Here is a 72,089-nt window from a genome sequence, read left to right as displayed (position 1 = left end):
GGGCAAATAATGTAATCATGATTAGGTTTCCACTATTTGAAAAAAGTCTCCCTTACGCTGGGGAAGAAGTAATGATTTTAGGGACAAAAGAGCATCCTCTAGTGCTCCTCTGTTAGTGGTCCCTGAGTCAGTCACCTAGACTCGCATTATTGTTGCACTGGCTCTCCCTCAGTTCCATATCACTTGATTTGAAAGGAATGTAGATTGTCTCACCAGCCAGACAGTCAGTGCATCAGGGATTCTAGTGTAGCAGACTGACTGCAGCAGAACCAACATGAATGTCGTTCCCTTTCCCTGCCAATCACCAAAGTTACTTGAACCTTCCTGAGTACTGCTCACACAGGAGAATGGCCATTTTATGCTATGTTATTGAGCCTTGTATAGCACACGGTCTGCCATTTGCATTGTTTCTTAAGCTTCAGGATCCTCAAAAGTTGGGGTAGGGGACTAATGTAGGGGCAGGGGGTGCAGAGCAAGGTTGCTTTGTTGCATTGTTGATGTTGTCAGGCTTGCAAAGGTAGGTCTCCCTGTGGCCTGTACGTATTAGATGTGTTGTGAGATTCCTACAGCAGTACTTAATGTGTGCGCCAGGTTGCAAATGTAAATTGTTTGTGTGGTTGTCTGTGGTGTCTGTCGGACTGGTGTTTAAGGAGTTTGGACAAAGGTGCTGGTCTATCCGTGGTGAGTTAATGTGGTGTGCGGGGAAATTTAGTGTAGACATGCGTCTACGGGTAGTGGATGTTCAATTGTGTAACCTGTGTTATTTTTGTGCTGGAGTGGTGTGTCCAGGTGTGCTGTCATGTAGGGCGGGTGGTAGAATGATTGTGAGGTAGTTATTGTTACCACGTCTTGCTCTGCAAACCACCCAATATATAGGGACACCCGTTTTCACTTTAGCAACGTTTCAGTTGGTCGAATGTATTTGTTTATATCAATACAAAAGATTTTTTTTCTGCTTTTCACCCTTCGTATGCCTTATTATGCTGTATTATGTGATGTTAGGTTAAGAGGTACTACCTCAGGTGACAGTATGCCCAGTGTGACGAATGGATGGAACTTGTCCCTTCTCCGCTTTGAGGCTAGGAAGGTGAGCCTGCTTTGCCAGACCCTCCCTAGGGGTCTGGGCAAGTGGGACCTCACTGGGAGAGACTCCCCTTTAGGGGACAAGGACTCCCGCTCTGGCGAGGAACTCTCTAAGCCATTTCCCATAGTGGCATATATGGGACTGTCAGATATGAAGAACACTATAGGAGCCAGGGACTCCTTGTAACCAAGAAAGAGGATCTGTCTCTTTAATAAGAGGCTTCAATAAAACTGTGATGAGTAGACTGAAGGGTGAGCAACATACGTTGAGGAGAGGTGAAGTCGAGAGAGAGAGAGAGAGCATAGAGCAGAGAGCGTAAGAAGGGGACACCCCTGATGGCCTGACACCTGTGGGAGGTGGAGCAGAGGAGAGCTGTGGAGTCTGCAACTTCCAGAAGTGGCCTGAACGCGAGAACGAAATGCTGGAGACCCCTGCGTTTTCACACTGTGAGAAGCTGCAGAAACGCAAATCCAAATCCCAGTAGTCGCATGTCCACAACCCTTTTTTTTGGTCAGAAGAGCGCTTGTCCAATGACGCCGAGCCACAACCCAGACAAAACAGCAAGACGTCCGCTTACCTGCAGCCATACCTTATCCTGGAGAAAGAGAGGACCGAGGGAGAAACGCCGGCGGAATCAAGAAGACAGAGAAGGGGAGTAAACAATGAGATCCCAAGCCAGTACAAGCCCCAGTGATATTTGCCTGCAGAATCAAAGGTAAGAGGGAGAACGGGAGAAGTCAGGAGGCTGTCGGCAAATCATTATGAAGCAGGAGAAACTCGTCCCAGTAGAACTGACGAGACATTGGGCCTCATTCGAAGTTTGGAGGTAAGTAACCGTCCTTACCGCCATGGAGCAAATACTGTGTCCGTGTAATAAAGAGCCCGCTATTAGAGGGCTATTACGAGTTCGCGCACACAAGCTTTGTGCCATGCCGGTAACGACATTACGACCATGCCATTAAAGTCCTAAAAATGGCCCTTAGCGGCATCATGTAAAGTGCAGCCAGCACTACCGGCATCAATTAAAACGGCATTAGCGGTCACCGCTATTAGCGGTCACTGCTATCAGCGGTGACCGCTAATAACGGTCACCGTAAATAAGCGGAACCAGAAGTAGTGTCATCGTACATGAACGGGAAAGAGCACGGCGGCCATCTTTAAAAACACAATCCATTGCCATCCTCAGCACCCAGGACCTGGAGTTTATTCCTGTGTACCTACATCAACCCACAACTACTATATAAAAGTTGTGGGAGGAGGGGGAGGGGGTGAGGGAGTGTGGGGGAGTTGTGGGGAGAGGGGGTGAGGGTGTGTGGGGGAGTTGTGGGGGGAGGGGAAGAGGGGAGAGGGTGTGTGTGGTGGAGGGTAGAGCATTTTAATCTTTATTGGACATTTAAATACACCTGTTCTGTGAAAAATAAATTCTTGAGTGGACATTCCTCATTGCATATGTGTCATTTATTCATATACAGTGCATAGTGTACATGTACTCCCACACCCAGTGCCCTCTGTCCAACTTTCATGTCAGCCTCTGCACCCATGTGTCAGAAATATTGTGCTATCACTGACTGACGCACAGCACGTCCCTCCTGTGCATCGGCACCGCGATGATGTGCAGCCACATCTTCTTCATCCCCTTCATCATCACCAGGTGGTAGCAGTTCAATGTCAGGGGGCAGGGGAACGTTCCGTCGGATACACATGTTGTGCAGCATGACACATGCCATGATGATCTTGGCCACTTTCTCATGCCTGTGGCCCACCCGACCGGCTACGGCAGCGAAACCGTGCCTTCAACAGGCCAAAGGTCTGCTCGATGACCACACGGGTGCGGGTATGGGAACAATTGGAGTCCTCCTCGTGCCTGTTCTGTGGGTTTTGGACAGGGGTGAGGAGCCACGGCTTCAAGGGATAGCCACTATCACCTGCACGAAAGGCAATAAAAGGTATATGTCAGTGGATTCATGATGGACAGCTGTACTAGTCACACATGCCTGCAGATTATCGTTGTATGCACACATTTCTCATGCCCTCAATGTGTTCTGTGCCACGGACTGATGGTATGGGTTGCATCTTCAAGATGATACGCGGTGTGCACTGCCTTCTTGTTGCTCATGCATTGTGAACGCATACCGCAGTGTTTGTGTCAAATTTGTGATGTGTAGTGTTCTGTCTGATTTTCTAACTGGTAGCGTTGGCAGTAGGCTCTGCAATATTAGGCATTCAGTGCTGATTATTACGATGGTGACATGCTGCACTTTGTGGTGGTGGCGGCCCTCTGGCAAGCAGTGGATTCCCTTTGTCATTTTGTTCAGTGCACTCACATGGATGCTTGTCCTGTGTAGTGATTTGCTGCAGACAGCTACATAGTGAATATTCACAGCATGTTGCTGGATTGTGTTACGGAGGGTGAGGTACGAGGATGGGTGGTGGATGTGTTGTGGGTTGTGATAGGTGTCCAGCTTACTTTATTGCTATGAGATTTTGTCATCAGGTTCAGTTATGGATGCTTTGGGGCACTGCGTTTTGTGATGTGCACATCGTGCTGTCACATCAACAATGCCACCATGGTGGTGTGTGCATCTATCCCCCCATTTCACTGCCATGTGCGTGTCATGCAACTTACCAAGCAGCCAGGCACGTTGTCCTGCATGTCGCTCCATGTAGCTTGGTTGCGTAGAGTTCCGCTGGACCATTGAGTCATGTGTTGATCCAGGATATCGGGCACAACAATGTGTGATGATCTTGATGGCGTCACATACCATCTGCACATTGATGGAGTGGTATTGCTTGCGGTTGAGGTACACCACCTCCATGGCATGCAGGACCACCAACTCCACATGGGTGCAGTCGAGGGCACCTATACAATTTGGCATGCCTGCCAGTGCATGGAAGCCAACTTTTGTGTCAAAAATCTCCTGGGGAGTCCGTGGTAGGGATATGTGGGCCCTTGTGTGCTTCAGGAGGGCATCCAGCACTTGGTTCAGCATGCGAGAAAATAAGTGTTGTGATATGCCATCTATGTGCCCCACTGTGGGCTGGTACGTGCCTGTGGCAAGGAAGTGGAGCACTGACACTACCTTCGTACTGGGGGGATGGCGGTGCGTATTTCAATGAGGCTGACCATGTCATCGTCTCTCATGTCCACGATGATGGTGATGGTTTCCCGTTCCAGACAGTACAGGGTGTGGATCTGCTCAGGGGTTAGGTTGAATGGACTGTCTCTGATGCAAGGGATTGGGGGCTGCCTGCGTGGTACCACTGCTGCACTGGTGGGGCATGTTGGGCCTGTCTCACCCTCCTTCTCCTCCTGCGTCTCCTCTGTGTTGCCTGCTGTTGTTGTTGTTGCTGGGGTAGCAATGCTAGCATGTCCTCCATCCCCAGTATTGCTACTACTAGTGGAATCATTTTGGTGTGGGAAGGAGTGTGGTGTGAGGGTGTGCTCCTTTTGTGCTGGTCCAGACTCCATTGCCTCCACCTGCGCTTATAGTGTGCACCTTTGGCAGTCGGGAACACTGCACATAGCATTTTACTGTTGGTTCACGATGCCGTTATTACCGGTATACCCTATTAGTGCCTTCATGATGCCGGTATTTGCATGTCCACCTGACTTGTGATGTCCTCCCATTAGCGGCATGCAGGTATTGCCGGCATGATGGGCCGCGTGCCGCGCCCTTGCCGCTATTAGAGGCACCGTTATTAATGGTGCCTCTAATACCAGGGTCTTAGGTTGGAATAGCCCGGAGTGGTAAAGGATTACCGGCATCGTTTTTCCATTACCTCCAACCTCGCAATGACCCCACTGAGTGTAAAGTTGATAAAGTGGAACTGTATTCATGTGGAAACAGAGATCTCTCCTGCTGGGGTACGAATACCCTGGGACAAGGTGCAAATTGCCCAGAAGACAAGAAGTGAAGAGTGAAGAATATCAGAGAGCGAATTCCCTGAATGGGAAGAAAAGCAAAGTGAACCACTCAGGGAAGAGAAATTCAAAGTAAATCCCCCGAGGAGAGGGGGAACTCTAAGAGCCAGGAAGGCCTTTTACAGCAAAGAAGGTACATGGTACCAAACTCAAAAGGGTTTAGCAAACTGAATCAGCAAGGAATTAAGACCCCAAAAAGAGAGTATTGGGGAACCACCAGAAAAGGGGAAGAAAGACCCAAAGACACTACGAAAGAGTGGCCAGAAATGATGCAGAAAGTGACAAGAGGCTCTTTACGAAGAGCCTACTAAAAAGGATTCATGAAGACAAGATACATTGCCATAGCACAATCAGGAGTAGGGAGGAATTCTTCTGATCATAGTTACGCTGGTTAGACTAGTGGTAGGGTCCGCTGGAACTAGTTTTTGGACAGCAGACGGATACATATGAGACCTTCTGATGACTGACGAGTGCCTTAGTTATTTACATAGGCAGGGAACACCCACAGAGTAACAGGGAAACAGAGACCTTAGCTTCATTATTTTAATATACACCAGGAAAATGCCCTCACAGTGCTGCGTCCTTCTTTTGACCCACCACACAGGGCATACATTCAGGGGTCCACAGTTTCTCTTCCGTTGTCTGAGACCTCCCTTCTGACTGGCACGTCAAAGACACGCCAGCTGTAGTGTAATAGCCAACCACATCACAAGCACCACATTACCATGCTGGCAAATCCCATTAAAATGTGCACTGTCTCTTTAAATCATATAGTGTTTTGAAGCACTGTCAAAGCCCAATGCGCTTTAAATTACACCATTTGCAGCTGGTTGTTCCCCAAAACATTCCTTAGCGAGAACGGGAGGGGGCACCATACAGGCACGTTTACCATGCACACACCGCCTCTGAGGGTAGCCCCCGCCCCACCATTCGAACGGTTCTACTCCTCCCACCCCCTAACGTTGTTGTGCAAGTAGGCTAGTAGCAGAAGACATGCAAACTATGCAGGGGTAGCTCTTTCCTCCCAAACATCTCCGCTTTCCTTAAGTTTGGGTGACCAGACGTCCCGGTTTTCCCGGGACAGTTTGGGGAAATCGCCCTCCATCCCGGGGTCCCAAGAGTTTTTCAAATTCATGAACCCTGTCCCGGGATTGGATGGGCAGGTGGCTGTGGTCCCGGTTTTTGCCAGGGACCGATTCAGAAATCCTGAAATCGGGGCCCGGCGTGACTCTTCCTGCTCATGAGGCTTTTCATGCCCTTATTTTCTCCCCCTTCCCCTCCCTGATGAAACCAGCACTAGCAGCATAAAAGGTGGGCAGTATGGGCATGCATTGTTAAGTCAGGCTTTTTTTGGGTACTAGCAATGCTGGAATGTATTGTCAAGAGTCGCCTCATTACTTTCCTTGGACACAAAATGCATGAAAGGTGTGGCCTGGGCAGAACCTAATTGAAAGGGTATTACCCAATTTGATTGAATCAAACCGATCGAACGGTACATTTGACCGCGTTCGGCCAGTACCATTCGATCAATTTGATTCGATCAAGTTGGGTTAAAAATACCGAATATGCAGAGAGGGGAATCCCCTACACCCCATGTTTGGTATTTTTAGCCTTGAGGGTTTGCAGGGTGTCCACCGCTTCCTAAAGTTTGGTGGTGGGGGATGACAAAAATAGGAGAAATAACAAAAAAGAAAAGGGGGCCCTGTGGCGTCAGATACGACCCGCGTTGGAGGGACGGAACTGACGCCGCAGGGTCAGGAGAGGCAGCGGATGAGAAAAGGTGAGTGAGGGGTGGGGGGGGACATAGATTGGGTGAGTTTGGCCTTGGTAAAATTGTGTTTGTAGTGAAATTGACTACGATCAATTCCGCCGCGAACAATTCTGCCCATGGTCCAACAACCCAGATCCATTGAAAGCGGAGCAGTGCTGGCATATAATGTTGAGAGCCCTACTGTTCTTTCTTTGGGGGCAGTATGCATCAAGACATGTTACACCATGGCCATGTGTACTGATGCTGCCCTGTTACCCACTGGAGTGGTTCCTGCATTGCCCCACAGAGCAGAGGGTGCATTCTACAATGTTACCAATTTCAACCCATTATTCCAAAGAATTTCTAACAGGAAGCACAGGCCAAAATCTTACTAGATTAGTGGAGCGTCCTTGCTCTGTTCAATTCATGAGAAACATGTGCAGCCCTCCACTCTACTCCCGCCCACTTTTACCACTGATTTTTTTGATTATCAGAGAAACTAGATTTTAAAGAGCAATTGCCAGATTAAGGTGCTTTCAGATTGTTGACCGGGTCGAACCTTCCGTGGACAGTATTTTCGTGTAAATGCACAAACAGAAAAAGCTAGAGAGAAAGAGAGAAAACTTAACAATGTGATGTTTTCATACAGTGCTTCGAGACAGGTGCTCCCAGCTTCTGAGCACTGTAATATCAGCTGTTATTATCGCCCAGTTTAATAGTACTCAATTTATCAGCCAGGTGAAGGGTGAAAGGCTGAGTCGGGACTGGAATTAGGGATGCGCAGGCTGGACCCGGGCCAGATGCGAGCTCTTAATTTTAACAGGTGTGCTAGCCACCCATTAAACCTCTTACTGGGCAACTTCTTGAAAAATGATTATTCTAGTTCGTTTTTTGCATCCAATATAATATGGCACCAGCTTTCATTTTTGGACCATGAGTAATTAAAACCAAACTTCTTTCGGTCATTCCAGAAAGATCTAGGGATCCTTCGGGCTGCTGGAGACCGTGCAGACTCCGCGGAATGTGCGCGCCCTGCTGAAGCGAGTAGGCACATGACAGCAGGGCGTGAGTGCCCAGTCTCGCGCAATCTGCTAGAGCGTTTTCCCCCAGACTTGGAACCTCAGGGATGGCGTTTTGGCAGCAATAATAGATCAAACAATAGAATAGCGCCATGTGTCTGCTTTTCCAATCATTTTCCTCTCTCTTTCGATTATGTTTCAATGGTTTCTTTACACGAGCCTAGAGGGGCAGTCTCTCCCGCCCTCTTGGCGCTGCACCAGGGTGTTGACAGGTAAGGTACAGAGAGAGAGTGAATGCGCTGGAGTGGGGTGAGTTGAAGGCTTTTGGGGGGGGTGGCTGCTGTCAGGGCCAGCCTTAGCACCGGAAGCACCATGGGTGAAACTAAATTTGGCGCCCTCCTCCAAAAAAGAAAAATACACATGCCAATCTTCAAACAGCTGAGCAACACAAACCATGTACGGCAAAAAGTTCCTTTACAATCTGGCTTTGCCTGGGTACTGCATGTTCTACATACTAAAAACATGCAACATGGCTGACTGTAAGAACACAGGTTAAAATGTAATTACTAAACCAAAAACAAATACATCGGATACTGTTCTGCCAAGGATTTTCTGCGGCGGGAAAAAAGGTTGTTTAAATGAAAAAAACACTAAATTAGCAACAAAAATCTGGACTTCAAATGTTTGTCTTCATGGTATCACAGGATAACTAATTTAAAAGTTGACTTTTCTAGCCTTTCTATTGGCAAACTCTGTTATGACATCAGTAATGTCATTTTGGATTGAGAGCATTTTCAATGAGATAAGCCTCTCTTTGCCCCAGTTTGAGCAGAGACATGTTTAAATTAATTTCCGTTTCGAGAAGCTCCTTTCTCCACTTGCCACTTGCACTGGAAACATGACAACCTGTGGGAAATCCTGGTAGCCGAAAACTTGAGCATGCTTGCCAACCTCAAAAACACCAAATGGGGGTTGCGTCCACCCTCTGAAAATGTTACGCTGCCCACCCACATGTTTCCTTTCCTTGCGCCCTAAAAAGCAGCACATGGCCACAATCTGGTAAAAATGACTGCACCAGTGTCCAGGATTACAACCTCGATTACAACCTCTCATGTCACATCCTAGGTAAATATTCAGGACTCACGTGCCCTTTCATCATTTCTCCTCCTCAACCCCATGTCTGGCTTTCAATAATACTCTGCTTTATAAAGATGACTTGAAAGTACACAAACCCGGAGACTAGGCAGGTATGGACGTTGGGCCGGATTTTCCCAGCTCTGCAATTCAGCAATCAAGGTCTCCCCGGATCTGAGACCCGGAAAACCAGTTTGCGGCCTTCATTTGATTAGGTGGGCTCGGAATTTAAACGGTGGCGAAACCGGCTTTGAAAACCAGGTCGTTAGGACCAGGGGCTATACACTAAGTCGCAAGACCACTTGAAAGTCTACTCAGGGTTCCTCTGAAATCGCTTGCCAGGAATGTACTCTGCAGGAAATATTGAAATTCAGCTTTTTAAGTTTAAAAGGAGTGCACCTTTTTATACTTTTCCAGTAACATTGTAGGGAACACTCCTCCCTCGGGTTATTTCCAGTTCTTCATATGGTTTTCATGATCCCGGCGCGGGGCGTACATTGTCGATAACGACCTGCCAGCCCGAGCTAAGGTAGTCACGAGCGTAGCGAGGGTCTCAACTCGGGCTGTGGGACTCACCTATGTGAATCATAAATAAATAAGCACTGGCCTTGGGATCTCAATCTTAATAATATTGCCAGGCCCTCCAGTCCCAGTCCCTGGTTTTTGCTCCTATTCTTACTCCTTCACCACCTGGTATATTTATTTATTATTTATTGATTTATCATGTGCCATTCAAACCAGCAATGCTTTCGTGTAGAGGCACCGACCCTAGGGCGGCCTCTGATCTCTATCATTGCTTAATTTGTAAGTCATTTCTGTTTGAAATGACAAACTGTGTGGACAAAAAACACAAATACAAAAAAAGATTGACATCATATGCCCAGGTGCTCACCAAAAATTGCCAGTTGTTGCTGTCACTTGACCAGATATCCAGTTCACCAAGTATTGCCATCACATGGCCAGGTACTCACACTATTTACTAGGTATATGCTCAGGAAATAACACCATTTGCCAGATATTGCGACCCCAATGACCAGTTACTGGCATCATTTTCCAGGTTTTGACATCATTTTCCGAGAAATGTATGTCATTTGTCAGGTACAGAAATGAAAAAATAGCAGCATGCCTGTGCTGTAAGTTGCAGATAACGAATAGCGCCATGATCAAGACCCCTTGAATAAAGACATATCTTGTTCTAATCGCCAATAACGTTTCCTTTGTGCAGGGGGCAGAGATAACAGTGCAACATTTGTCTGTACAGTTTCCAGATTCCTGAATATTTTTGCCTGTTCTAGTTGTGACAGGGGTGGACTGTGAACCAAAAGAAGCCCTGGAAATAATGTTCAAAGTGTCGCATTATTACCAATTTTCAGCAAGCCCAACCCTTTTCCTATGGGGGACATGTGGAAATACCACACAAAAAGAGGCCCAGGGCGCAGAGGTCTATAAACCACTCCACCACTGCCCAAGGGGCAGAAGCCTACTGGGAAATCTCCAGAGTTCCCTATAGGCCAGTCCAACCCTGCCCAGGGGGAAGAGGCCTACTGGGAAAACTCCAGAGTTCCCTATAGGCCCGTCCACCCCTTCCCAGGGGGCAGAGGCCTACTGGGAAATCTCCAGAGTTCCCTATAGGCCAGTCCACCCCTGCCCAGGGGGCAGATGCCTACCTGGAAATCTCCAGAGTTCCCTATAGGCCAGTCCACCCCTGGGTTGTGATAGGACTCTTCACTGTCATAACTTCCTGTTTTTTGATGTAAATGACATCATCCAGCGTTGTAAAGATAGTTGTATGGAAAACACAGGGTTTGCGGCTGCTGGCCAAGCACAGTTTCATTCCAATACATTTTCTTTTTACAAAGAATCTGTTTTTAGTTTTGGCTATTACTGGTGCTTTAGCATCACCTATTAAGCCAAAGCTATTGGCATAGAAGTACAGATAGGAGTGAGTTAGGATGTAAGGACGGACGCACAGCCTGTGGTTGGTGTTTGGCTGTTAACCCACCCATTGAGTGCCCAATAGCATGGTAATACCCAACCACTGACCAACCCTCCCAGCCCAAAACACATCCTCGTGGGATCTCTTTGCGCTAGCTATATCACGCAGTAACACCAGACTATGGACCTTTCTGGTGCTTCCATTGGTATTTCTCAGTAGTCTTCTTTAAAGAGTTAATGGCTTACTTACGGCTGCAAATCAGCTGCTGATTTAATGAAAATGTCTCGACCATTTGTGCAGCAGCCACTTGATTTTTAAACAATATGAGTGTCCTTGCAACTGTTCTTTGAGTTGAACTCCTGTTGAAAACATACATTAGCAAAGCCAACTGATGTACCTCTTTTCTAGGCATTAGATGGGGATTTTCTAGGTGATGCCATCATGTATCCCTCAACCCATTTAACAGCTGTTGCCTTTTTATGCCCAGGTAGTAACATTTTCGCAGTGTCAGGTAAATGCATTTCCCATTCGTACCCCCAACACCATATTTTTAGTTTTGGCAATCATTGTTTTTTCCCCTAAGGTTCACCTTGTAATTACATGTTGATGTTTTGTTATTGGTGATTCATCTGAGCCTCCTGGGACTCCACACTGTAAACAGGGCATAGACCATATTAGGGCTCACGTGACGTCTTTGGAAGATTCAGACACAATAAGGCACTGTTTCGCAAACTTTTATATGATGTTTCTTTTCTCGACATCCCAATTTTATTTCGAAAAGAATGCGCCTTCTTGTCTCAATGTCTTTATTTCAGTTGAAAAGTTAAGCTGAGAGGTATTTTGCTCAAAGGCTCAAAGGCAAGGCTCACATGTTTATAATGACATGCGTGTTCCAATGTGCGATACAAACAAAACTGAAAAACGTTCTGCATTAATTTTAAAGAATCAGAACCCGGAAATCCATTTGTTTTTACAAACATCCAGTCCATATTCCATGCATATTAAAATGTTACCTTAAGTTCAAGAGAGGTGAGTTAACAGATACAAAGTTAATAGGACAAATGCTTGGAAATACGGATACACTCTGCGTTCCAAGAAACATGTTTGAAACAATGACAACATGTCATATTAAGTTTAAAAGCAAGACAAATGGCTACCTTCAACTACATCAGAGGTGTCATCCTTTGCCTCTTCAGATGTTTTGAACTCAAACTCCCATCAGCCCCAACGAGCATAGTCAATGGCGAGGGATCCTGGGAGTTGTAGTGCAACACATCAAGCTAGCCACGGGTCACAGGTCCCTGATATAAAAGATAGGATTCAGCCTTAGTACTGGTACAATTCAGTCCAAATATCTATCCAATTCCCTACAAGTGCCAAAACTGTTGGCTTTGCCAATGCTTGTCTTTAACACCCATTTAGGGCAAGAAACAGATGCAAGGACACACATATTGCTTATAAATAAAGTTGCTGGAGGTAAACTTGGTTAAGACAATTTTATTACACCAGAAACACTTGGGCCTGGGGTGCACAACATACGGCCTGCGGGCCATATGCGGCCTGCAGTATTGTGCTTTGCGGCCCACAATGGACAGGACTTTCATAATTATGTGCGGCCCACTTCAAGCAACAGAAAACAAAGCGGGCCGCACTTCATTATGAAAATCTTTGAAGCCCGGGACATTGCTGGCATAGGCGTCCCTAGAAGGGGGAAAATGCCCTCCTAAATGATGGCCTGTCCACCCACCCCCCCACTCTTTGCAGGGGCCTTAAAGGTGCTCCTTAGCCGAGCCGTCATTCGTGAGTTTGCAGGCTCTATTTGCCGGCCTGTTTCTTTCATCTGAGCTGAAAGGGATACCAGTGGAAGCAATGGGACATGAATATCAGTGGGGACCATCACTGATAATAGCAGGTTACCTACATGGTGGGCATACTTTTGTTTTCCAAACGTGCAGCTTACACTGGTCTAGAAAAAAAAAAAAAGACATTTCCACACTGAAACATGTTTCTTAAACTTACATTCATTAGTTTTCTTTGATATGTGGTTATTTTTTTTTGTTGGACTGCACACAAATACCCTGTGAATTTTGTATCCCTTCCGTTGTGTTTTTTCACAGGATATGCGGTTATATGCTTGTCAAAGAGCCTAATCGCAAATAAATGCTTCTTTTGCACTGACAGCAGTTATCAGGAAATTAATTAAACTGTGGGCCTCATTACAACTCAGGCGTTAAGGGTTAACGCCGTCGTTAACCCTTAACGCCTGATTCCGATTTTAACGGCTGCTTCTAGCAGCCGTTAAAATCCATGGCACTAAACCGCCTTGGTGCTAATTACGCCACCGTAATTTACGGTGGCCTAATTAGCGCCTTTCCCACTCCCATTATGCCCTATGGGGCAAAAATGGGAATGGGGAAGGGTAAAATGGGAAATGGGGATTTACCGCCCCACTCACCTTGGAATGGGGCGGTAAATCCGCCATCAAAGTTGGCGTACTTACCGCCTGGGTCGTAATGACCCCCTGTGTGTTCAGGGGTGCTAACATTTGATTTTCACTACGTGAGCAGAAATTCCCTTACCCTGAATATAAGCAAGATACTAGCCCCACACATCCCCTGGCCGAACCCATTTTATAGCACTTATTTTTATAAGGAATTGCAAAAAGTCATAGGATTTGCAGCCAGTTTTAAATATATAGCATCTTAGCAACAGTCCCTCAATCTGCTGAGCTACCCTGATAGCTTTCTTGTGTAGCGCATGTCTATGAGTCCATTAATGTGTTCAGAATCACTGCATTACCAACAGTGCAGTTCATGTACTCGACTTCGAAGCCAACTGTATTTAATCTCCAGTTACACTGACCCAGTGCATACATTCTTTGACGGTGCACCAGTGGCGCTCCTCCATAATGGACAACGTTGCGCCGACCCACGGGCACCCTCACCCATAATGGAGGAGCCAGCCTATTGTAAACACTGAGCACTCACTCAGCTGTTTTATGCGGCTGAGGAATCGCTCCTCGGGTGGCTTGAACTGTCAAAGGGAAACACGGTTTCCATTTGACAGTTCTGTTGCTCAGTTTCGCATGTTTATTTATTTATTTATTTATTTGCATTTGTAAGGCGCTTATTCATCAAGTAAATTGTGTTTCAAAGCGCCCACAGGGCAAAGGGGAGGGAACATGGGAATGAAAGGCAACTATAATAACAATGAAGAGAAAGAAAGAAGCGGTCCTACTAGGTCTTGTGAGCATTCAGAATGTGCAAGTGCAGAAAGGGAGAAGGGACAAGGGAGGGGGTAACTGCAAGGAGTTCCATGGAGTGAAGTGCTTCGGAGTGAGTTCCAAGCAGCTGTTAAGTGCCTGGCAGAGATCACTTGGTAAGAGTGGTCAACTGCCAATACAATAAGTGCAGGCCTGTGAGACAGTTTAGGCAAGTGGGCGCCCAAAGGTAAGTGCTGGCAGTGGGCAGAGGCTAAAGGTGATTGTGGGGGAGGGCCAGGAGGGCCAGGACACAAAAGGGCCCTGGTCACAAATCTCAACAACTATGGGGTTTAGCAAGGGAGGGAGAGGAGGAAGGAGGAGGTGAAAAGGAAGTCTTGAGGAGCTTCTGGAATTTGAGGAGATCCGGCTCAAGACAGAGAGGAAGGGAGGGGGGCTGTTCCAGAGGAGGAAACCAGCAGAGGAAAGAGATCAGCCACCAGCTCGCTGTTTAGAGAGGCGCTTGACATGCAGAGAGTCGGTGCCAGTGGAGCGTAGAGATCTGGAGGGGAAAGTATTTGGTGAGAGATAATTGTAGATAACATGGTCCCCGGCCCCAGACAGGCTTATGTACAGGCTTGGACTGACCTATAGGGCGATAGTCACATGGCCAAACCAAAAACACAAAATGCTGGTGTGGGCCAGTTTTCTTGGTCAAAGTGGGGCACTTTTTGGCCAATTTGGGCCAGTTTGATGAGTTCATTCACTTTACGGCTACTAGTTTTAACCAGTGTTGCTGAATAAATATTCTTTAAAATGCACAATTTGCATTGCACTTTATCAAAAAACTCCCCCTACTATTCAAACAGTGTCACAAATAATACCCATTTGCAACAGTTGGCCACTTTTTCATTGGTGCCCAAGAGAATTTTAAGGCCCAGTCCGCCCCTGCTTATGGATGATGCAGTGGGATTTGAATTTGATACTTGCAGCAACCGGGAGCCAGTGGAGAGAATTTAGGGATGGAGAGGCAGGGCTCATCGTCATCAGCGCTCTGGCTCTTGTGTGCATATGCACAAACCAGGAAGTGCTCTTCTTTTTTGTGCTGTGCGGGAGCTTTAGCACTGGGAGGAAACATCAGGACCAGGGCAGAAGGTACTTTAATTTAAATATGTGTATGTCGGTTTGTATGCTTGTGTTTTAAAAATGTTCTCGGGGAGGTGGGGAGGAAGCCCCCACCAACACCTCTTGATTAGTTCGGGCTCCCTTGGTATGCTCCATCACATTGGCATATTTGGGGGAAATATTTACGCCCCTCCAATTTAGTTCACAATTTTACCACCACCGTTGCTGTAAAGCATGGCAATAAGCAGTATAGAAAACAGACTATATCAGTTATATTTTCTTTCCATGGCCTGTGCACACCATCTTTGTATGCAGCTTCAGAGCAGAGTATTGGAAAGAGAACATTAATGTATTGTCTGGTGACAAAGCAATGTTGACAGTGGGTATTGAAGTCTTTTGTGGCGGTACTTCTGAATGCAGAGGTGTTTTGTGGTGGTGTGTGGAGGATGCAAATATAAAGGGTTTTCTTTAAATGTGATAGTGTCCTATGCTGCCGGTGGCCTCTCAATCTGCCCATACTGCAATTTTGTAAAGTGCAAAGGGTTGGAGGGTGCATTCTCTTCTAGGATCCAGAGGCAAAGCTTCCTCATGTAGTCATTAATGTGGGCAGATCACTCGCCAGCCACATCTGCACAGATCTTTTTCACTTGTAGGACAGCTAGTTCTGTAAGGTTATTGCGGCTAGGGGCGCGCGGATGATTTTGTTCTCACTCTATTGATAACATGTTGAAGCCCATAGGGCAAACCAGTTTTTCTTCTGGCTTGCTAATAATGTCTACTGCAGAATTGAAAGCACACATAGCAATAAAGACAAGAAGTACATCTCAAAAGGCTTGTTTGTTCCCCCACATGCTTATTAAAAATGTCTGAGGGGGGGTCATATACTCACCACATGCCCCGCCCGGCTACCCCACACAAACAATCCAGCCCCCTGTAGACAGCTTGTAAGGTACATTTGGCCCTCCAGCAAAACTAGTTGTGCACCCCTGGTTTAACGGATGGCATAACACCCAAAGGTGCCAAGGTAGCAAAGGGGGATTTGCCCCCTTAGCTCTTGTGCAATGGGGCCATGAACCTTGCTTTCCCCCATAGAGATGTTTACAGTGTTCAGTTTCTGGCTGTACATTCCAAATGAGACTGTGTGCTGTCACGGTTTTATTTCACGGCACATGCCAGCCAGGAACTCCTTCCCCTATGTACAGAGGTGTGGGATTTTCACTGACGGGCCCATAGATCAGTGCACACCCTCTAGTACCTGTAAGACAAGATAGCCGCACCATGTGAGAAATGGGGGTGCAGGATTCACTTACCCCAACACGACTCAATAATGAGGACTCCGTAAGTTGTCAAAGGGAAGTCCGTTTAATGACAAGTACATCAAACAGAGAAACAAATGGAAATCAGCAGCATTGCGATCACCTGTCTCGCTTCAACTTCCTCGAACTTCAGTCAAACAGGCATTGTTATAGGCAAAACTCGTCATCACTGACGTCTAACTCTACAAATTCGTCATGCAATATAATTGGTTAGGAAAGGTAACTTAAGTATAGGTGCTGTATCTGTATAGGGTAACCGAGCATGCAGATTGGGTAACTCTTATCAGGTGGGCGTCTACGCCCATCCCTCTACATCACACGTGATTGACGTCACTACGAGTACAACGTCCTATTGGTTCCAGTGTCTATAGGACCCTAGATTACATGGTCCATTGTGATTGGGCAAGTTACACCCCTAAACATAAATCTCCACTTTAATTAGCAGCATGCAGAATGGACACCCAGGTGCCTTGTGCCCCAGGATTCACCCTGCCTCCTTTACATCAATCAGTGTTTTAGGGCGATGTGTCAATTAGTTGGCTGAGGATGGCCTCGAAACTGTAGTCTCTTATCGGGAAAAGTTATGGCATACTGGTGTTCTGGATGACATCAGGCGGTGGTACTTCTTCGCGCCTGGCCGGTCACGTGTTAGTTCACCATGAATCTGCTTCAGTTTCCAGCTTTTAGTGTATTTAATTCTCATTTTTGCCCTACCACCTGCCTGGGCCTCCTTATCTTGACCTTCACGGGGCAGGCTGGTATGCTCTGAAATTTTGATTCTTCTTCGCTGAAGCTCTCCTCTCTTTCTTAGGTTGACCTTGATTTCCCAGGCATAAGCTGCCCTTTGTTGAGTTTTCGATTCCGCTCTTTCTCCAGGCTGGCTGGGATGTGAAACCTATTCTGTTAGGCCTCGCCGCCTGGGCGTACTTCTGCTTTTACAAAATGGAGTTGCACTTGTATAGCGTGCCTTATTGAGGTAGATATATGATTGGCGCTTGCCGCTCTATTCTTCTACTAAGCATTGCAAGTAGTATCGATTCCTTAGCTTCTTGCGCTCCAACCCTATTTACATACATTAGCTGGTTCGATTCTTCCATCTGGTTTCACAGCTATGTTTCTTTTACGGTTCAGCACCGTTTTTTCTTTTGTGTCTCTTGTATATATATTAATGGCTGCTCGCGCTGGCATGTTACCTTTGTCCATGTGCAAGTCTGTCCAAGCCCTCGTTTCCTTACCATTTGCCTTCCATCAGGGCTCTTTGTGTCTCCTTATGGACAGTCTGTAAATACTCATCGTTTCGTATCAGCGGCTGGTATGGTTGTCTAATGGGGTACCGTGCTGCCCAGGGCTGTCTGGTTATGGGCGCTTCAACAGGTACAGCTCTTCTAATGTACATTGGGCAAAGTCCCAGTGCAGCTCTTTGTTGGTTCATCTGTTCCTTATACGTCACATACCTCGGCAAGTACTTTCCTGGTACCTCAAAATGAGGGGCAGGGGTGCAGGCCATGTCTGGGACCTCCTCTACACTCCCCCCCTCTGGTCGGTTCATCGACCACTTCTGCTTCCACCTTTGGATTCATCTTTTTTGGTTCTTCTGTGTCTTGTTCGTCATCTTCAGGGTTTGTACAAGATGGTGTGAATGTGTGTGTCTTTGGAGTCCATATTTTTATCACACCTTTCAAGCTTCCTGCTGTTTTCACATGTTCGTCTTTGTTCCAGGTCATTAGCTGGCATTGTCCATTTGGGCTGCAATAGATCCATTTTCCTTCATACTTTCTTCGTTTCCTGGGGTATGTAAACTTTGTTCCTTCTGGCGCAAATTCACCGGCTTTCACAAAGTCTCTTATTTCTTCATCAGTCAGGTCTCTGGGCTTCCACCCTGGTTCGACATCGACCATGATTTTCATCCCAATGGCTTTCTTTGCAGTTTTCTGGCACTGTGTGATGATTATCTTGATAACACAGAAACCTAGTAGTATCATTGCTAGCAGGGCTCCCAGAAACTTGAATATATCCGCCATCCATTGTGGGACCCATGAGAACAGGTTCCCAAACCAGCTGTCATCGTCCACTTCATCCGTTTCATCTGGTTCTTCAGATTTGTCAACATGCTTATGGCCTCTGTTAGGGTTCCATATTCTTCATCGTGCAATGGAATAAATGTGCAACACGATTCTCCGATTTTTGCGCAAACACCTCCATCCATCGCAGTGATCATGTCAAGCACGTATCTGTTCTGGAGGGTCATCAGTCAGACTGCCCTTGGTTCTTCTCTGATCGCGTTGAATCCTTTTACGGTGGTATTGATGGTCTGCAGTAATTCCCATCTGGTTATCTGCAATCACTTAGTATTTGCACCAACTTGGATGTGCGGCAAGAGTATTGTTGTGAATACTGATGAGGTTAGGCTAAACAGCCTGTGTTCATAGGGGATCGCATAAAAAGCTTCCTCTGATTTGGCAGAAAAGTAATTTTCTCTCTTTATCCTCGAAATCAGTTCCACAGATCTTCTTTTTCTTAGATGAGCATCTGCTTTCAGGAAACTGTCCAAATTCAGGTCATTTTTAGGGATCATTAGTGCAGGAACGTGGATGTTCACCAGTGTGCATCTGCCTCCCCAATTCTTCGGTAGTCTTATATATGCCTTGGACCCACACACCCAGTAATGGTCCATTATGACTGCGGTTCTTTGCGTCATTCCTGGGGCTTCATATATTCGTCCGCAGTTTTGATTTCCTCCCATCTTTCTTGTACCATTACTTCTGAAGCACAGTTTCGGGCTTTCCAGTGGTACTATTTGCAGGGGTCCTCCTCTGTCTTTGACCCACGTTAACAGCTTTACCAATTTTGGCCATTGAGGTTTGCATAACCTCTGTGAATTTTCTATTGTTTCTTGGCAGGCTCCATGGACCATCCAAGCTCGGCAGATTACTACTCCTTCTTCCCATCCATTTGGGGAAACCACTGACCCCCAGATCTGCATTTGGCTTATGTTCTTCCAGATTTGAGCTTCTTCAGCTGTTTCCCTTTGGACATTCAGTCTCGGGTTTATTTCCCATCTTATTCCTGATCCGTTGACGTCAGGGTTCTCATATCTAATCACATGATTCTTGGTGTGCACCCTGTTTCTTGTTTTAATGTCCTGGATGAAGCCGTCTTCATCGGGGTAATCCTTTTCGTTGGCCCATATCAGTGAGGCGTCTCTTCCCATAAACTGTCCTCTGGTGTTGCACATTGCTACGTGTGACATGCAGTGTGCTGTGGGAACATCAATTTCTACTGCCACGAAGATTTTGGAATTGCCCATGCTCTACGGCAGGTGTGCACAGATGAAACATTCCCCTTCTGATTGCCTTCTTCCAACTTCCTTCATGTGTTGGTACCAAATATTATTTCCGAGATTGGCTGTTCTGTGCAGGTAATAGTTTAGTTCATTGTCGGTTTCATGCGGGCTTCTCTTGATCCTTAATGTTTTTCTATAATTTGCTATGACTATGTCTCTAAATGCGTCTGTGCTGCTTTTCCGCCCTGGTAGTTTCTCAGGTACGATCTTCGGTGGAGCAGGTTTCATTACCTGTACCGAGGTAGTAGGAGAAGGTTTAGTGTTTCTTTGCCTTCCCTCATGCAATCTTTTGTAGACCTCCTCCAACCACCATTGGCTCACCATCTTCCCAACGGGTGGCTGTGTCGTGGGCCTGGTGCTTGTTCCTTGCGTTGGAGCTGGTGTTCTCGTCATGACAGTCTCTGTGGCTTTATTGTTCCACTCCTGATGTAGCATCTTTGCTCTAACTATGAGTGGGAACAAATGATCTACTAGCGTTTGTGTTTTCTCCGTGAGTTCCTTCGTGGCTGCTTCAGTTCCTTCAAGGGCTTTTGTTATTCCCTGTCTCTTAGGTTTTCCACTTGATGCTTCTTGGTCGTTTCCGCTATTTTCTGGAGCTGTTCATTCTGTAGGCAGTTTCTCTTTTACTGTTGTTTTGGTTTGAGGCCCTGTAGCCATTGATACTTGCCCTTGTTCGTGTGTGCTCAGTGTGTGGGTGCATGCCGTGGTCAGTGCTACATTATCACTCATTCCATGCTGACCCTGTCTCCAGCTTTTCTCTCCATTCATCACCTCAAGTGTGTATGTATCACTACTAATTACGTTTAATTTTAGATCATTTGCTTTACCATCAGCTTTTCTTGGAACAGGAATCACTATATAGGGTCTGGGTGCTTTCGTGGTACTCAGGCGTTCACTATCTGGTGGATGTACTGAAATTGGGACGCTCCGTGCACCAATAAAGAAAGCAGTTCTGATAGTTAAGGATAGAAACACAACGATAATTACTAAGCATATACACATGATGGACTTGTAAGACAACTCGCAGCAACTCCTTCCCGGGAAGCAGGGGCGCCCCTCTGCTGGTGGTAAAACTAAGTTACTGTTCTGGGCCCCCAATTCGACCAAGTCCATAGTCAGTGGTTTATTTATTTTCTTATTCGGATCTCGTAGCTCAAGAGTTCATTAATACTTAAAGTGACACATGCTTTTCAAGTGTCCCCCCTCTTGCGGGTGATGCTGGTAGTCTCTAGGTAGGGCGTACAGTTTCTTTGCTAAACTATGGAAAAAGATTAGACTAGCGTCTTTGGCACATCACATTCATTATGCATATCTATAATAGGTGAGCGCTCAGTGTACTCCATGAATTTGCTTAGGTCCTGAGGACCTGCTGGAACCTGTTCAATGCGAAAAAATGAAAAGATGGAACTGCTAAAAAGGACACAAAAATAGAATACTGTAAAAATAAAAACAAAAATAAAAATAAAACTAAACATGAAAAATGAAAAATAAGACCAGAAAAATTGAAGAAAAATAGGAGCAAAACCAAACAAGATGGTGCAATCCTTGTTTCTGCTGTTCTCGATCTGTCCCTAGGAGGAAAGTTTAAGAACTGTGTCTTTGTCTCCTCGATCTGTCCCACGGTTGAAAGTTGAAGATCTGTGTCTTTGTCTCCTCGATCTGTCCCACGGCGGAAAGTCTCACTGAAACCTCCTTAGGTATTCTCGCTGGAAGTTAGATAGCTCTACCTGGAGCATAATACCGTGGAGAAGTGTGCCCATAGGAGCAAGGTTGGCTGGATCTCTAAGGAAGGTGATGACATCAACATCTTCAGGCATTCCCACCATTTCTGGATAGTCTGTGACTAGTCTGAAGAAGACATTATGAGCCAGCTGGGTGTCCTCGGGCGACAGGAACATTTGTCTTGTTTTGCCTGGTCCTGATCACAAGCTTTTCTTTTGATTCGAACAGTCTCTGCACTGGCCTGCTGCGTGGATTGCCACTAAATAGTGTAGTTTGGTCCACAATTGGTTTAATCGTTCGATATTTCTTGGGTCTCTGTGATGAATGTGTGGGTATCTTTCGTTCTTCCAACGAGTCCTGGGCAACTTTCAATTAGGTGAAAGAACAACGTGAAGGTGAGTTCTTCAACGTCTGTTTGCGGTGGAAGCATTTGTGTCTTTTTCACTGTGCTCGGGTAACTCGGCGAAGACCTCTGCGATGACGGTCAGCAGTTGCCTAATTACCTTCTTGTTAGCTGGATCTTGAATAAAGTCTGTGACACTGGTTTCTCTCCCTATGAGTGACGGATAAGATAACACCACTAGCTGGACATAGGTGAGTGCATCCCACTTGAGACTTCTGCTGGCATATACCATAAATTCTGTGAACAAAGTCTCGATACTGGTTGCTTCAGGATACTGTGTTGAGTTCTAAGAAATGTCTTGTCTGTAGTTTATCAGAGTCTTATTTATTTTTTTTTTTTACACTCCTTGTGACTTGATTCAAATGTTCATGTTATCCATGTTATTGTGGCTTCGGATGCGCTTTTCTTTACCCTGCAACTAGGATGCACAGAGTGTCCATTTCTCATCCTTTATCACCTTTTCTCACTTTTCTTTTCTCAAGAGCCTGTCTAGTTTTGAACGCCACAATCTTAAAACAGAGTTTCTTTGCCTTGATTTTTCTGCTCATGCGTCCTTCTTCCTCGCCATAGATCTTGTCTGCACGTGCTGAGGTTCTTCCCCGTTCTCTGTGGTTTCTTCGCAGTTGGATGCAGCAGGAGGGCTTTCCCCTATATAAGGTTTAATGTCATTTATGAAGATCCATGCCCATCTGCCATGGAGCTTGACAGCGGAAGGGGTGCAGTCCTCCACGATGAAAGGGCCATTGAATCGTGGCGCATCCCACCTCTTCCTGGTAAAGTTCCTCACAAGCACAGTGTCACCAGGAAAGACGAGGGGCGCATGTAGACCTTGCGTGGTGTCTGCTTCAGCACTTCCTGGTGTGCTTTGTGCTGTGCTGTCCCCTTTTCGCCGTCGCTGTAGCTGGCCTGAAATGACAGAGGCACTGGATGTCATACAGTTCAGGTACTCCAGCATCTCTGTTCCCAGAACCTCTCTAGTTGGCTGGGCAGCACATCTCGGGGGGTACTATCTTGTGCGGTGTGAGATGAAGGTCAGAGCCGGGTTGGTTCCGAAGTTCATACAATGCCAGTGGTAGACAGTCCAGCCATCCCTTTTTTAATGTGAGCTTCAACTTGGCTATCCTCTCTTTTAGCAAGCTGTTGATCCTCTCATATATGCCATTCCCCTCAGGATGATACGCTGATGAGAACTTGTGCTTTATACCAACCAACAAGCTAATCTGTTCAAAAACTGAATTTACAAAGTGTGCCCCATTATCTGACCTCATTACCTCGCACACCCCCCATCTAGGGAACACTTCCCTCACCAGAAATTTGGCAGCAAAGGTAGTGTTGGGGTGTGTACAGGGACCTGCTTCTATCCATCTAGAAAAAGGACACACCACCACAATTAAATACCTGTACCCATTGCACACTTGAATCATATCGACATAATCGATATGTAAGTGCTGAACTGGCCCATTTGGCCTGGGGATGATTCCTCTCACTACTTTTAATGCGTGCCCAGCGGTGATTTGCTGGCAGATTATGCAGTTCACCATGAAAAATGTAACATGCTCAGCTAAATTCGGCGTGAACCAGTCTTCTTCGAGCGTTGCAGCTAGATTCTCTGTTGACATATGGATAGGGTAGTGCAGTTGCTCTAATGCTACCTTTAGTAGGACGACAGGAATTACTGGTTTACCAGTGCTGTCCTGCCTCCACAATCTGTCAGAGGGGCTTAAAGAGCACCCTCGACGCTTCCACAAATACTTCTCCTCCTGTGGTTCCTCCCCTTGGAGTTCCATTAACTGAGTCTGCCCCATGTTACTATAGGCCTCCAGTGTGGCTCGTGCCACCATCATCCTCTCTTGGGTACGTGCCACCTCCACTTCCATGACTGTTTCATTCTTGGATGCCATGCGCTTGGCTTCCGTGTCCGCTTCGTGGTTTCCATGTGACACGAAATCTGTCCCTTTGGTGTGGGCAGCGCATTTCACGACTGCTATGCCCACTAGGAGCTGTAGTGCTTTTATCAGCCTGTCCAATAAGGCTGCATGTTGCACTGGCGTGTCGTCTGCCCGGAGGTAGCCCCTCCTTTTCCAGCGTGCTAGGCCTGCGTGCTTGGTTGATGTGACATAGGCAGAGTCACTGTACACCGTTACTTCCTGGTCTGCATGATTCTCAATGGCGAGTATCATCGCCAAAAGTTCTGCAGCTTGCGCAGAATAGTCAGATGGTATTCGCGCACTGACGAGTACCTGGAACTCTCCATTTGTTAGATGTTTTACCACGGCCACGCCTGTGTATCTTTACCCATCCTCTTGATCGATTCTTGATGAACCGTCAATGAACACGATCTCACCACCTGCCAGGGCATTTTCCTTTACTCTGGGGATTTCATCATAAAATTCCTCATAATTTGCGCAGTCGTGCATAGGTTCTCCCTCTGTGACTGGCTCTGCTATGAATGTAGCAGGGTTTACAGTGTTACATCGAACTATTTTGATCGATGGGTTGGAGATAATCACCTCATAGGCAGATGCTCTCTGTGATGTCAGCGTGCTCTTTGGCTTCTCTGGTATGGTGAATAGTGAGTGCTCAACATACAATGTCATGGAGCACCCCATCACGATGGATGATGCCTTCTCGATGGCGAACGCAGCGACAGCTAGATTTTGTTCACATGGGAAGTGGCCCCTAATGACCGGGTCCAGACTTCCACTGTAATACGCTAGGGGCTTGTACCCCAGTGATGTTCGCTGAGTGAGTACTGCCGTCATAAAGTTGCCATTGGTATGTGAGAACAGGTAGAATTCCTCTGCATAATTAGGAATCCCGAGAACTGGGGCCTTACAAATCGGCCCTTTGAGTTCCGCAAACCCCTTTTCCATAGCCTCAGTCCATTCAATTTTCTATTTAGTTGCCTGGGCTTTCTTTAAGGCCTTGAGCAAGGGCTTGGTATACGAGCTGTAATCAAAGACTCATGCTCTGACATAATTGCACAGGCCTAAGAAGCTCTGCATTTGTTTTATCATGAGTGGCTTAGCCGTGTTCATGATAGCTTCAGCCCTCACTGGGGTTACCTTTTTCCCCTCATGTGAGATTAGTTGCCCTATGTACAACACCTCCTGCTGACAGTATTGCAACTTTTCCTTATCAACTTTGTATCCCTTCTCAGCTAGTATAGTTAGTAGCTGGACAGAGTCGCGCCTGCATTGCTCTTCAGTGGCGCTGCAGATCAGAATGTCATCTACATACTGCAAAACAACACCGTGCACCACAATATTGCTTAGGTCCATTTGCAGGATGGATGGAGACTCACAATACCCCTGTGGCAATCTCGTGCTTTTCAGGCACATTTATCTGATAGTAAACAATGTCAGATCTTGCGAATCACGGTGCAACGGGATTGAGAAGAAAGCATTTTTCAAGTCGATCACCGTGAAATATTTTCCCTCAGCGGGTATATTGCATAGAATTGTAGATGGGTTAGGGACTAGAGGGAACTCGGCTTCAACAATATCGTTTAATGCCCTTAAATCTTGGATTAAATGCCAATACCTTCCTTTTGATTTCTTGACTGGGTAAATCACCGTGTAACAGGGTGATTCTGATGTCACTAGGATGCCCTGCTCCATCATGGCGGAAATTGTCTTCACAATCCCTTCATCCGCTTCTCTGGACATGGGATATTGTCGTGCTCTTGGTAGAATTGCTCCTGGTTTTAGTTTGATTTTCACTTCTCCTGCCCCTTTCAGGCGGCCTACGTCATAGGGCCCTGTAGTCCATACTGTGACAGGCACCTGGTCTATGTCATCCTCAAAGTATTCTGGACCTACCAGCGCCAACATCATTCTCTGTGGCACTTCTCGCTTGATCATTTTGACCCAGAATATAAGACTTACTTCTACCCTTGTTTCTTCTAAGTCAGGGTGTTCTTCGAACAGATCGTCATCGGTGACGTCAGTCACTCGATACCCTTCTTCAATGGCCATAATTGCGCACCATTGTCTGCCTTCGTCATCATTCTCTTCAACCAGTGCTACTTTCCCTCTCACTGTGGCAGTGTGTATCGTCAAGGGAAATACTTGTCCCTCTTCTTCATGCATAGGTATTCTAGGTCTAAATAGGAACTCATCAGATGTCCTCATAGTTCTATCTGCAAGGCCTGGCAATCCCACCATGAGCAATTGCGCGCCATATGCGAAGACTTCTGGCTCTAACAGTATAGCTCTCATGGCTATACGTCCTGAGTACGCTCTGATCATTTTGCACACGTTCGAATAATGCATTTGTGAAGTGAAGCACACTATGCCATTCTCGGTGAACGAGATTGTCATATTCAACTTTGTCATCAAGTCTCGACCCAGGATGTTTACTGGGGTCTGACGAGAATACAATAAGGGTACATTCATCTCGCAATCTCCTACAGAGACTTGGAGCGCGTCTGTAAAGGGAACTCTACTGTGAGCTCCTGTGAAACACTGAGTATCTATAGCCTCGCCAGACAAGGAAAACGTGCCTTCTCGTGTGCACGAGTGTGTCGCACCCATGTCAACTAAGAAGGAATACTCCTTACCCCCTATGGCGACATTCACCCTAGGTTCCCTGTTAGGGTCTGCTGTCACTGATAGGATAGAGCACATCAGAGTTCCCTGTGAGCTGACCTATTTTATATATAGGTACGGCCCACGGTACGCTTGTGGAGTACCCCCATTCCCAGGGTTAATTCCCCCTCCAGCGTTCGTTCCCTGAGGCATTGGAGGCGGTGCCTGTTGGGGTTGCCCCTATTGCAAGTTCCCCATGTTTGAGGGTTGAGCCCCTTGCTGTGCACCTTGCTGCAAGCTTGTCGCCTGCTGCTGCACTGTGTGACTCTGTGCTCCACCATGTTGTGGGGCGGCAGGCTGATTCACCATACCTGCTCCCACTCCTTGGCCATTTTGCCACATACCTTGGTTTCTACACATACGTGCCACATGTCCTGTCATTCCACACAACCAACACACTGGCGGTGGTCGGACCATCTGCCCATCTGGCATGGCTGGACTGCCCATCTGTACATTTTGAAATCCACCTTGGTTACTCTGAACACCTCCCTGGTTACTCTGAAAACCTCCCTGGTTACTCTGCCATCCTCTTCCTCTAAAATCCTGCATTACCCTGGTTATTCTGCGATGGATTATTCGCTTGCTGCGTGCTTAGTTCAGCTGAGCTGGTTAGCATGGCTCCCTCGAGAGTATACTTCGAGAGCTTCTTTTGCAGCAGCTTCGCTTCCTCCCCTTTCCGAGTTGCTCCCTTTTTCCGGTTCTTTTCTTGCAACAATCTGCAGTAGTGTGCAATTGCAATTGGATTTTGGCCCATGGCTTGGCTTCTATTCCTACCAATTTCTTGAGCTGTTTTTGCACCGGTTCAGGCAACCCTTGGTACAGGGATAGATTATGACCAAGACTCATGCGTTTTCAGCACCCACGCATCTTGAAAATTCTGGATATAAATCAACGGAGCCTTAGATTCTTTCATTTTCTGAGTCATTATAGCTCCCATATCAGAAGTTTCTGGGTACAGCGTTCGCAGCGCTTTCCACACAGCTGCTCTACAATTATTGAATGGCACTCCGTCATGGGAGGTGTTAGTTATTGTTACCCTCGTGTACCCGGCCCGCTTCCATACATCGTCAGCCCTTTCACCAAGTATGGTGATCAGGAGGCCTTTAATGTCCCCTATAGCTAAGGTGACTCCCCCGTCATTTTCTCTAACTCATGTATCCACTTCCCAGCTCCTGATGTCAGCATTGGAAGCTTGTTTTTCAAGTTTTCTCGGTCCATGTGTGGCCATGGAATATATTGTGGCCTTGCTCCCCCCTTTTCTAGCAGCAGGAATTGAAACGCACAGTCTTCCTTTTCTCTTCCAATAGCTCTCCTGTCTACCGCTGGGGTAGCATTCCCGCCTTGCCGTCTACCTGGCAATGCCCTTAATCTTTCTGCATAGCTAGGTGCTGGCTCCCCCCTCTGACCGTGGGGAGTTCCCTCATGTTGGCCATGCACCGTGGCAGGCTTTGATGTCCTGGGCTCAGATTTGCTAGCATCGGACCATCGTACCCCTTGGCCCATTGGGATCCATTTTTCATGCTGTCTCCCTTCTTCATGCGCCTCGTCCTCCGTTTCCCCACGAGAGTCAGATTCTGAATTATCCCAGTTTATGCAACTCCTTGCATCTTCTTCGTTCTGCCTGATCTCCAGCCTGTCTAGGGACAGTCCCCTGGTCCCACTACTCTGGGTGACATCCTCAGTGTCATATAGCTGAGTGCTCTCTAAGTGCTTGTCTTCCCTTCTCCCTTGGGAAATTTGTTCCAGCCTCATCTCGTCATATATTTTATCAATCATTTCCCCGATGCTTCTGGTGTCGAAGTCGTCTTCAATATTTGTCCCGCTTGTACCTGGTACCGCATCGCTTGCAGGATAGAATTCTTCTATGTCTTCCCATTCTACTGTAGGATTGGGTTTTGTAACTTCCCGCTCCAAATATTCAAGATCTTGTGCCCTTTGTCTGCGTTTACGTTCTTTTTCCTCATCTATTTCTTTGCGCTTCCTTGCTTCTTCTCTAGCCTTATCAACTTCCCTCACCCGTTCATTTCTACGTTCTTTTGCCCTTCTAATCTCTTCCTCTTCTCTTCTCTTCACTCTCTTTTCACGTACTCTTTGCTCTTCTTCCAACCTTTGCTGGTTCTGTCTGTACTGGTCGTAGGCTGCCTTCTGTTTGCGCTCAAGCTGTTTTTCTTGCTCTTCGCGAAATAGTTGTTCTCGCCTCAACCTATCCTTTCTTCTTATCCTTTCGTCCCTCATTTCCTTCTCCTTTTCTTTCTGCCTTCTTTGCGTTTCATCAGGCCTTTCTCTCGGCCTTACATCATCACTTCCCTTTCCATCTAATTTCAATAATATCTGTCCTCCCATCCATTCGTCTTTTGCGAATGCTATCTCATCACTTCCTTTCCACTTCTTTCCCTCTCTCTCTTTGTCAAGAGGTGCACTAGTCTGTGCCTGATCCTTTCTTCCATCATCGCGTCTCTCCTTGTCCCTCGGGACTGCAGAGGGCAGATTAATTTCCTGATCCTTCTCTTTGATTTCGTCACTACTGCACGTAGGTGACTCATATGCGGGGTTGCTATACCCCGGTGCTGCCTTGAATTCTCTTAGCGGGTAAAGACCCTCTGACTTACTTCCCTCAATCACTGGCTCAGGCGGGGCTGGTGGCGCGGTAGTCGTCTCACCCCCCTCCGTACATATATTTAATATCCAGTCTGCGGGGTGCTCTTCCTCCTTTGTCTGCTCGCACATCTTCCAAAGTTCGAGAACAGCGAGGTGTTTCTCTAACTTCTTGCCGGTATATATGGCATGTAGGTCATACGTTGTAAGACAGCTTTAGAAAGGGACCCATTCTGTGGCCAAGGCATAAACATCTTGTGGGCGGTACCCTACACCCTCTCTGTGCTGTACTTCTTGAGTTTATGTGCATGCTTGGGTTTATGTGCATGCTTGCACAAATGTGCGAGTGGAGTAACCTCCTCCATTCTTAATTTCGTCACCAACAATATTTATACAGTTTTTTTATCCTTCTAATAGTACGAGCGAGCACCAAATAGGCAAGCTCCAATCCAGTCTTCTCCCACTAAAATTTATATTTTCAATTTACTCAGAAAAACATCTATTCGTTGGCGATTCCTTCTTAGTTACAGAATCGCGAAAAACCAAATTTAATTTCAAACAATCAACGACACAGTTCATTTACATTTGACATACACCAGAACACATATGACAGACTCTTGACAGACTAGACAGACACCAGCTGGTCATACATACACCTGCCTTCTAATCAATACCCTGTCATGGAGTTTAAACAAACTCCTTTGAAGCGTCTTTAAACGTCACCGTAGTCTAATTGTCCCCCATTATGTGGGCTATGGGTTCACGTTTCTTCTGACCGCTGTATTAAAGTGCAGGAACAAGGAGAATCCTTATGTTTTTATCTCAGGTGCCCTCCTGGAATCCTCTTGTTTTTCTCTCGGGTGTCCCCCCCAGTTAATCCTTCGTTTTTATCTCAGGTGTCCCCCCGGTAATCACTTTTTATCTTATACTAGAGTCATTAACCCTTTATATATATATACAGTCTTCTCTACTTCTAACTATTTCATTTTTTCTCCGCCACCACCGTTACCTTTCCCTTACTTGCTCTAATGCCTACAAGACATTTGCCAAAGTAACAAGTTTATTGTTCACTCAACGCTCGCATCTTTTCCTCTCTGGAACTTCGGGATCACCACCCCTTCCTCTTCCAGCCTTTTAAGGTTATTTCGTCCGATTGGCTGCCCATGGGAATGAGAATGGTTATACTTGGAAAGCAGGTTCCTTCAGACCCACTGCAGTTTTTGAAGTTTACTCTATCATTGTCCACGTGAAGCTTCTCAGCCTACTCAGCCGGAATGGCGAAAGGACTTGTGATATTGCCGAAGGCCTAGAGTTACTTTGTGCCGTCGGTCTAAAGGTGTCTTAATATTATATAATCAATAATCAATGGCCGTAACCATCCTCTGCTACCAAGTGTACAGAGGAGCGGGATTTTCACTGACGGGCCCATAGATCAGTGCGCACCCTCTAGTACCTGTAAGACAAGATAGCTGCCCCATGTGAGAAATAGGGGTGCAGGACTCAGTAGTTTGGCAAAGGGAAGTCTGTTTAATGACAAGTACATCAAACACAGAAACAAATGGAAATCAGCAGCATTGTGATCACCTGTCTCGCTCCAACTTCCTCGAACTTCAGTCAAACAGCCATTGTTATAGGCAAAACTCATCATCACTGACGTCTAACTCTACAAATTCGTCATCCCAATATAATTGGTTAGGAAAGGTAACTTAAGTATAGGTGCTATATCTGTATATGGTAACCGAGCATGCAGATTGGGTAACTCTTATCAGGTGGGCGTCTATGCCCATCCCTCTACATCACACGTAATTGACGTCAGTACGAGTACGAAGTCCTATTCGTTACGGTGTCTATAGGACCCTAGATTACATCGTCCATTGTGATTAGGCAAGTTACACCACTAAACATAAATCTCCACTTTAATTAGCAGCATGCAGAATGGACACCCAGGTGCCTTGTGCCCCAGGATTCACCCTGCCTCCGTTCCATCAATCAGTGTTTTAGGGCGATGTATCATTTAGTTGGCTGAGGATGGCCTTGAAACTGTTGTCTCTTATCGGGAAAATGTATGGCATCCTGGGGTTCTGGATGAGATCAGGCGGTGGTACTTCTTCACGCCTGTCTGGTCACGTGTTAGTTCACCATGAATCTGCTTCAGTTTCCAGCTTTTAGTGTATTTAATTCTCCTTTTTGCCCCACCACCTGCCTGGGCCTCCTTATCTTGACCTTCACGGGGCAGGATGGTATGCTCTAAAGTTTCGATTCTTCTTCGCTGAAGCTCTCCTCCCTTTCTTAGGTTGACCTTGATTTCCCAGGAATAAGCTGCCCTTTCTTGAGATTCGATTCCGCTCTTTCTCCAGGCTGGCTGGGATGTGAAACCTAGCCTGTTAGGCCTCGGCCGCCTGGGCGTACTTCTGCTTTTACAAAATGGAGTCGCACTTGTATAGCGTGCCTTATTGAGGTAGATATATGATTGGCGCTTGCCGCTCTATTCTTCTACTAAGCATTGCAAGCAGTATCGATTTCTTAGCTTCTTGCGTTCCAAGCCTATTTACACACATTAGCTGGTTCGATTCTTCCATCTGGTTTCACAGCTATGTTTCTTTTACGGTTCAGCAGCGTTTTGTCTTTCATGTCTCTTGTATTTATTTTAAGGGCTGCTCGCGCTGGCGTGTTACCTTTGTCCATGTGCGAGTCTGTCCAGGCCCTCGTTTCCTTACCATTTGCCTTCCATCAGGGCTCTTTGTGTCTCCTCATGGACAGTCTGTAAATACTCATCGTTTCGTATCAGCGGCTGGTATGGTTGTCTAATGGGGTACCTTGCTGTCCAGGGCTGTTTGGGTATGGGCACTTCAACAGGTGCATCTCTTCTAATGTACACTGGGCAAAGTCCCAATGCAGCTCTTTGTTGGTTCATCTGCTCCTCACACGTCACATACCTCGGCAACTACTTTCCTGGTACCTCGAAATGAGGGGCAGGGGTGCAGGCCATGTCTGGGACCTCCTCTACACCTACAATGGATGTGGCACACAATAAAACGCTTTTTATTTTTAACATACTACGGATTCTTTTTGAGTAGGGCTCCAACCTGCCTCGCACCCAACCTCCACAAACACCCTGTATCACAAGGGACTAAGAATCAGGCCAGTGTATATCAATAAGATATCTATTAATTTATTCTTCAATGTAAGGGAGTATAATCAAAATACAACAGCCGCCAATGTTGTGGCAACACAAAATGCAATAATCTCTACAGAACAACAATGTTCAGATATACTATTACAGTTAATTTCAGTTTTTTTTGTATGACAGAAAAGAAAAAGAACAATTTCCCACAAAGTGATAGCACCAACAGCTAAGCCCTCCCCCCTGCAACAACAAAAAGGCAAATCACACTAAATTTTGCTGGTGCTGTGAAGTGACAGGCAAGCTCTGAGCAATGAAAAATGAAGGAAATGCAATTCGAAATCCACGCTCAGAATATGATAGAAAAAGGGGAGCACTCTAGGAAAACGCTTTTTAAAGGATGAAAAGACATTTTTAGAACAACGAAAAGAGGAATCCTCTTAATTTTACTGGGGATTGAAAATGACACACACGCTTTCAACAATGAGAAAGGCTCATAGGAAAAACGTTTTTTAGTTAAAATGACAGGGGCAACTAACATGTAGGCTTTGGGCAACGAGATTACTCACAATGGAAACAACGGTTTGAGTTTAATAGGACTGATGCAAATAAGAACGACAATGGCAAATGAAAATTCGCTTATCAGGGCCGAATTTAGACACAGGAGCAAATTCGGTTTTCAGCTCACAATGGGAATAGTTCTTTTGAGGCCACACTTTAATGACTACAAAAATACTAAGGATTTACCCAGTAAACTGAGGGGTTTTTCAAAGGAGATATACTAACATGCACAGGCAAACAAGAGATTCTTCATTGGGGAGAGGACTGAATAACACTGGTAATTTGGGGTTTTCAATAGAGAAACATAGGATGCACTGCTGCAAAGATGAAGGGCTTATGCAAATCAGGGCTGGGGTTATTTGCTACTTACATAGCAAGCCTTGGTTTACGATTCAGGATGCCAGCTGGAGAGACACCTTGGAAAGAAAGGTTAAGGGTCTGGTCACTGCACTCTCAAAGAGGGTAAGTTTCAGCAGCCTTCTCTCCATCCTCCTTTTTCTGTCTTCCCCGGTTGTTGTGTGTGTGTGTGTGTGTGTGTGTGTGTGTGTCCTAGTCCAATAAGTCCCCCTTATATAGCAGAAATGACATCACTAACTTTACAATCTAGGGCAAGTACTCTGTAATTATCCCTGGTGCCAGGATTGGACAGTTACCATCCCTCTCTCTGCCCCCAGGCAGGCATTGGTTCAGGGGAGGAGAGCACCCTCTGCCTTTTCTATTTTTTTCATCATCCTTTGTTCTTCTTACAGCTTTTGGCAAAAACTAGTTATATATCTTAACTTCATAATTGTACTAGCAACTGCCATATGAAACCGATATTTGGTTTTAGCTGGTCATGGGGAAGTAGATAAGCCTGGCAAATCCGTACGATGTAGCATGGCCATGTGCCACATTTTCATCATTTTCATAAAATGTACAACAGTTATGAATATGTAAGTCATCAAGCATATTCCTAATTTCATTTTCCATCTTTTCCCGAACTTTTACATTTGTCACATGTCCAGATCAGCCTGAAACCTAGTCTAACTGGCCATTGCAGTTCCCAGAGTAAAGGGAGATGCAATTTATATCCTGAAAACCGCCTGGAAATTACATACAAATGGCATAAAAACGAAATTAATCCTCATTCTGATTGCTGAGCAAAATGCCTAAAAAGGAAATAGTCTTTTAACATAAATGATGAGTGTTTTGTTCAACATGTGGTAGGCCCGCTTCATCCCCCACAGCCTTCTGTTCCCCTGGGTTCAGCCTGTGACCAGAGATTTTTATGAGTCCCTTTGAAATTAGCGTGGGCTCTTTAAAGTGGGTGCAGCAAGGGTTTTGACAAGCTTCTGCCAGGAATGCTTTTTTCCTTGGAGTCCCTTGTTTTAACTACCATCTGGGCCAGGCAGTCTGGGGAACAGTGGGCTTTCAACACCTGCAGCAGCAGATTGTATTGCAAGGCGTCATTTAGATGGGAGGTGTCACATCCAGCTGGAAGAAAAGCATTTCATTGTGAAGTTTATAACTCAGCCAGAACTGGTTTTTGTTGAATTAAGTGTCTCTTCACATGTTTACAGGAGTTTTGTGTGTGAAACCTAATATACATTTGCTTTGGTCACACCCCACATCAGGTTTTTCTTTCAGTTTTCATCTGTGAGCAGTGGTATCTTTTTCCATTGTGGCTTTTTAAAGCAGTTGTTATTTTCAAACCAATGTGCAGGCCGTTTTTGCTTTTAATGTTTAAAAATCCTGAATTGCACATCACAGGATTCTTTATTTCTCCTTCTTGAGTGAATTTACATTGCTGCTTGTCCGTTGATAATGATGGGTAGTCCCCTTTCCTCATGGTTCTTTAACTTTACATGAATAAAGCAAAAGTCAGGCCGTTTTTTTCTGCAGTGTTTAAATGCTTGCCATTCATGTAACATAAAAGCAAAAGCCAGGCCGTTTTTGGTGGCAGTGTTTAAATGCTGCTGTTCATGTGAAAGGGACTTCTGTTTGGGGTCTTTAAATGCACCCCACAGTGAAGTGTCAATCTGGCCATCGATGAAACATTGCTTGTTTTACAGTCATGCGCGTGAACAGCACTGTTGGTAATGGAGTGATCTTGAGCACAATCAGGCACAATACAATGATGAATTCTTTAAAGGTAGAGTGGCACGTGCTACAGTGCCGAGCTACCAATGTAGCTTGGCATGTTAAGTTGCTGTTGCTGAGTTGAATGTTTAGAGCTGGCTGTAAATCTTATGCTTATTTTGGCAATTTCTCATTTTAAGAAATAGGTGATGTGACAAGGCTTACTCATACTCAGGGGGAGGATGGGGAACATTTCTGCCACCATAATTCAAATCCAAAGTTGTTTCCAATTAATCCACATATCAATTTCCTAAGAATTGCTGTCCCCAAAGAAGTTTTTGCCTTTGATCGAGCCGTTTCACAAGCAATTAACATCTTTAGGTGCAATGAAACTCAGAGGAAGGGGCGCACAGAAATGGCAGGGTATTTGTGCTGATAATCCAACAAAAAACTACACACAGTTTTTACCAAATCTGTACAATTGTATTCTAAGAAGCATGTGTCACTTTGAAATCTATTTTTTACTGTTGCATATTAATCTGTAACCTGAGGATTTGGCAAAGAGCAGTGTCCCCAGCATGTGGGAAGCCTAATGTTAACATGGATGACCCCACCCCATGCATGGCCCCACCCCGATGGTATTCATCATAGCCCACGTGCTCCCCTGGTGTCTGCCTCGGGCCAGAAGAAAGAAGAGCCCCAGCAAACTAAAGTCCTGTAAACGGGCGCGATTGACTGCTGTAAGTGTTCTTTGACATTGGGGGCAGGGGAGGCCACCAATTAGGGGGCAGGTGCGGCAATTAGTGGGAGCAAATTCCCCCCTTTGCAGCCTCCTGGGGACGCCTGGCTGCACGCGCCGCCCAGCACAGGAGCTGCCACGTGCCAGCCCCGTGAGAGCTGCCAGCTCAAGTCAATCCATTCACCCCGAGTGCCCTGGCTGCGGGCGGCCAATCCGTCCGCCCGCAGGTCCCCAGGCGCCCATATTCCCGCAGACCGATCGATCCGCCCCCCCTGCCACATGTGGTTCCCCCGGCCAGCCGAGCGAAAGCAGATGCGCCGAGATGGGGAAAGCGGGCAGGCGGGGCAGCGCTCGGGGACCTAAGAGGCTGCACTGCCAAGGTAGCCCAGTGGGTTGGACACCAACCGCAGGCGTTGGTGTATGACCCGTAACTTTACAATCCCTCAAAAGTTATGAAACGAGCCCCGTTGTATCATCTATTTATTCTAGGCGGTTTATAATGCGCGGACCTAGCTCCAAGAAGCAGTGCGGAGTGCTTTACAGGACCATTTACTTAGCGGCCCGGATTAGAGACCCAGGACGCGATGGCAGGTTTACTTGAGACCATGCACCGCCCGCTTGATATATTTGCATTGATTGTAAATGCAGTTTCTGTCACAGGACGGGAAAGTAACCCATTAGGTGCCACCCTGCCCCATTCCGTAGATGGTAATCCAGTCCTGGATTTTTTCAGTCCTTGCTTTTCTCTGGGATTTGTAGTCCCGATTGCCAAGATTACGCGTCCAGCGCTAGAGTCCCAGAATGCAAAGCAAAGCCACAGAATCGGGCTATAATCAAGTACCTGGACTGGGGGCAAGTTGGCAGGTGCGCAGTCTGCCCAGAAGCGCACAACGTTGCTCCGAGTGGCATGCCACGAGTGCTGCCCTCCAAAGTAAGTTTGTGGCCAGTGTTTTGAGTAGGATGATGCAGGCGTGTTTGTGTGTATGTTCGCAGAGGCAAAGCGGTGGGGTAGCCATAACCAATTACTCAAGGTTCAGGTATTATTATTGCAGTATGATATGCTTAGTATAGTGCCTTGACCCGGACCACCTGAATTTCCAGAGCTGCTCAAGACCTTCCCTTTCTCTTCAGCTTTCTCTCTCCCTCCCCTGCTGATCTGCCTGTCTGCTGTACCAACTGGTTGCTTGGTTCCCCCAGAGTCTCACTGGGTACTAGGCTCCTCCACGAGCAGTCTTCCTGCACTGCCTCCAGGCCTACCACGCACTTAGGGGCTGTAACTGTAACCTCAACTGCCCCCCCCCGCCTCCCTGCACTTACCTAGAGCCGCACAGCCCTGGCTGCACTTACTCAGAGCACTGCTGCCCTAATCGCACTTCCCCCTTTCCTCTCCGTGGCACTTCCCCCTGCACTTGGCGTTGTCACACTTGTACAATCTGAATGACACAAGATCGTTTGTCTTCTTCTCCTCCCTCGTCTTGTCGCGCCTAGAAACACTTGTATAGAGGCGCGTTATAAATTACATGTCATATCATACTGCCAATTGTCTTATACACGCCCAACTTTGCCAGATAAGTGGAATGAGGCAGAGAGAACTTTGGCCAGGATCACACATAACTGGTGATGTGGGGCAGCTGAGAGTGGGAAGCAGGTATCCTGGTTTCAAATTCCACATCGTCCCTTACAGCAGTTTGTCACTTTCATACATTGCTAGAGCACTCAAACACAGTGCCAAACCTCCCCCTAATGTGTTTGCTGTGCACTGAGTAGCAATGCTGGACAGGACAGGACGCAACATGTCTTTTCAGCGGAGTGCGCTCTGCTTTAGAGACTCGGGCCCCAAGAACGGCCCCAGCCCATAGTATGGTTCTCTAGCATATATCTGACATTCCTGTGAAATTCAAGAACTTGCATGCAAACGCCCTTCCCCCCCAGGAAACAAGGCGTTCTCTTGTTCTGGCGCAGGCAATTGGAACGCCACCCTGATGGCAATCAGGAATGCTCGAACGCTCCTTCAGGACGTAACTCAAGACCTTGTTCTTAGGGAAAACATAGGGGTCACTCAGGCCCTCCTACTGCTAGGCATGTTCCAACCCTGTAGAATGGGGTGTCTAAGCTACTATAACCCGCAGCCTCCCTTTCCACCGCCCTCTGTTATCCCCCAAGTTACTTGTAAAGTGCAACCTCGGATTATTGTGTCCATGGCTCGATATCCCGGTAATGACGGTATATTACAAGTGGCGGTCGGAATGGTAAGTTCCCATAGGACTCCACGGGATGAGAACACTGAATCACCGGCACTGTTGCTAACCGTGCATGTGCTTCAGTGATTTCTCTGCCGGTAGGGGCCTGAACTACCGGCAGGTCAGGCCTGCTGGTAGTTCGCAGTCCCTACCGGCAAACACGGAGCGAGCCAGTCCAGAAGTATTTCCGGACCTACTCACTCGTAACGAGGGCCAAAATCGCCTGAATCGGATTGGGCATGTTGCCAAGTATGGCACAATCACACCATTTGGTTGAGTCAGGATGCCGGGATTTGAGGCCACAATTCCTGGTTCAACAGCATGCAGCTTAGCAGTGGACTGCGTCTCCTCCCAGCCCAGCTTCAGTGTTACTCCATTTTACAGTGCTTTGAAGGGCAACACTAGGGGTGTGTTGGATAAATCTGTCTTATTTACAAACCATTAAAACATACTAATTACTCTTTGCCCAAAACCTCTGAACCTTAAACAGCGACTCACTAGTTATATTGAGCACACTATCTTTCATTGCATTTTTTATTATAACTCAGTTTACATCTTCATTATAATCTTAATGTATGCATTTATGAAGCATACATATATCATTATCCAGTTCATACTGGTTCAATGCAACAACATTGAAGAGAACAACACCATGTGCATACCCCTTAAATCTCTTCTTGGTTAAAGCAATGTTCACATTATAAACCAACCCCACACTGTCCTATATATATATATATACTTATATATATATATATATAATACAGGAAAGGAGTGTATTAATTCTTTCAATTAAGGTATGCCTTTTATGAGCACAACGTTCTAATAGATATCATATAGCATATTTCCTCTATGCTCGACATGTTTCTGTCCAATCTTCCCTGTTTAGAACTTTCTTCAGGGAATCCTGATCTTTCTCTCTATTTTGTAATCCAATATGTGGCGTCTTTTTTGCAATTGCACAATTAAGTCGTACCAATCAGTGGATCATATGAGCACACTAAACGATTAACGTTATCAGCGCATTGGATGAGTCTTATTCTATTTGTGGATTATTGCCAACTTCCAAGAGGAATTTACCTAGATTCACTGTTAGGTTTCTAATTAAAAAAACACACAGCATGGGTTAAGCGTGTTTGTACTGCCCATCTACATTGTACATGCTTCCCTTTAGCCCTTGTTTTTCTGTAATGTATATTTTCTATATTACCTAATTATTTTCCTTCTATTTCACAGTGACCCCCAAAGTGAAACAATTGACCAGTGTTTTTCTGAAAGGGAAACTTATGATGGCAATTATGAGTAAATTGGCCACATCTGTTTATCTTCCAGTAATGTTCCTTCCACTTCTGCCAGTGTCCACGGAGCAGGCTTGCCCGACGCGGGCCACGAAAGCCTGCCACAAGTGGGTGACATGGATTAAGACAGTATTCCAGAATGGGGCCATGGGGGTCAAGTTGATCAGCGTACCCAACAACCCTTTTTTTTGGCATTGAGTGTTAAGCAATGCTTTTGTCAGTTGTAAGTCTGCACGGTTACCGGTTTTGCCTTGTTGATTTTCAAAGGGTGGCACGTGTCCATCACACATGTGCTTCTCATGCAGTCCTACGCTGCCAATCAAAATCCCGTACAGCCATGTGACATTTCTGTAACTCACATGCCTTCATAAAGGGCCTCTGCTCATGGTGCCATTGTCATTGTACCCACTCAAAGCGACATGCATGTGTCAAGCAGGTGACAGCCGTGAGCATGTCTAGATTCAGTTTGCGCCCAGATGCCATTTGGTTCGTTCGGTGCCCTATAGAAGTGACGCCAAATCAAAATCAAGCAACACATTACTACTGAAAACGCGTGAAAACATCGGCGCAGAGCCTTCCAACGCAGGTTCGAATCCCGGCAGGGCCAAACTCAGCCTTTCATCCTTCCGAGGTCGATAAAAGAGCACCACACACCGTGGGTAATAGTAAGCAGCGCTCAGAAGCCCGAGGGTTTGTAGCGCTATGTAGATGCAAATTATTATTATTACGTTTGATACAGGGTGATGCAGATAAGGAAATCTGTTACGTATTAGGATTCTCGTATCCCTAGACGGAACGTTAACAAGTGTTGCAAATATGTATAGCGCCTTTCCCAAAATGTTAGACATTTCTTTAAAAAATTGCATAAACACTATACAATGGTATAATATAAAAATAACATTAGCACAGTTATAGCCAGGAAGCACGTCTTCCTTTCAACAATGTGCTCGAGTTTGAAATAACACCTGTCAGGCCATTAACTCCATTATTGCCCCCATTTCCCCCATGCACCAATTGCATCGTCTCATGCATAAGGGAGTGGAATTTTGGGTCCAGGTGGCTCGTTTGGGAAGTGCACAAAAAATGTGTCTTCGTGAATCACTCATTTGCAGCGCCCCAGCTGTGTAGCCCGGAAGGCTACTTCTGAGTGAGCCTGAGTATCGGGCAGCCTCCTTACTCAGGAGATGCACACTGTAGCTGCTCTTACTCCCAGGTTAGGCCTTCACATGCAATAAGAATAATAACTTGTTATATATATAGCACTTTTATCCAAAGCGCTTTATATACAATAATATTAACCAATCGAATTTGGTACTCAGTTTATCGACCTCAAAAGGATGAAAGGCTGAGTCGAGTGTGCCAGGATTTGAACCTGCAACCTGCATATCACAGATTGCAGCAACGAGGCGTCAACCTGCAATGCTATTTTACCGGCTATCTTGCAAGTCCAGATCTCTTCAAGGGATGCATTGCATTCCCGATTTTCAACAGCTTGTACCTTGGTCCTGCTTCAATAGGAGGCAGTCTTTCCCCTGCTACTGAAGACCAAACCTTTGCAGGGTTCTGAGAAACTCAAAAACCAGTCATGCTTTGGTGGTCCTCTTGGCAAGGTAGACCCCATCACATAAAACCATCCGTGGCCAGGGCTGAGCCGTAAAGGGGGGGGGATGCAAAATGATTTGGGGGGCATTAGCCTGGATCACCTGGTATCTGTCAGCACCAGAGAGAACAGGTCTCTTTATTTTTATTTTTTATTTATTTATTACAATTTGTGTGCATCGTTGGTCCTACCCAGAGGGTCTCGGAGCGCCTTACAAGGTTCAAAGGTTGAAAAGGTGGGAGGTGAAACAGAAGTTACAAAATGTTTTCAGGGTGGAATGGAAAGGCTTTGTGGCTGTAGTGTACCCCTACACAGTGGAGTAACTTTAATGAAAAAGTAGGGGCGGGGGGACATGACATCTGAAGAAAAGGTACCCTAGCCAAATGAATGGGGACAAAATGGTGTGCCATGAAAGTTGGGGGACAAACATCCCTGCCCCCCCTAAAATTACGCCCATGCCCCTACAGACCATACCCAGGGATGCAATGGGGCTGGGGCTCATGTTTGTTGCTTAGGACATTTGTGTGTCTGTCTCTTGAGGTTCAGACTCACCTCAAGTCCAGTAAAGACTGGGATGGGAAAAAGACAGAGGGACTACCACAGATTCCTGCCTTCAGAATTCGTCTTCTAATGTGCGTGCACTTCCGGTGTACCCCCTGAAGTAACGGAAGCACGAATGTATTTGTTTGTGAGGGCGCTGGGCTGCCTCTCTGAGAGAGGGGGAGACTGCTGTCAGGGGGGCACAGGCCTGTGACCTCAGCCATGGTGACAATACATTGAAAATGAGAACCAAATAGACGAGCAAAATGGCCGGCCTTTGCCTGGCTCCAAGGACTACTACTTTGGTCAGATTGGAGACAAGTATTGCTTCTGTTTTAGTATGTATTGATGCTATCCTACTTGTCTGTTTTCAATAACAATTGGTTGGTTTGATTAGGGGACAACCTCTTTTACCCCGCAGAAAATATTGAGTATCCTGTTCTGCGTGGGGGGGGGGGGGTGCCCTTTATATTTCTTTCGCTTTTTCTCTAAAAAATCTTCTGTATACTTTTCCTATTTTCCTTTTTTCTTTTTTCTGCCTTAATTTTGGTTATAAAAACTTTTTTGAATATAGATTGGGCACCAATTTGGGATTCTAGCTGTCCTCTGATGCTATGTACTTTTGAACTACTTTATGCACAGTGCACTCATTCTTACATCTTAGGGTGGCCACTAAACTAATATGCACTTTAATCGGATATGTTCAGCATTGATTACATGTTTTTATGCTGTTTTTATCATGTGTATGGTAATTGAATATGTGTTTATTAAAGATTGATTGAATAACCTTTTATGCTCCTTGACCTGATCTATCCCCACACTTAGCTCCTTTACAGTGAGCAGTTCATTCCATTGATCCATTCTATGGTTTCATTCACGTTAACCACCTTCCCCCTTTTTTGGTGTGGTTTGCTTTGGTTTTCCCCTGGGTTCATGTTGTTGGGGACGCCTATTCTGGATTACAAGTCAACAAAAAGTATGCTCACTGTATATTATGTCATTCCATGTACATTTCTCATATACTAAAAATGACCCTAGCATCGTTTCCGCCCACTGTTCCAACAGAAGGTGGAAAGTGTAAACACTCATCTCTTATTTACAAAAAAGAAAATTATAAAACAAATAATTGCATAAACAATATACACTTAAAAGGAAAAGGAGTCTTAATCGTCACTGTCATCATTCTTCCCAGAATATCGCACACATTGTTTCAGAGATAATGTTGCCGTCAAAATGGTCCTATCACCGCCGGATGTCATTTCGCAGGGTTTTTCCCTGCAGGTATTTTAATTAAAAAACTCATCCAATTTTTTAGGGGGATTAGAAAAATATATATATGGGGTGTGGGTGTTCAGGAATAGATAAAACATTAAAGGGAGAACCTCCCCAAAAATAAAACAAAATACAAATTCAATGAGTTTTTTCCTTAAAATGTCCGTGGAGATACCCTTTGAAATTTCATCCAGCGAGGAAATGACATGGAACTGTCAAAATGTCCGCCAGGTGGCGACATTTCCCTAAAAATGCACCCTCCGGACAACCAAACACATTCCCCAAATATTGTAGGATTGGAGGTAATAATATATAATTATACCCCTCCTAGAATATTTGGGGAAAGGATTTTAGGGGTCAGGAAAAAAAAGTCGCCTACCTGGTGACTTTTTCACTGCAGCATTATGACATGGAACTGTTTTTATGAGGATATGGGACTCCCTAAATGGCAGCCATACCTTATTCTTAAAATACCTAGTGGGAGGGGACAATCACAATTTCAAACCTCGGTACCAAAGTCCCTCGTCACGCTCTAAACTGCATCCTATGTTTCAGGAGACTCAACCAACTGCCTTCTTCAAGAGCAGCATAGGCTTGTGACTGATTAATCAGCACTACACCCAAAGCACCAGTCTGTTGCGCACAGCGAGCACTTCTACTAGAGAGCGCATTTCACCGTTATAGGGGCGGCCATTCTGAAAAATAAACAATGATGTCCCTTTTTGATGGATAGAAATGCACGTGGGACCGCATCAGTTCTTGCAGCTGGTATGTTGGTTTAAAATATATCCACAGAAGTTGCAGATATAACCCTTCTATGCATTGCAAACCCCCCTGCGACTGTTCCAAAAATGTGCAGGGGGATCCATGGCTTTTCCTCACACAGAGGGTCCCATTCTGTTGTTTATGTTTTTATGTTTAGGATTTTATTAAGCTTGCATGCAAAGAAGGACTTGTTTTCTAAAGGCAAGGTGATCAATCCTGAGGTAGAGGAGGGGGGTGCCAAAGCTGGGAGGCAGGCGGCCCCCCATCCATTCTTTTTCGTTTAAAGGGCGGAACCTGAAGCAGTGTCAGGCAAGAGGAGCAGCGAGATCCGGAGAGAATACAGTGATGCACCTTGCTCGAGCGAAATAGAGGTCCATGCCCACGAAAAGCATGATGGGTAAGCCCCGGGAGGCGGTGAAGATGGCGAAGGTCAGGTGTAAAGTGTTCAGATCTGCGGGACAGGAGCCTGCCAGAGCGTTCTGTATGCTTGGTGAACTTGGTGGCAGACCCTAAGTTCTGGGTGCTCCCCCTAATCCAGTTGTGAGGCTACTGTGGCTGTCACAAAGGGGACCTGATCCAAAGTGGGACCGGAAAGGGCATGGAGTGAGCATCTTCCGATGCCAGAAACAGGTGTCCGTCACCTTACTTACATAACTCTGTAATCTGTTGTAACTTCTGGGTGCCTCTGGGTGGTATCAGGTATTAATATCCCCAACCAAAATATCGCCGTAAATATGGATGTTTGGTTCACCATAGGCGATGCTTTTATTGGGGATATTATGTGGGAGCGGGGGTTGCGGGGCTGTCGCCCGCACATAAAAAAATTATGCAAGGGATGCGGGGGTGTCCCCGCAGGGTCCATTGTGAATTTTGCTGCAAAAATATGGCGATATTTTTGTATCGCGATATTCTTGCGGCGGAATGATCACATGGCACCCTCTGGGTTAGGCACGCTATAAAAATAACAAACTAAATAAATGGAGAGAGAGTGTCTTACTCACGGGAAAGACTAGGTCCATCATTCGGGGGGCATATCCCCTCCCCACCCTTACATGTGTGCGCTTGCACACTCTTATTCTCAAAGGGCACCAGAATGAGCACATCACCTGTCTTCACACATGTGGACTACAGCAGCACACACATGTTTTGTGATCCGACCACCACATATTTCAAGGCCAGGTCTAGTTTTCTCTCTGTCAGTGTCCCGCCCTTAGAGATCACTTTGATGTGATTTGATTTTGCACTTATAATGCTCTGGAGCCCCCAGGCATCACTCTGGTGTGATAAAGCCAAGATTGTGTTTTCTGTGGCAAACCTCCGAAGGGTGCTCAGGATATACAACCACGGCGGAGTGATAAAAGCGTCCACCAGGTTTTACAGGTTACCGGAGCTTAATGCGCTCCTCCAGGGAGCCACGCGCTGGGTATCTTTTATGCCTATGGCTTGTTATATCTTGTTTACTCTGCTCTCCACATGTTAAATAATGCAAGAGAGGATTGGCCGTGGAATCGCTAATCAGCAACACTGCGCAACACTTAAAAAAAAATATATAGGCCTGTCAGCTTTGCGGCGCGTTGCATTCATTGTCCCGTAGGTTTTATGTGCAATGTGCTAATGTTTCTTGAGCAAGTCTCAGTTCTGTTATGGGCTCTGAAAACATATGGAGGTTTGTGTGACTACTGATACACATATATATATATATATATATATATATATATATATATATATATATATATATATATGACATCTATCATATGGTATGCATTTGCATCAGTGAATTTACATTAATTTTGCTCAATGTTTAGGGAACTGTCAAATCTTTCACAACGGACCCCTTCCACGCAATTTCAGAATCTTCTTGCAGAAGTCTCCACTAAAGCGGCCGCCATTTATACATTCATTATCTCTGATTCCAACATGTCAATTTCTAATCAACATGAGGAAAGTGGACGGATCAATGATCTTTCTAGCCATCATTCTGCTACAATATGGGAAGAGGCACGACTGAAAGTCTTTAAGATATCTGGAGTCATGAATCTAACTGGGACTGCCTTTCTTATTTTGAGTACAGCTTACCTGGCTCCTAAACGTATTCCTTCATTTGCTTCCAATTTGACAATCTTATGCTGGCCTTGTAAAGAATGTACTGCTGTAATTTTTACTGTAAATATGTATTTTCATTCTGAGAAAAGATTTGGACAACACTACAGAAAATGGTCCACTCAGTCTTGACAATCTAATTGTTCGATCGCATGGTTACTCCGATCTAACCGATATTTCCTCTCCCAGGATATTCCACCCACTAGTCTTCACTGGTTTCTATGTAAAATCTTTGAACTGGAAAGGTTTTAATCACTTATCATATGCTACGTGGTGGAATTATATTTGCTACATTCACAGATTTGAAAAGGGTTGTGACACTTCTCTAATTGATGTGCATGAATTTAATCCAAAGTGGAGTCCACTGATCGAATATCTTAATCACTCCTCAGTAAATTCTTTTTAATTTATTGCCTCCGTTTTAGTTCCGTTTGATCTCCCCTCTGCTCTTGTGTCTTGTATTGTCCTGTCTGTTTTGCTCTACTTATGTGTTCCCGTAGTCCTTTTAGGTTTATATCTATCCTTTATTGCTTCAATGAATTCTGATATTAGAGTTTTGCTAATTACATTTTTGTGAATTTCTGCATTTATTGTAACCTTGATACACTACGTTGAGGCCTTTTAATTGTTAACTAAACATGAATTTTTATCTTGGATTATTTGTTTGGCAAGTCTTATAATGGTTGTTAACTGTTGATTATTATGTTCTGTATTTATTCATTACAAAACGTAATATAAATTACTTAACAAAAAAAAAGAGAACAAGCAAAACTGATGTTGAAAAGGGAAATGGATATAGTCAGCCAGGATATGTTTATTTCTGAACCAATTTTCCATAAAAACACAGCAACAACAATATATATAAAAATAAACATCATCATTATTACATGTACACATGTCAATTTTCCTAAAATAAATATTTGCATTTTCTGGGTTGCATAAAGTCAAAAATCATACATACCAGTTAGATCCCAATAATCACATTAAACAACTGTGCTAAAACCAATCGCTTAACGCAGTACAATATCATTAAAAATCATTACAGAGAAAAAAGTTATGGCATAAAAAAGTTGAATAGGTAGAGTGTTAAAAAAGAGATGTCATTATATAATAAGATCACAAAGTTCATATAAAAATGATAGAACGGTCGTTAGTTCATTAGTCATTCACACGGGTCAGCAGTAAGAAAAGACGGATTCCTTTGTAAGCGACCCATGACCAATCATCAGAACGCCATGTGCTTGGGGGTTGGATCTCGGGCATACGAATATCTTCTTATCATCCAGAATCACTTTCTTACTTTATCCAATAAAGAAGGACTGTCCCCTAAGTGACTTGACTTTGGCGTTACTACTTCTCAAATAGAAAATAAAGATATTTAACACCCCCAAATACCAATACTGGTAATAATCAAATCTCAGGTCAGTATGACATGTCTTCGATTTTATTTATTTATTTATTTATTTATTCATTTATATAGCGCTGCAGCCCGCAGGCAGCAGAGTACATTCCATGTAGACATAGACAACGGTGACGGGACAACGCATAAACCTGTGTTCTAATGATGTAATATTTGCATGATGGATTTATTTGTAGAAGTTGTATTTTGCTTGATTCCCAAACGTCCTTAATGACCGATAACAACTGTTGTTTTAGATGATGTGCAACAGGTAGATTATTGGCTACTGAGCACAGCTGTAGGAAACTTGCAGTGTGGACGATGATCGGCGTGTAGGTTTACCCCAAAAATCACCTCGTTTTGAACAGGTGAGAAGGATTGGTCTATATGCAGTATGACCAACTGCAAGACCACACAAGTGATTTACTGCATCCAGTGCCCCTGTGGCCTTCGATACATTGGCCAAACAGCACGGGCGGCACACACTAGAATTGCGCAACACAGATTGCGGATTCGGTACAGAATCCTTTCAACACCATTGGTCCATCATATTTTTCGAAATGAACCATACAGCTGATGATACCATGCCGTCGATTTTCGATACCGTTACGGGCACTGTCGTTGTAGAGCATAATCTGTCAATGAAGGAAGCGCGATGGAATTTTACAATGCAATCCAACGGAAGGGACTGAACAATTTATTCTCTCTTCCCATTGGCTGACTAACAAATGTTTATGGCATTTACATTCTAATCTTCATAATGTTATAAACATTACTGTGCTTTTATCATTAAATTCATGTGTAACATCTGACCTTTTGCCATTGTTTTGTACAATGTCACTCACTAGGATTTGCCAGAAGGTTTTGTAAATGTATCATTTAGTATGAAATACATGGTATGCTCTTGATGAGTCTTGTCTTAAAATATAGGCTTTAAATGATATGATATGATATGTCATTTATAACACGCCTGTACACAATATAAAAAACTCTTCTGTAAGCGAACATTGGAACGTGTTAAGAAGGTTTGCCATTAAAAATATTCCACCTTATAGTTATGCTTTTCCGCTCACACGTTCTTTTTTCATTATCTACTATTGCGTCTCGTTACGTAATGATATAATCATGCTACTTTATTAGGTGTATAATAATAATATAGTTCTTATATAGCGCTACACACCCATTGGCTAAAGAGAGCTGAAATAACAGAAGACATTATTATCCCACAGAGTGGTGCTCAATTTCGCGACCTCGGAAGGGTGAAAGGCTGGGTTGACCCTGCTGGGATTTGAACCTGCCACAGCAGGCTGTGCACAGATATCAGGGAAGAGCGATTAGCTCACTGTGCTATCTGACAGGCATATGGTTTTCACGATGACATGTGAATGCTGTAGGCAGACGCGTATAACTGAAGCGTTTCGCTGCGCTCTGGCATACAGGAACACTGGCTATGGGGTGCTAGCAACCTTTGGAGTATGTTAGTAGTGGAAGTGGGAAGCGGGGGGTCAATGCCCACAATATTTCCACGTTGTTTTAAATTGGACCTTGTGTGTATGTTTAAACATGTTCTCCCTTGCTTGCAGTACTGAGTGTGGAATCATGACAGGGTCAGCATTTTAATCAATGATGCTGTGGACTTAAGGTACCCTTTTCGACTTTATTAACATTATATATTTAAAAGGCATGATGTACTAGTCCTTATTATGCATCTTGTCCCTTTAGGATTTTTCCTTGAGATTATGAAAAATCTTGAGGAAGGCTTTGCCACTTCCAGCAACGTGGGTGATATACCCGTTGGTGAGTGTGCTGTTTTCATTTTGTCCATGCTAAGTATATAACTTTGTTTTAGTAAATACAATCATTGGGTGACTCATTGCTATATGCTTTATATTGACAGGGTTCCACTTTTTTATGGGTCCTGAGGAAGGCATAGTATTTAGTACATGCCGAAACGTCCTTTGACGTAGACCAAGTACACAGTCCGATGGTACGTTCAATAGGATGTGGTCAAGATATGGAATTTTGATGGATTCACCCCGATGTGAAATCTGGAAGTTACAAAATTCTTTGGAGCAACTCAACACTTCTGAGCATAGAAATTAATTTAGTGCTTGACCTGTGCTTATGTACCCATGTGTTCTTTAACTATGTCTGATCTGTGTCTCCGTATATATTAGTCCTTTTATCGTGGTCAAACATGTGGTCAAACATGTCCATGTACTTTTGAAGATGTTGTTTATTCACATAATTGTTTTGTCTTAGTGTCTCTGTTTCTGTACAGTTTTGTTAACAGTATCCTGTTTGAACTGGATTGATGTTTATTCTGCATTAGGATTGAGCATTAAATGCCTTTTTGCATCTAAATTTGACTGTACAGAATTATGTATTAGTAGGAAAAGCTCCTGGTGTTTATATAGATAACCCCATATCCTGTGATGGGGACCTACATTTGTACCGTATACAACAGGTAGATTCAGCAATGTTGGAGAGCTCAGGCACGAGTGTGTGTTTAGTTTTGCCAATTGAGATCAAATGCACCTGTTTGACCTCTTACCTATGGTATAAGGGATTTGGTCAGAACTGCTTTAGTATTGGCCCAAATTGTCGACAAGTGTAATATCAACTGCTATAAAAGACATACTCAACTCAAGAAGGGTGCCATAATTTGGAGCTGATTGTGGCAATCCCAAAATGGTTTTATGGAAAGTGTTCTCCATTACTTGGATATCATGTTTGTTAAACGGTATATTATATTGTACCTCCTTTATTGTATATATTGGCCTAAGCCCAGTCGCTCTGCGAAGAAAACCGCGTTGCAAAGTTCCGATCTTAGATCGACTTCGCCACCATTTTAGGTTCATCCGCCATTTTGATTTCTATTCTAAAGTGATTCTGTGTTCTAAAATGGTGGACAGTGTTTTCCGCTTGTAACTGAGCCCTCCTGAACTTTGTATGTGAGTTAATGTATAAACTGTCCGTTGGCCGAATGTTTGGGTTGTGTAAGGAGACTTTGTCCCATGCCTGACTTGTAGACAGAGGATTATCTGCGCCAACAAGTCCGATCCGCGGACATACATCAACTACAATGTTATACCAATACTGAACGTTGTACGCTCACCTGGCTCCCACAGGGGCGACGGTCGGAACTGGATAGCTGCGGCCTCCACCAACTTGAATTGTAATGCAGAGATGACTGACTGGACTGGCCTGCTCAATTTTGTCTGCTTGACCCATAGGAGTATTCTCCTGAAAGCGGAGAAAAGGAATTAGCCACCCGTGGATTGAGCGAGCACACCCCCACCGTTTTCCCACTAATCACCTCTGATATTCCCTTTCACCAGTCTCACCTTATGGTTTTGAATGATGAGCTCTCCATCCTGCGTGGAGTGCAGAGGCGCGCAGATAACCAGTTACTTCACTGGTCCGAAGGAATTGCGTGAGTCCCAGACGAATATTGACTCCGAGGTAAGTGGCGGGGAGCCGTAAGTATTTGGTTCTTAAGAGATAGTTCTTGCTGGTCAGATAGCACAGCGAGTAGAGCGCTCGCTTTGACATCGTGCAGAGCCTGCTGACACAGGTTCGAATCCTGGCAGGGCCAAACTCAGCCTTTCATCCTTCTGAGATCGATAAATGAGCACCACACACTGTGGGAAATAAGCAGCGTTCAGATACCTGAGGGTTTGTAGCGCTATATAATATATAAATGCCCAAACAAACAAGAGTTCAATATGTCTGTTATTCACTCTTGGCCGATTCCTTCCTTTGTCTTGCAGCTTGATTCGAGAGGAGGTTGTCCCGTAGCAGCTGATTGCATTTAGGTAAGAGTCTGTTTTATCCAACACTGTCCGGTAGAAAATGCCAGTGCTTAACCTGTTGCTTTCTCTCTCCTTACAGGTGCAGCGTACGACGATGTGGCGTGTAGAAGAATAATATCTCCGGCAGTAACTCGGTAAGTCTATATGATAATAGAAATTGTCTTTGTTGGTTTTTTCGGCTCACCTTATTGTCTTTCTTCGACCCCTTAGGTGTCGGGAGTTCGGCGATGAATAATGGAGCAGCGCTGGGTCGAGGAGGTGCTGTGAAGACTGGTAAGCATAGCGCGGCACTGCAGCTGGCGGTGCGACGCGCACAAAATAAAGTCTTTTACCTTGTTCGGATGCGCGAAGGATCCAGGATTAGATGAAGAATGAAGGTAATGTTCTTGCTCTAACCTTTTCTTCTTATTTCCCTTCTTTCTAGGAGCTCCGGATTCGAGGCGGGCGTGGCAGAAGACTGGATGCTGGACTGACAGGCACGGTGAGCATTACGCTGCAGGATGCAGAATAACGCGAAGCGTGTACGCTCATCGGGCGTGGTTTGAATAGCGTCCAAAGTAGTCCCAGGTAAGAAGTTCCCCAAGACCACACCCAAGTAAAAAATAGTCCCTGAAACAAAGTAGTTCCTTCCAGGCCTCACATTGTCTTGGATTCTTTGCAGCATGGTCTGCATGAGGTAAGTTTCTTCATATGAGCCTGGACTGATCCCATATATGAGCCTGGCACCTACGGCGCCAGGACTGAACCCAGATAGCCCCTAGCCGGGGTGGCTGGATGCCTGCTCCCTGGACTGATGGACTTGGTCTGGATGTCCGGGGGTAGGCATCATGACAGCACCCCCCCCCCAAGGTCCCTCCTAAGGTCCTTCTTCCCCTTGGTCCTGGTTTGTCTGGGAAATTCTGATGGAATCTTTCCACCAATCGAGGTACATGAACGTAGTCACTAGGCCCCATGACCTTTCTTGTGGCCCGTAACCCTTCCAGTCAATTAAATAAAAAAGTCGTGATTTGACCATCTTAGAGTCCAGGATATTTTGAACTTCGAATTCGGGTTCTCCGTCTATTAGGATGGGGTCGGGTGGTTTGGTTAACCTGGTTCCGGGTTGTACTGGCTTCAGAAGTGAAACGTAAAAGACGGGATGAATTCGCATATTGGAAGGTAATTCCAATTTGACGGCCACCGGGTTGATAATGGCTTCAATGGTCTAAGGTCCCAAATATCTAGGGTTAAAGGTCTGAGTTCCTTTTGGAGGTAGGTTTCTTGTAGCTAGCCAAACTTGATTCCCAACCTGGTATTGTGGGGCTTCACTTCTATGTTGATCTGCATTTTTCTTGTATTTTTCTTTTGCTCATTTCAAATGTTCAGTTGCCTCCTTGAAGGCTTGTGTAATAGTAGCGTGTAGATAGTTCACTGCGGGCATTTCCAAATGTTGGGGCGAGTCAAGTTCTGAGGTCCGAGGATGATGCCCATATATGGTATAAGAGGGGCTTTGTCCGGTTCCTGAATGTACAGAGTTGTTGTATGCGTATTCGGAAATCCATAAAATATCCTTTCAATTGCCTTGGGTTTGATGTACCTCTCGGTCTGACCATCAGTCTGGGGATGATGACTGGTTGATAACCTCACGTCGATTTGCGCCAATTGACAGCATTTCCTCCAAAACTGCGAAATAAACTGACTACCTCGGTCAGAAACCAACACGGAAGGAAATCCATGTATTCGGACAATGTTTTCAAGAAATTCCATGGCCAAGGTTGAAGCTGAAGGTAATCCTTTTAAAGGAATAAAGTGAGCCATTTTGGAAAAAAGATCCACTATAGCTAGAATGGTGTTAAATCCACTACATGGGGGAAGGTCAGTAATAAAATCTAGGGACAAGGTGTGCCATGGTGTAGGCGGAATATCCAAAGGTTGTAAAAGACCAGCTCGTTTCTTCTTCAGACTCTTGTTTTGGGCGCAGATACCACAAGATTGCACAATTGACTTTACGTCTCTTCGCCAGATGGGCCACCAGAATTGTCTTTTAATTTTGGCCTCTGTTTTTGCAATTCCTGGGTGTCCCTCAATCAAAGCATAGTGATAATTGGAGATAACTAGTTCTTGTAGTTCCTTGTGTGGTAGGAATAGACGACCTTGATAGTAGGGTAGTTCATCGATGACTGAATAATCTTGGCCTTTCTTTAGCCATTCCTGCAAGGCAGCTGGATCGAAAAGTTGTTTGATCTTTAAATGAATGTCTTCTAGAGTTTGTAAAGTAGTTATACCAAGGATTATTTTCTCCGAAATCATAGGCACCAGTTCAGGGTTCGAATATGCTTCTCCCATTCCTATACGAGATAAGGCATCTGCTTTGCCATTTTTACAACCTGGTCGATAAGTAATCACAAAATCGAATTCTGCGAAGAACAAGGCCCACCTAAGCTGATGTGATGATTGGGCCTTGGCTGTCTTCAAATATTGTAAATTCCTGTGATCAGTGATTACAGTGATGGTATGCCTGGCACTGAGAAGATAATGCCGCCAAGCCTTGAATGCAGATTTGATGGCCAATAACTCCTTATCGGTAACTGCATAGTTTAATTCGGGTGCCGAACATTTTCTTGACCAGAATGCTACTGGATGAAGTTGGCCGGTTTCAGGATCCTTCTGGGAAAGAACAGCCCCCATGGCTAAACTAGATGCATCAGTTTCAACTACGTATGGAAGTTCAGGGCGTGGGTGCTTTAAAACAGGTGCAGACGTGAATTTCAATTTTAGTTCTTGGAAGGCCCTTTCAGCCTCTTCGGTCCTTAGGAAGCACTTATTCTTTTGCAAAAGTACTGTGATGGGGTGTACAATATGTGAGAATTCTGGAATTAATCTGCGGTAGAAATGAGCAAATCCAAGCATGCTTTGTACTCCTTTAACTGAACTAGGCGATGGCCACTTGAGGATTGCGTCCACCTTTCGAGAGTCCATTCGAACTCCTTTAGGGGTCAGGATAAATCCAAGGAATTCGACTTCTGTAGAGTGCAAAACACATTTTTCCAATTTTGCATATAACTTATGCTGGCGTAGTTTTTCAAGAACAGCACGAACGTGCTTAACATGGTCTGTTCTGAGGAGGAGTACACAAGGATATCGTCTATGTATACAACAACACAAACGTCAATGAGTTCTCGAAGGACATCGTTCATAAAATACTGGAAGGCTGCCGGTGCATTGCACAACCCGAAAGGCATCACCTGATATTCGAACAATCCATACTTGGTGCGAAAGGCAGTCTTCCATTCGTCACCTTTCTTTACACGTACCAGATGATATGCCCCCTGGAGATTTAACTTGGTGTAGAAACAAGCATCCTTTACTTGGTCCAGTAATTCGGGGATCAGAGGCAATGGGTATCGTTTTTTTACCGTAATTTGGTTTAATGCGCGGTAATCTATGCACGTTCTAAGGTCACCTTCCTTTTTGGGCACGAAGAATAAAGCTGAGGCTGCGGGGGACTTGGATGGATGAATGAATCCATTAGCAAGGTATTGATCCAGGTATTGTCGTAGATGATGGTTTTCGGGCTCCGTAAGGGCGTAGATCCTACTGCATGGAGGTTGTGAACCGGGTAAAAGATCGATCTGACAATCGTATGATCTGTGAGGCGGTAACGTGTTTCCCTGTTCTTCCTGAAAAACATCCTGAAATTCTTGATATTCCTGAGGTAACTGCGCAATTGGAGTAACGACTGTGGCCAAGCCTTTATTCAAGGTTTTTTTTGGGTAACAGGTGTGTGCACAATCCGGGAAGGTTATTCTCTTCTCTCGCCATTCAATACAAGGATTATGTGTTTCCAACCATGGCATTCCCAGAATCATTTGGAACTGCGGGGCCTTGATTAAGTTAAACACAATGCTTTCTCGATGTCCATCTTGACCCAACAGCTTCACCTCTGTAGTGGAGTGAGTTACTGGCCCAGAGGCAATTTCAGTCCCATCGACAGTGGTGATGACATCAGTTGTGGTCTTTTTGCAAAGAGGCAGGTTCATCGTTGTAGCCAATTCGTGGTCCATGTAGTTTCCGATGGTCCCGCTATCAATGTATGCTCTCACTGTGTGCATACGCGATGGCTGCCTTAGATCAATAAGGACCATTGGCACAATTAGGTGCGAGGTCTGAGTGTCCTTTTTTAAGCTCAGCAAGCGGACCTCTATGCTTGTCGGGCGTGGCCGTTTCCCGAGTCAGGCTCTATATGGCTTTTGTCTGCAACTCCTACCACCTTCTTGGGTGGTTTAACAGGGCAATCTCGCAGAAAATGTCCCGAAGTTCCACAGTACAGACACAATTGCAATTGTCGTATCTATTCTTTTTCCTTTTGAGTCAAGGGTCCTTTAACCCCCCCCGATCTGCATGGGTTCTGATGCATCTGTTCCCTTGGGGGTAACGTTGGGTTTGATAAATACCCGATTCTCAGATTTAGCTCGATCAGCCTTTCTATTCTGAAGTCTGTGATCTAACTGGACCACCAAGTCTACGGGCCTCATTACTCAGACGGCGGTAAGGGTTAACGGTCACCGTTAATTGTACCGGTGACCGTTAACCCTTACCGCCTTACTACGGGGTCCCTTTGCGGGTTGGAGACTTTAACGCCTGCTTTTTGCAGGTGTTAAAAACCAACCCGCAAAGGGACCAGGGAGCTAATTACGGTACTGCAATTTGCGGTGCCGTAATTAGCACCTTCCCCATTCCCATTATGCCCTATGGGGCAAAAATGGGAATGGGGAAGGGCAATGGGGGAAGGGGGAATTACCGCCCCACCAACCTTGGAATAGGGCGGTAATTCCCCTTTCCAGCAAGACGGTGCCGGTATATTACAGGCATGGACCAAGGTGCTAATAGCCGTCCGTGTAATGAGGCCCTATATATTCAGCGCAATCCTGGGGTGGATTCACTACTTGAGCTAACACATCTTTGAGTTCTCCTCGGAGTCCACGATTAAATAACGTAATTCGTTTTGCCTCAGGCCATCCGGTTTCCACCACCAACCTATTAAAGGTTGCGATGTAGGTGAGCAGATCCTGGTTACCCTGTCGTAGGGACAAAAGTTAGTTATCCAAGGCCTGTCCTTGTAATTGTCGGGCGAATAGTCTTTCCATGCTTATTTGAAAGCCCTGAAAATCCCGAAGAAGAGGATCATCCTGGTTGACTAGTGGAATTGACCAATCAGCTGCGCTGCCACTGAGATATGATAGTACAAAGGCTACTTTGGCTTGATCGTTAGGAAAGGCTCCAGGTCTACATAAAAAGTGCAAGCGGCACTGGTTCATAAATACGGTGAACCTTTTTGGGTCTCTGGCAAAGCGTTCGGGTGGTGCAAAAGGAATATTTCCAGGTAAAACTATTTGCACAGGGTTGCTTGATGGAGCAGGAGTTGGGTTCCCCCCGAGTCCAGGTAAGGGTGTTTGCCCAGCTTGGTTTTGCAGCAGTTGCCTAGCAAGATCATCAGTGCATTCCTTAGACACAATCAGTTCTCTCCTGAGAGCATTAGTTTCTTGGCGGGCGGAATGTACTTCTGCCCTAAATTCCCCTAACAATTGGGCCAGTTGGTCAGTTTCTGAGGTCTCCATAACTCCCGGGTGGGAATTTGTTGGGAGGCTTCGCATTCTGTTACGCTCACCTGGCTCCCACAGGGGCGACGGTCGGAACTGGATAGCTGCGGCCTCCACCAACGTGAATTGTAATGCAGAGATGACTGACTGGACTGGCCTGCTCAATTTCGTCTGCTTGACCCATAGGAGTATTCTCCTGAAAGCGGAGAAAAGGAATTAGCCACCCGTGGATTGAGCGAGCACACCCCCACCGTTTTCCCACTAATCACCTCCGATGTTCCCTTTCACCAGTCTCACCTTATGGTTTTGAATGATGAGCTCTCCATCCTGCGTGGAGTGCAGGGGCGCGTAGATAACCAGTTATTTCACTGGTCCGAAGGAATTGGGTGAGTTCCAAACGAATATTGACTCCGAGGTAAGTGGCGAGGAGCCGTAAGTATTTGGTTCTTAAGAGTTCAAAATGTCTGTTATTCACTCTTGTCCGATTCCTTCCTTTGTCTTGCAGCTTGATTCGAGAGGAGGTTGTCCCGTAGCAGCTGGTTGCGTTTAGGTAAGAGTCTGTGTTACCCAACACTGTCCGGTAGAAAATGCCAATGCTTAACCTGTTGCTTTCTCTCTCCTTACAGATGCAGCGTACGATGATGTGGCGTGTAGAAGAATAATATCTCCGGCAGTAACTCGGTAAGTCTATATGATAATAGAAATTGTCTTTGTTGGTTTTTTTGGCTCACCTTATTGTCTTTCTTCGTCCCCTTAGGTGCCGGGAGTTCGGCAATGAATAATGGAGCAGCGCCAGGTCGAGGAGGTGCTGTGAAGACTGGTAAGTATAGCGCGGCACTGCAGCTGGAGGTGCGACACGCACAAAACAAAGTCTTTTTCCTTGTTCGGATGCGCGAAGGATCCAGGATCAGATGAAGAATGAAGGTAATGTTCTTGCTCTAACCTTTTCTTCTTATTTCCCTTCTTTCTAGGAGCTCCGGATTCGAGGCGGGCGTGGCAGAAGACTGGATGCTGGACTGACAGGCACGGTGAGTGTTACACTGCAGGATGCAGAATAACACGAAGCGTGTGCTGCTCATCTGGCATGGTTTAAATAGCCTCCAAAGTAGTCCCAGGTAAGAGTTCCCCAAGACCACACCTGAGTAGAAAATAGTCCCTGAAACAAAGTAGTTCCTTCCAGGCCTCACTTTTGCTTGGATTCTTTGCAGCATGGTCTGCATGGGGTAAGTTTCTTCATATGAGCCTGGCGCCTACGGCGCCAGGACTGAACCCAGATAGCCCCTAGCCGGGGTGGCTGGGTTTTCAATAGGTGTCTGGATGCCTGCTCCCTGGACTGATGGACTTGGTCTGGATGTCCGGGGGTAGGCATCATGACAAACGTGGACACTAGCTGAATTGCATTGTATAGGACATGTGTTAAGGCTTATTGTTAAATCCGAGAATACACTGTTGCCATTGTAACTTGGTTTTATGTAAACTGAGAATGATCCATGAGTAAATTGTTGAACAAGCCAGAAGTGAACTCGGCACAGACTCTAGACCATGTATTACTAACCTGTAGAGGGGCTGGACATCATGATTGGAAATGTATAAAATGTACAACTGTTTAGACGTCCAGTACCACTCACTTCTCACACCGAAAGGGCTGGTATTCGCTGTGATGTGCTGAGGGCCAGATAGCTATCTGATACTTTGTTTCTTTGTAAACTGTACAGTTTTAGAATAACGATCTGTGAATCTTTATAAGCCTGTGTTTGGTGTATTTCCTTTTGGGGTACTCAGCCTCGATATTTCCTTTTGCTTTTACAGATGGTGCCCGAATAGGGACCCTCAAGATTGATGCCATCTCGTTGAAGGTCGACACGGCTATCTGACCGGGATCGGACGGTGACAAAGGGGGCCCCTTTCTTCGATGAGACGCGATACCTCAGCAGCGCTGCACGACCCGATCCCTGGACAGTGAGCCCACGGTCCGAGACGGCATCTTGACGAGGGTCCATATATCGAGGCGGGCAGATTTGCTGAAATCACCAACCACGTGGGACCTTTGTTAGTTCTTTGAAATCCGATCAGGATTTGATCAGGTGAGTCGTGACCCGATTCTTAAGTATCCTGATAATTTGTTTTGGCGTATTACACTTGCAAGTGCAATTATTGACCAGGTAACACCTGTATTTTGACATGCCTGGGAAATTGTCTGCCTACTTCAGAGCGTTATTACGCAGTGACAGACAATCTTTGGACTTTGGCCGACCAACGCCAATGGAGGGGTCGCCGGCATGTACTATGTACTGTAAGCACGGCATTGGTAGTATAGTGTTTAATGATATTTGACACAGACAAACTAGACATGCTTCCGAACTTCAGTGGCCAATCAATGGTAGTTTTGAAATTCCTCGTATTGAATACTTAGAATCTATATTATTAAAGAAAAAGGCTAGACCTGCAGCATTTGATTTATACAGAAATGGAAAAGAAGAAGCTACGCAGCAACTTAAGGGTAGGGAAAAACATGCGCGCCGTCATATGACGAACGCCGAAAAAGCGTTGTTATATGACCAGAATAAACAGTCTGAGTCAGTTAGGAATATGGATAGGGCTTTTTCACTTGGTATCCAGAAAATGTATCCTTCTAAAGACTTTCATGTATCTGATGAGCTGTTTGACAAAGTTCTGAATGAACGAAGGCCTGGTGCCACTGCGCCACCTCTGTATGTTCCTCTCCCTGCTGTTATTCCTCCTCCCGTAGCTCCTCCTGCTCCTCCTATTGCTCCTCTTAATGTTCCTCTTCCTGCGGCTGTTGTTCCTCCTCTTGTCGTTGCTCCTCCACCTGCTCCCCCACCTTTGCCTGCTGTTACGGGTCCGGTGGGTTTGCCTGCTGCACCAGTGATAGCACCTCTGTTTCCGAATATACAAGATTTGCCTACTCTCCCTCTTCCAAGTGGTTCTGCACTGCTTGTAGTTGATTGGGGAGCGGGATCAAGGGTTGTGACTCGTAATACTGTGTCTCCAGAGAGAAAGCATGAATTTACTGCATGGGCTAGACATTGCATGGAGAAGGGTGAACAAGCTGATGTTTTTGCCACACTCAATAATTTAAATAATTTTCCTGAGAAAAACGTTTTTATTGAAGGATTGGGAGTTCACTTACGTATAATCTGGAACAAGTTAAATGATATAGATCTCCTGTGAAAACAAGGAAATAATATGAGGCAGGGTAACCAAAAAGGAAACACACCAAACACAGGTTACAAAGGAACATACAAAGTACTTTATTTTATACTGAATCCAGTTACAAAAGAACAGAACAAAAATCAGATAGCTATCGACCCTCAGTACAACACAGCGAACTCCGGCGTGGATCGGTGTGCTCAGTGAGTGCAAATATTCATTGAAACAGTCAGGCTTTTATACATTTCCCCAGCCTGTTGTCCAGCCTTTCTGCGGGTTAACCATTCCATAAATAAGTTACTGCTCTAGGGTCCCTTGCCAGGTCAAATCTAGTTCATCTTAGGTTTATACATTAACAAGAAGAAATGGTAATAATGTATGCTCTAGGCCTAACATTACAATGTGGGACTTAATTTATACAATATAGTTAAGCAGGTGTTCTCATTCAATTATAGATCGGTTTTGTTGATACATGTAATCCATTGCACACAGGTCAGCAGAAGGACAAGGTCTCAGCTCATGACCCTAACAAGTGGCCTGCAGGCAAGTTATACATTAGCTGTACAGAGGTCATGACAATCAAATTCTGTTCTGAATAACATAGGCTAGCATTTTAGCTCACATGGTGACTTTATAGAGCAAGAAAACCTAAAATGGCGGCTTGACCCAAAATGACAGTTTACATGGTTTCTAAGGTCAGGACCTTGCAATGCGAGTTTATTCATATGTAGTTTATAAGCAGCTTGTTAGCAGCTTGACGTAGGCCAATATACATATATTCATAGCAATAAGAGGCACGATATAATTTCTAGTTTGACAAACCCTCCTTTTGGCCTATGCCAAGTGCTAAACTACTTCTGATCCCCCTGCAAATAACTCCATGTGTCATCGTCCATACACCCTGAATAGCTGTCAGAAATATCTATCGCCATTAGATCTTTTACTAAGATCTCTTTCAGTACATACTCCTTAGAGGTTTTATCCGGGGCATAGACTTTATGTCCTATTGTACCTATCGCCTGAGCGCAACATCCCCCTAGCATTGAACTTATACTTGGTAGACATTGGATACAACAACAAAGAAATAGCAGAATTCCCAAAATAATCAGCAAGACTGAAAGCACTTTCCAACCCCAAGACCGCAAGAAGTCCCAGAACCAAGCGCTAAGATCCCAATTTCCCTCGGGAACATGCACTTCTGAACTAAGAATGTGCAGATTCTGTATTGCCCTAAAAATAGTTGGGGAGGAATCCGGTACGAAAACACAGCAAGCGGACCCCACTAGTTTACATACTCCACCACGTTCAGCCAGAATGACATCTAATGCCATCCGCTTCTGAAGCGCTACCAATCTGATCGCTTTCTGCTCTAAAGTCATATTATAGAGTATATCTGTGGTCCGGTTGATGGTTCTCTCCAGTACTCTCGCTAGTTTCCTGATATCCTCGGAATTCGCTATCTGCCCAAAGAATGGAAGGAATGATTTTGCTACATCTCCTAAAACCTGTGATGGAGTGTCGCCATTCTCGTCCCGCCGTCGACGAGCCTTCGAAATCTCTACAGTACTTGCTATAAACACCCCAGGTAACAGGATTCCTAGATAACAAGTTCCCTGCCAATCCCTGGGCAACCATGGAAATTCTACATTACCGCAAACAAAATAGATAGGTTCGCCTACATACAAAGGTCTTTCTTCCCCAGTCAAATTTGCAACGTTGGCACAACCCTTAAAATCTCCCATTGACCGGGTGCCATTCCTCTGTATGCAGAAGAAACTGAATCAGGGCTATGGTTAACAGTATAAGAAGGAGGCACGGCATCCTTATTGCCTATGGGAGCCAATTTAAAGGAAATCAAAGATTGGAAAGGATGAGACAGTCTATCAGAAGGCCTAATAGAAGCAATATTGAGCTTACTCCTATTTGCGAAAAGCGAGCATCCCAGGGGAGTCAGAACACGTTTCTCAAAACTATTCAAATTAGTGCCATCAAAGTTCCCCGAGATGCTATCGTTCCATCGGTCAAAGAACAGTGCTCTAAGTGAAGCATAACAAGCTGTTGTCAAAGGTAAAGGGTGAATATACCAACCTAGCCCCTTATCCCCATGTTGCGGTAAATGCGAGCAGATCCAACAATTGGTTCTGTTAAAGATTGCATGGGTAGCATTCATAATTAGAAGTAGAGTGTTATTTTGATAATTCTGTCTATGCAAAAGATCTCTAGTTGACAAGGTATGTAGTTGCACAGAAGGAGTGGGAACAACAGTTATATTTTCAACAGGTAGGAAATCATTCAAAGGGTACATTCTCTCCAAATACCAAAACCCACAACCAACAGTTACTAAAAGTCCTGTGATTATCACCAGTAGACAACACAACGTTTTCGGGGCCCCCATACATATCTGCTCATTGTCTCTTCTAGTCACATTTTTGTCCAAAAGTTCAGTACGAATGGTAGCGGATGCGGGCATTGTCGTCTTCAATCGAGAAACACCAATTGTTTGTTTGCTGCCGACTCCGGTCGCGCGTCTTCTTAATGTCTTTTCCCACAACCCTTAGCCAGCAGAACCCTTTATGCAATTGGGCCAAAAAAAGGCAAGCCCTCAAATTCTTTCAATTGTACAGCAAGAGCCGTATTGCAAACCTATCTCCTTGGGCGGAGATTATACTTCACAGTTTCCGGTGCAAAAGAATCAGCAGACAGGATGTCGTCACTTCCCAGAGGAGGTGGCGAGTGAATGGAAGTTGGATCAGAAGATGGATGATCCACAAACAATGCAGTGGGAGAGCAAGGAGGCAAGATGGCCGTTGAGTCGGGCCTTACAACTTCCGGAATGGCCTCCGATACTCTCTCACCACCGTCTGCCGTTTCGGGTACGTTGGTTTCAATGTCGGAAAGGGGTTCTGCGTCTTCTGTATCGTATGGCACTGGGTGTGGGATCCGTTTGGTGTGGCTGCCGTGGATCCAGTGGCGACGTCCTCCTACCCGCACCGCAGTCTGAGTGACCAGGAGCACCTGGTAGGGGCCCCTCCAATGTGGTGCAAGGCAAGACGTTCTATCGAAGGATTTAACGAGGATCCAATCCCCTGGTCGTAGACTGTGACCGGGGCCCTCGTACCTCACCGGCAATGCCTCTCGCACCTGGTGATAAATTGAAAACAGGTTTTTAGTAAATTGGTTACAATAGTCGGAGAGAAGTACATTTTCTACATTGCGCAATGCGCAGCTTTTAGGCAAACCCCAAATATTAGCAGCTCTCCCCATTACCACCTCAAAGGGAGAGAGCCCAATCTTAGTTTGAGGGGTTGTCCGCATTGAAAGTAACACGATCGGTAAGGCGTCCGGCCATTTTAATTTGGTGCCGGCACACGTCTTAGCGAGCTTGTTTTTTATGATACCATTGTGTCTTTCCACTAATCCGGCGCTCTGAGCATGTCTGGCCGAATGGAATCGTTTGTCAATTTGCAATGCGTACATATCTGTAGAATTACAGCAGCGATAAAATGCGGACCATTATCCGACCAGATAACTCTCGGCAAACCGAACCGTGGGAAGAATTCCTTTAACATGGTCTTTGCAGTGGTCATGGCTGTAGCGTCTTTAACAGGGAAAGCCTCGACCCACTTACTAAAGGGGCAAATGACCACAAGGACATATTTTAGATTGTTACATCGCTCCATTTCAATAAAGTCAAAGTGAATTACTTCAAACGGGACAGAAGGAGGCCCAAAGCTACCTCTTGGAGTTGCTGTCCCCTTTCCCACATTGTGTTGTAGGCAAATCATGCAATTTTGGACATAATTTTGGGCAATCTTTGAAATCTTATCATTTACCCAAACTTTCTCTAACATTCTCGTGATCTGTTGAGCGCACACATGTGTGGGACCGTGTGCCATGGTAACCATCATTACTATATTGGCATTAGGAAGCAACCATTTCCCTTCAACCATGTCCACCCAACACCCATCATCATCGAGTTTCCCCAAGCCCTCAGCCCACCTCTTGGATTCTTCTAATGTGGCATCGGCTTGGATATCCCGTACAGACCCGACACCCTCATCCATTGCATAGGCATCTACAGTCTCCCTTGAAACATACATCTCCGTGAAGAGATCAGAGGCAGTTTGTCTAGCTATTTGATCAGCGAAAGCATTCCCTTTCCCTACATCATCTATAATCTTGCGATGTGCTGCGCACTTAATGATTGCTAACTGACTAGGGTGCGCAAGCGCTGAAAGCAATTGTACTATCAGGGAGCCATGTTGGATCTTGGTGCCATGCGAAGTTAAAAACCCTCTCTCTGACCAAAGTCTCCCAAAGTTGTGAGCCACCCCAAAGGCATAATGGCTATCAGTATATATATTTACTGTTAGCTCTTCGGAAAGCTCACAAGCTCGAGTCAATGCTATAATCTCTGCGGCCTGCGCAGAGTTATGCGTAATTCTCTTGGTCTCCACAACCGTACTCAATGTAGTGACTGCATAAGCAGCTGTGGATGTACCATCCAGTAGTTTGAAGCAGGAGCCATCACAAAACAGCTCCCCTTGTGGGTTATCCAAAGGAGTGTCCCTCAAATCAACTCTGCCTTTTGTATCTTGTTCAGTAGTATACAGGCAGTCATGTGACTCTTCGTCACCGCAAACAGTATTTTGCGGGAAAGGTAGGAGTTCAGCCGGATTAAGAACGCAGCACCTCCTAATTTGAATGTGGGGAGCAAACAAGATTAATTCATATCTTGTCAGTCGTGCGGAAGTGAGGTGTTGCGTTTGGGTTTTGTTCAATAGAATATCTACAGAGTGAGTCACCATCAGGGTTAAATCATGGCCTAGGACCATTCCCTCACTCTGTTTTACAGACGCAGCAGCAGCAGCGACAGCGCGCAAACATCTTGGCAAAGCGCATGCAACAGGATCAAGGGCGGAAGAGTAGTAACCGCATGGCCTATTCTTCCCTCCATGTTCCTGCGTTAATACAGCCAAAGCACATCCATCACATTCATGCACAAACAACACAAAGGCCTTCTCATAGTTCGGTGTGCCCAAAACTGGCGCCGAACATAATGCAGTCTTGAGCAACTCGAATGAATGTTGATGCTCCGTATTCCATGGAAATGGCAAAGAAATACCCTTCTTCGTCAAGGCCAACATCGGTTTTATCACTAGTGAGAAGTTTGGGATCCATAACCTACAGTAGGAAGCCATACCTATCAAGGCTCTAACTTCCTGTTGTGTATTTGGGACAGACATGCCAGAAATGTGTTTTATTCTTTCAGGAGTCAATCTTCTTCCCTCCTTTGACAGGAGATAGCCTAAATAGGCAACAATATTGAAACTTTTTAAGCGAAGCTTTGTGACCATGCTTAGCTACATGGATGAGCAACAACACAGTGCCCTCTTTACAAGAGCTCTCAGAGTCAGCGGCTAAAAGCAAATCATCAACATATTGAAGCAACGTACAAGTAGGGTGCAATCCAAGGGTATCAAGCTGCTCTTTCAAAGCCCTACTATAAATACTAGGACTCTCAGTATAACCTTGAGGTGCACGAGTAAATGTGAATGAGCGTCCCCCTAAGGTGAACGCGAACAAGTATCTACTATCCTCATGTATAGGAATACTGAAGAAAGCATTCTTTAGGTCCACAACACTGAAGTGAGTAGCCGTAGCTGGAATCATGGTTAATATTGTCGTCACATCGGGCACAATTGGAAATTGCGGAGCGACGACTTTATTAATGGCACGTAAATCAATTATAAAACGAAATGGAATTGCAATATCACCTTTTTTGTACACGGGTAAAATCGGACTATTGCACAAACTTCCTGCAATCTCCTCAATCACCCCACGATGCACAAAATCGGAAACAATGCTCTTCAAAGCTCGCTCGCCTTCAACTGAGATCTTATACTGTGGAATACGGGGCAGCTTAATTCCATGTTTCAAAACTATTTTAACAGGCTCAATCTGCAAAACACCGACATCATTGTCATCAACTGCCCACAAACACTCTGGTACATTACTGAATTCTGGCGGCAAAGGTCTAGTCAAGAATTGCGAAACAGAACATTGCTGTGGTGAAATAGTCAAACGCACTCCATCAGAAGAACAATGAATTACCGCATTTAATTCCTTCAACATATTCAACCCCAGCAAATTCTCTCCACAATTCGAAGTCAAGAGAAATGGACAGTGGTCCCTAAAGGGACCCAAAGAAATAGGTACCGGTGAAGAAACCGGACAAACAACTGGTGTGCCAGAAAACCCTACAGAAACATTGGTTTGCCCTGACAGTGGAATGTTTGGAACCCGAGAATGATCAATGGCGCACTTCTGTGCTCCAGTGTCTATCAAAAATTGATGTTTCCTATTTCCCACTACCATTTCAACGTAGGGACCTTTCTGATTAACGGGAATAGGTGTAGGTTCCAAACCCTGCTTCGGGCAATCCTAACGAAACAAAATATCATCAAAAGGAAGCTCTTCAGATAGATGTGCAGCAGAAGGATGATCAAATATGTTTCTAGTATCCACACTCGAAGTCTGATTATCCTGTGAAAAAGGTTGTTGGGGATCCTGAGAAAACTGGCCTCTACCAGGGCCCCCTACACCCAGGCGACCTCTGGATTGTCTACCCATATTTCCAAATATGTTATTCCACCTCTGTCGAAGGACGGGGCATTGTGCACGCCAATGACCCTCCTGTCGGCAATAGGCACACTGGTTAATATTCACAGGACCCAAGGGCACATTCTCTTGTGGAACATACTGACCTCTAATCTGCGAACTACCCCCTCTGGGGCCTCTAACAATTTGCTGTAACAATACTTTAGTCTTCAAATCACCTTTTCTCTTCTCAACTCTATCTTTTTCATTATTGACACAGTTCTCATAGTACTGAGCCATGTGCAGTACTTCTGATTGGGATTTCGCCTGCCAAGCGCTCTCAGAAGACATAATTTGTGACTGGATGTCAGGCAGCAATCCACGTACAAATGTGTCCACAAATAATCTTTTCCCAGACTCTGTGCCTAAGTCTTGTCCACTGAAATCCAAGAATACCTGTTCGAACCTATTAGAAAACTCAGTAGCACCCTCAGATTTTCCTTGGACACAGGCCGTAAGCTTGTCCCAAATAATTCTCTTTTCGGGGATTATAGTTTTCAGTTTTCAATGATTCTGTCAGGAAAAGTTAGTATCACCTGAGGTGGTCTCTCACCAGCTGGCCTTTCCCCATCAAGCCTAACTATGTTAGCCCATGTATCTCCCAACCCTGGTACATCGTCTATAGTTCTAACTTGTTTCCACAAATCCACAGGCAGGAGTACAGGGAATAGCAAATCAATGTCGCCTAGGGTAAACACTGAGGACTGCAAAACGGACTCTATCTCTTTATAGAACCCTGTCGGATTTTTCCTAATGTCAGGAATAGTTTGTCTAATAGTATTCACTTCCTGTCGTGAAAACGGGACGTGAACAAACTGCGATACATAATGTGCAGGAATGTCCACAGCAGGTGTACCTGCTGCAGCATTAGCAGGAATCTCAACCTTTGGGACAAATGTCGGAGGAACCTCTCTCATAGGCAACTGAGATGTAGGCAACTCCGAACGCTTACTAAGACACAGAGCTAAGTCGAGCGCTAAAGCAGTTGAAGAAGTGTCAAGTAAAAAAGCTCTCTTATAAATGCTCAATAACTCTGTGGGACAACTAACCTTTCTCTTTAAACATTCATCCTGCAGGTACTCTACCATTACCTGTATCACTTTCCTCTGCATTTCTAGTGTATATTGACTGTATGTGTCATATACCTCAACTGGAGTTATCGATATGCCTGAAATCCATCTAATCACATCTTTTGTGCAAATTCGCGCCTCCTCAGATGTCGATTTACGACACGGAAGAAATCGTTTCTGTACATACATACTTTCTTCTTCGTCATGCTCATTCCGTAACCTCTCCAACTCCTTTATATACTCAAATATTCTCTCAACATGCTCATGTACCTTCTCCACAGTGTCTCTTGAAAACGCTAAAGTATTCAGGTCCCTCAACCCTTGTGGGAGGTCTGCATTATTTAATTTACCCCACATTACACATAAATCAATCCCTAAACCTTCAATGAAAACATTTTTCTCAGGAAAATTATCCATATTAGAAAGTGTGGCAAGAACATTAGCTCGATCATCTCTCTCCATACAATGCTTAGCCCATGCAAACAAATCCTGTTTCTTTTCTGTAGGAACAGTATTACGAGTAACAATCCTCGACCCCACACCCTGATCAACTACAAGCGGTACAGAACTACTTGGGAGTGAGGGTGTAGGCCAATTCAATCGAGGTACTATTACTGGTGCAATGGAAGAGGCAGAGGAGCAGGTGGAAGAACAACAACCAGAGGAATAGGAACAACAGGTTGAGCAGGAAGAGCAGGAATAACAGCAGGAAGAGGTACAGCAGGAGGAAGAGGAACATACGGAGGTGGTGCAGAGGCACCAGGCCTTCGTTCATTGAACAATTTGTCGATAAACTCATCAGAAACATGAAGATCTTTAGAAGGATAGATTTTCTGAATACCGAGTGAGAAAGCCCTGTCCATATTCCTAACCGACTCAGACTGTTTGTCCTGATCATATAACAACGCCTTTTCAGCATTTGTTTTATGACGGCGCACATGTTTTTCCCTACTTTTAAGCTGCTGCAACGCTTCTCTTTTCCAATTTTGCAAAACATCAAATGCTGCAGGTCTGGTCTTCTTTTTTAACAAGACTGACTCTAAATATTCAATACGAGGGATCTCAAAACTACCATTGACTGGCCACTGAAGTTCGGAGGCATGTCTGGTTTGTATGTGCCAAATTTTATTAAATACTACACTTCAAATGCCCTGCTTACAGTACATAGTACATGCCGGTGACCCCTCCTGTGGTGCCAGATGGCTAAATTCCAAAGATTGTCTATTGCTGCGGAATAATGCCCTAAAGCAGCTAGACAATTTCCCAGGCATTTCTCAAATACTCGGTGTTACCTGGTCAATAATTGTGTCTGCAGATACAATGCGCCAAATTCAAATTGTCAAGGTTGAATTAAGAGTCGGGTAACGACTCACCTGACCAAACCTAAGGAGGATCGATCGGTTTACAAAGGACTTACCTAACGAATTTTACCTTGTGTATGGTGATTTCGGCAAATCTGCCCACCTCAAAAAATTGACCCTCGTCAAGATGCCGTCTCAGACTAAACGGCTATCGTCCAGGGAACGGATCGTGCAACGCTGTTGAGGTGTCGCGTCTCGTTCAGTCGGGCCCGTTATGTCACACCGTCCGATCCCGGTTCGATAGCGTGTGTCAACCTTCAATAATCCGGCATCAATCTTGAGGGTCCCTATATAATATGAGGCAGGGTAACCAAAAAGGAAACACACCAAACACAGGTTACAAAGGAACATACAAAGTACTTTATTTTATACTGAATCCAGTTACAAAAGAACAGAACAAAAATCAGATAGCTATCGACCCTCAGTACAACACAGCGAACTCCGGCGTGGATCGGTGTGCCCAGTGAGTGCAAATATTCATTGAAACAGTCAGGCTTTTATACATTTCCCCAGCCTGTTGTCCAGCCTTTCTGCGGGTTAACCATTCCATAAATAAGTTACTGCTCTGGGGTCCCTTGCCAGGTCAAATCTAGTTCATCTTAGGTTTATACATTAACAAGAAGAAATGGTAATAATGTATGCTCTAGGCCTAACATTACAATGTGGGACTTAATTTATACAATATAGTTAAGCAGGTGTTCTCATTCAATTATAGATCGGTTTTGTTGATACATGTAATCCATTGCACACAGGTCAGCAGAAGGACAAGGTCTCAGCTCATGACCCTAACAAGTGGCCTGCAGGCAAGTTATACATTAGCTGTACAGAGGTCATGACAATCAAATTCTGTTCTGAATAACATAGGCTAGCATTTTAGCTCACATGGTGACTTTATAGAGCAAGAAAACCTAAAATGGCGGCTTGACCCAAAATGACAGTTTACATGGTTTCTAAGGTCAGGACCTTGCAATGCGAGTTTATTCATATGTAGTTTATAAGCAGCTTGTTAGCAGCTTGACGTAGGCCAATATACATATATTCATAGCAATAAGAGGCACGATATAATTTCTAGTTTGACACTCCCATAATGGTTAAGGGATCTGAATGTTCTAGCATTTTCTAGAGATACTGGGGAGAAAGTACATGAGCACGTTGAGAGGGTTTTTGAGTATAGAAGGAAGCTGGAAAGGTTACGGAATGAAGATGTAGATGGTGATAGTTTGGACGCTATGTTAGTACAGAAACGGTTCTTTCCTTGTCGTAAATCGATAAATGAGGAAACGCGAATTTGTACATAAGATGTGATTAGGTAGATTTCAGACATGTCGATAACTCCTGTTGAAGTATATGACATGTATAGTGAGTATACGCCAGAAATGCAGAGGAAAGTGATACAGGTAATGGTAGAGTACCTACAGGATGAATGTATAAAAAGAGATTTGTTGTCCCGCAGAATTACTGATTATTTATAAGAGAGCTTTTTCGTTTGACACTTCTTCAGCTGCTTTAGCGCTCGATCTAGCTCTGTTGCTCAGTAAGCGTTCGGAGTTGCCTACTTCGGAGTTGCCTATGAGAGAGGTTCCTCTGACATTTGTCCCAAAAGTTGAGATTCCCGCTGATGTTGCAGCAGGTGCACCTGCTCGAGATATTCCTGAACATTATTTGTCGCAGTTCGTTTATGTCCCGTTCTCGAGACAGGAAGTGAACACCATTAAAAATCTATTCCCGATATTAGGAAGAATCCGACAGGGTTCTACAAAGAGATGGAGTCTGTCTTGCAATCATCAGTATTTACCTTAAGCGATATGGATATGTTATTTCCCGTACTCCTGCCTATTGACTTGTGGATGCAGATTAGGACTGTAGACGATGTACCATGGTTAGGAGATACATGGGATAACATGGTTAGAATAGATAGAGAAAGGCCAGCTGGCGAGAGACCACCACAGGTAATATTGACTTTGCCTGATAGAATAGTTATGAAATTGAAAGCTATAATTCCTGAAAGAAGGATTATTTGGGACAAACTTACTGCCTGTGTCCAAGGAAAGTCTGAGGGTGCTACCGAGTTCTTCAATCGGTTCGAACAAGTGTTTTCAGATTTCAGTGGACAAGATTTGAGCACAGAGTCTGGGAAACAACTATTCATGGACATATTTGTGCGTGGATTGCTGCCTGACATCCAGTCGCAAATTATGTCCTCAGAGAGCGCTTGGCAAGTGAAGTATTAGAAGTATTGCATATGGCTCAGTACTATGAGAATCGTGTCAATAAAGAAAAAGAAAGAGTTGAAAAGAGAAAAGGAGTCTTAAAAACAAAAGTTCTATTGCAGCAAATTGTTAGAGGCCCTAGAGGGGATAATTCGCAATTTAGGGGTCAGTATGTTCCACAGGGAAATGCGCCATTGGGTCCTGTAAACATAAACCAGTGTGCTTATTTCAGACAAGAGGGTCATTGGCATGCACAATGCCCGATCCTCCAGCAGAGGTCCAATAACGCATTTGGTAATATGGGTAAACGGTCCAGAGGCCGCCTGGCGGCAGTGGGTCCTGGTAGAAGTCAGTTTTTGCAGGATTCACAACAACCTTTTTCACAGGACAATCAGGCACCAGGTGTGGATAATAGAAACATTTTTGATCATCCTTCTGCTGCTTACCTCTCTGAAGAACTTCCTTTCGATGACATTCTGTTTGCTAGGATTGCCCGAAGCAGGATTTGGAACCAACGCCTATTCCCGTTAATCAGAAAGGTCCCTACATTGAGATGATAGTGGGAAATAGGAAACATCTATTCTTGATAGATACAGGGGCACGGAAGTGTTCCATTGGCCATTCATGGGTTTCAAACATTCCACTCTCAGGGCAAACCAATGTTTCTGTAGGGTTTTCTAGCACACCAGTAGTCTGTCCGGTTTCTTCGCTGGTACCGATTATCTTGGGTCCATTTATGGACCATTGTCCATTCCTCTTGACTACGAATAGCGAAGAGAATTTGTTGGGGTTGAAAGAATTAAATGCGGTAATTCATTGTTCTTCTGATGGAGTGTGTTTGATGATTTCACCACAGCAACTTTCTGCCTCTCAATTCTTGACCAGACCTTTGCCGCCGGAATCCAGTGATATTCCGGAGTGTTTGTGGGCAATTGATGATAATGATGTTGGTGTTTTTTTCAAATTGAGCCCGTTAAGATTATTTTGAAACATGGAGTAAAGTTGCCACGTATTCCCCATTATAAGATCTCGGTCGATGGTGAGCAAGCTTTGAAATGCATAGTCTCCGATTTTGTGCACTGTGGGGTGATTGAGAAAATTGCAGGTAGTTTGTGCAATAGTGCGATTTTGCCCGTGTACAAAAAAGGTGATAATGCAATTCCTTTCTGTTTCATTATTGATTTACGTGCCATTAATAAGATTGCTGCTCCACAATTTCCCATTGTGCCTGATGTGACGACAATATTAACTATGATCCTGGCTTCAGCTACTCACTTTAGTGTTGTGGATCTAAAGAACGCTTTTTTAGTATTCCAATACACAAAGACAGTAGATACTTGTTCGCGTTCACCTTAGGGGGATGCTCATTTACCTTTACCCGTGCACCGCAAGA

This window comes from Ambystoma mexicanum, chromosome 4p, assembly GCF_040938575.1.
Source record: "Ambystoma mexicanum isolate Mex_15411 chromosome 4p, UKY_AmexF1_1, whole genome shotgun sequence".
NCBI classification, from domain to species: domain Eukaryota; kingdom Metazoa; phylum Chordata; class Amphibia; order Caudata; family Ambystomatidae; genus Ambystoma; species Ambystoma mexicanum.
Note: the sequence above shows the minus strand (reverse complement) of the source record.